The following is a 72,089-nucleotide window of genomic DNA, read 5'->3' as shown; positions in this document are numbered from 1 at the left end:
GCAAGAACAGAGCTTCCCTGCCTTTCAGCCAGAGTGAGCTCAGAGCAAGTTTCCTTGCTTTCTATTTACATTTCACAGAGTGGAAAGGTTGCCAGTCTCGCATTTGGTTCCCAGTCCTTAGGCTTCTCTTAGGGGTGTTTTCTTAGTTGGCTTGCAAGTGAGGAGTGATTGAAATTGGCTGCACAGTACCGCTTGAGCAGAAGAATTAGTTGAGATGATTTGTTTGTTCTTCCTGTGTTTTCTCTGTCCCAATTCTAGTTGCATGCCTGTAGCCAGGCTGTGTTTTTTTCTTTTTTGCCTTGGGCATTTTTTGCAGGGCAGAAGGCAGAGGTAGCTGATCTCCTTGAAGTGAGGATGCAGTGGGTCCAGAAGGGAGGATAGGCCAGAGGGCTGACTTTGTGGGCTAGAAGTGCTTAAGGGCATCCTGGAGACTGGGAAGAGAAAAAGGATGGCAGTCCTGTGATTAGTTGGGTCCATGCATTTCTTGAGGTTATCAGGACCTCGGCAAGGATGGCTATATGGGGTGTCCAGAGATACTGGGGCCCTTGGTACAGTGGCTCTCATGACCCAACCATGGTTTCAGAGCAGCAGAATCAATGAGCTGGGAAGGACCAAGCCTTGGAATAATGGGCTTCTCCGTGGCAGCCAGTCTGACCCTTGGAAGGTCCAGGGACATTGGTACAGCTGTGTGTGTGTCCGCAGTAAGGAACGAGGGCTAATTCCCCCTAAACCTACAAGAAAGGACTTTGAATAGAAAGTAACTGGATTTACAGGGCACCTGGGATTATAGACTAAGACTCATGTCCATCTGCCATATATAGACAACATGTACCAAAAAAGAGAGCTCTACCCAAATCCTTGATGAGACAACCATAGGGCCCACAGGCCCCTCCTTTTACCAATGTCATTTTTGGTTTATTTGCAATGTTAGAACATTGCTGCCCACTCCAAGGGAGCCCTACCCCCTCCTTCTTTCCAGCACCATGGACCCTTGATAATCAAGGGTCCAGGATGTAGGAAACTTACCCAGAGTGTAATTTCTCCATAAAAGTCCTTGTATCTTTCAACAAATATTTATTGAATTCCTACTGTGTGCCAGGTGGTATTCTAGGCCCTTGAGAAACATCCATGAAGCAAAACGGACCAAGGTTCTTGCCCCTGTGAAGCTTATTCTAGTAAAATTCAGTACAATACAGGTAAAAAATTCAAGTCACCCTTTCAAGCCCCACATGATTTCATCAATCCCGGATGAAAGTAGTTCAACCCAGTTATTAAGTTATTAAGTTTCTTTTGAATTATGTTTTCATTGGCTGTATATTTCACTTCATATAATTTTATTTGAATCTATCCTCAGTAACGTAAAAAGTACATTATTAACTTTTTTTGTGGTGGTGGGGGATGAGTTTGCCTCTCGAAGATTTCCCAGTTGAAACTGAAATCTGAGAACACAAAGGTGTACCGCACAAGTAGGCCTCAGTCACCCGAGCTAAGGAACCTGGTTCCTAAGGTTACCTGAGTTAAGAATGAAGAGGGACCTGGGATCCTGGAGACTCAGGCCACAAGGTCAAGGTAACCTACCCAGTGGAGGCCAGTGCGTGTGGGATGCTAATGCCGCCAGGTCTTTGCTCAGGCTGTTTCCTCTGAGCTGGGACACCTGCTCTTACTCTTCCTGGCTCATGCTGACTTTTCCTTGTGTCTCAGCTTCAACACAACACTCCTAGAAGCCAGGCTTGAGCACACTACCCTTTAACCCCTTTCCTGCTGAGTTACACTCTGCATGCTAATCACCTGCTCACCCCTAACTGGATCATAGACTCTTGCAAGGTATAAACTGCGTCTTGGTTGAATTTTGTCTCCAGGGTTTAGTCCTGGAACCCAACAGGTGCTCATAAACCTTTGTGGAAGAAATGCGTGAACTCAGAGTCACAGAGACAAACTTTCCGCTTCCCTGGACAGAACTGACTCCTTTACCACCAATTTTAGGGAACCCATGAAAAAATAAACGGTAGCAAAGCAGGCTAAATGGAATGAGAATCTAGCTTGGCAAGCAAGGAAGTCTCATTAGAATAATTAAAAGGACTATTGGGCTTCCCTGGTGGCGCAGTGGTTGAGAATCCGCCTGCCGATGCAGGGGACGCGGGTTCGTGCCCCGGTCTGGGAAGATCCCACGTGCCGCGGAGTGGCTGGGCCCGTGAGCCATGGCCGCTGAGCCTGCGCGTCCAGAGCCTGTGCTCCGCAACGGGAGAGGCCACAACAGTGAGAGGCCTGCGTACCGCAAAAAAAAAAAAAAAAAAAAAGGACTATTAACACACACTAACACAGATATAACTTGAAATGTGTTATAAACTAAATACTGTGGAACATTTGATGGCTCAAACAGTATTATGTTAGTAACCTCTATATTGTTCTACAATTGAAAGCTCTTCCATTCATGCGCCGATATGTCTCAAATCTCTGATTGGAATTCTGAAAGGAGTGCTTCAAAAAGAATTTCCTTTGAAAGCAAATAGATTTACTGACCAAGAACCCTTTTATTTTATTTTTAAAAATTAATTTACGTTTTACTTTTTGGCTGCATTGGGTCTTTGTTGCTACGCATGGGCTTTCTCTCGTTGCAGTGAGCAGGGGCTGCTCTTCGTTTAGGTGCGTGGGCTTCTCTTGTTGCGGAGCACCGGCTCTAGGCATGCACGCTTCAGTAGCTGTGGCGCACGGGCTCAGTAGGGGTGGCTCGTGGGCTCTAGAGCGCAGGCTCAGTAGTTGTGGCGCACGGTCTCAGTTGCTCCGCGGCATGTGGGATCTCCCCGGATCAGGGATCGAACCCGTGTCCCCTGCATTGGCAGGCGGATTCTTAACCACTGCGCCACCAGGGAAGTCCTAACCCTTTGAAATTGCATTATTTGAATTTCCCCAGGGCCCTGTCCTTTGACCGGAAGTTCTCCTTGCTGTAGGACAACCACAAATGCTTGAAGACACTCAGGGCACCCCACTGCATACTGGGAACATGGCTATCCAACATATTTCCTCTTTATATACAACCTATATTTTGCCACGCTTCAAAGCAAGATTTCTAATTGTTCTAAAACCTCATAAAACGTCTTCTTATAGCAACCTTAAGAGGAAAACAATTTGGTTGGCTAAAAAGTAAGATACTTTTCTGTCTTTATTTCCTATTTTTCTTCTTCTTTTTTTTTTGCGGTACACGGGCCTCTCACTGTTGTGGCCTCTCCCGTTGCGGAGCACAGGCTCCGGACGCGCAGGCTCAGCGGCCATGGCTCACGGGCCCAGCCGCTCTGCGGCATGTGGGATCTTCCCGGACTGGGGCACGAACCCGCATCTCCTGCCTCGGCAGGCGGACTCTCAACCACTGCGCCACCAGGGAAGTCCTATTTCCTATTTTTTTCTCTTGTCAGCATGTACTGTAAAATATTGCCTGCTATGTGTAAGACCTTGGGCTACACATGACTTTTGTCAGGGCCGCTCTGCAGACAGGAAATGAGAGAAGACCATGGGCTGGACTGTGGCAAGAGCCAAGGGGGGCAGTGGCGTAGGCGAGATTTCCAAGATAGCCAGAGCCTTGCTGGCCTCCATAAGGAGACTGGGTTTTATTCTGGCAATGGAAAGCAATGAGAGTCTTTAAATAAGGACAACAAATGGGATCTGATTTCTACTTTAACGATGTCAGTGTTGTCGCTGGATGGAGAATGGATTAGAAGAAGGCAAGACTGGAGGTGGAGAAGCCCCTTGAGGAGGGGGTTGTTGCTGGAGTTCGGGAGACGTGATGGTGGCCACAATATGGCGAGGGAGATAGAAGTGGGCGGATGTATTTTAGAGATGGAATTGATGAGGTGTGCTGGTAAAGTGGATGGAGCGGGGAAGGAAGGGACATTATCAAGGATGACAACTAAGTAATTTGGAGAGTTAGGTTATTTACTAAGGAAATTATGGTTCTTGTATCCAAAAGGGGATACCATAATTTGAAAAAAGAAAAAACCACAAAGTTTTATGGCAAATCCAGTGTCACCTAGGATGGCACCTAGGTTAGGATAAATCCTAACTGAGTGGAGCCCAGGATTGAAAAGCCATAGTTGAGAATATGGTCCAATGACCCCAGTGCACCTTTTCTCTAACTGATCCAATGGCCAGCCTCTTCCTCTTTGGTTTCTAGTTGTTCTCCAGAAGCTGCCTCTACCAGGGTTGGCAAATAGGATTCAGTCTGAGTGTGAACTTGATCAATTAGTGGTGACTGGGAAGGTTTCAGTCCAGCCACAGAGGAAAGGACATAGTGATTGTGAGTGAATGGTAAGGCAGATGTCACGCCCCGGCCACCCTCAGCTTAAATCCTACCTCAGAGACTATTGGCCGGCTTTCGTTCAGTTTCCATCATGTCTTAGGGATGGCATTACTGACATTCACAAAATGCACAGGCCACTGCCCTGTCATGTGCTCATTCTGGATGGCCCAAACTCGGATGATGCCACCACCTTGAGCGTGGGTTTGTGAGGATGGATGAACCGTACCGTCAGGCTCTTTAGGAAACGTTCTAAATCTACGCAGGACCATAGAGGTAAATTCCTTCAATAGCTGCACAGATGTGGAGTGACATCCTCTGAGGATTCTGGGAAATGCACGGAAGCACTGCTGGATCGGGGGTTCATGGAGGCTCCACTAGATCCTGGCAAGAAGGGCCTCGGACCCCGATGACAGTGCCCTCAGAACACAATAAGTCCCTCACACTCACAGACAGATGTCACGCCCAGGATGTTTAGTTCTTGAATTATAAAACACCATTTATTTTTATCCTCATGGCTTTGCCTGTCAAGCAATACTTGCTTTAGGGATTTGGCCACGCCAGAACTGAAATTCACCCAGCTGTGGCATCAGTGGGCTTCAGACTCATTCCCCACACGTGAAACACGTCACAGCTCATCACACCGATTGAAGCTGTTAAGCATAGTAGGACAAAAGGGACCCAGACACCTGCATAAATTGTTGAGGTTTTTCTCATCTCTCCCTAAGCCCTAGTTTCCATTTGTTAGTTCTGGACTCTCTCAGGTGCTCAAAAAACCACTTCCCACTTTCAAAGCACTTGTTTCTAAGAGGCTGGTGCAGGAGTCCCATTCCTATCAATTCCTAGGTCTCCTTCAGTCTTGTAAATGTTAGATATAAATGAGAAGTGGAAAAGAAAGCTGTGATTCTCAAGTCCTCTCCAGTTCTGTCTCTCGACATTGATGAGATGCTGAAGGGACAGACTGAGTTTCCTCAGGGACTGTTCCAGGCCATGTTCCTTACAAACCTTATCTTGGTTTTATAGCCTCTACTTTATAGATGGAGAAACTAAGGCTCCTAGAGGTTAAATCACCTTCCCTAAGGTACCAAGTAGCAGAGCCAAGGTTTGGATTCTGGCCTGCTCACTCCAAAGTCATTTCTCTTTCCACTTTTCCACATGACATCCACATCACGTACCCGAAACCCAGCACAAACACCTATAGTGCACTTTTAACCACATTTGAGCTTATTTTTCAAAATTTTATACATCTAGATAGGTTCACCGGCCCCCACGTTTTTCATGGTTCCCCTTGGAAATTATTGCTCTGCAGTTTTTAATCAAGCTGCTGCATTTCTAAACCGGAGCACATACTGCCCTTTGTAATTCTATAAAGAATGTCAGAATTATTATAAGCATGGAACCTCTCCTTACATGAGTGACCTTCAGCAGACCCTGTCCCCTGCAGTAGCCTGAAGGTATGACAGCAATTTTAATTACCTTCTTGGCACTCCCCCGACAGAACATTTTGAGCAATTCCCATGTCAGGGTGGCTCAAAGATTAATATTTAAGTGGGCAGGTCCTCCTTCCTTTGTCCTGTGAAAGCATTCCTGATGGCTTTTTAAAAATTATTAAATAAAAGCAACTACTCGAAAAGGAGGCTATCTGGTTAGAGATAGTATGGGAACTCAGAGACTCTTGAATCTTAGTCCTTGTTTTGTGCCGTCTTGATGTGTGGTCCTGAAAGCCAGTCATCTCTACTGAACTTCTGGACACTTCCATGAGCTGATGCGATTTCCAGGGATGTTTTCAATAACCACACTTTTGAGAAGCCCACGAAATACTTTGAATACCTCTATAAACTTTTACTTATCCAAGTTGAATGCGAACTGATTTTGAAAATAGGGCATGGAAATTACACAGACAATAAAGTAAAGCCATCTGATGTTGAGTCAAATAAGGATATCCTCCAAGTTTTTTATTATGAATCAAGGAGAGTACTTCATTTTATATTTTCTCTTGGAGAGGTTGGTCGCTGTATAGTGACTTCAAAACCAAACCAAACCAAACCTCAAGACAGCCTTGGGAGGTATATGGAGGCTCTGATGGTCATCCTGTTGACAGTAGAGGAAACCGAGACTCTGAGTATTAACCCAAGATCTCTCAGCCAGTCTCTGGTGAGGTGTCTAATCTTCCCCAGCAGATGAGCTAATGAGCTTTTGAGGTCGCCAAAGTAAGTATCTGTATTCCTGCAAACATGTCGATGGAGCATCTGCCTCTGCTTTATATGTCTCTGCTGTGAATACAGTAAATCACTATCATGCCAACATGTTTGTCAGATAAAGTGGACTCGGGAATGGAAACTAAACCAAGTGTGAAAGGTAATCTGGGGGAGATAACACAAGTGATTAATGCAGTATTGATTTGAAGGATGAGCCAGTTCTTAAACAAAGAATTTTCCAAATCAAGTAACAGCTTAAAGAATGTTCACAGGAGTGGGAAATGGTTTTCAAGAGAACTGAAGTGAAGGAGAGGGAAGAATGTGGGATGGGCTGAGGGGCTGAGAGGGGAGCCTGTGCACTTTGCAGGGCGGGACAAGTGGACGCTCTCTTCTCACAACCTTGTCAAAACAAACAAACAAAACAACACATCAGATACTGCGGGGAGCCAGAGGAGTGAAGAATGTCATGGGTTAAGGTGAAATTTAGTACAATTTCATTATTTTTAAAAGCAATCAGCCTGCGGGGCTGTGATACGCCTACATAATCAAGAAGGGTGTCACAGAAAATGTCAGGCTTTTACCTAGTTACGACTGAGCAGCTTGTTCTGTGCTGCATGATTCCATACATTCGAATGTCACAAAGGAAAAATGGGGAAGAAAAATTTCCCTGCAGGGAATAACAGTTGAACATTTTTTTCTTTTTTGGAGGGCATGGATTTGGTTAGAATGAGGGGGAACTTGCTCTAGCATCTGGGGCCTTTCTGGCTCTGTTCGTCTGGTTGGCAGATGACTATGAAAGGGTATCTTCACGTGGGCCTTCATTTACCAAATCTATACTGAGTGCCTAGTATGTGTCAGAGACTGACTTCAGTACGGGGGATAAACTGTGAGCAAATCAAAGAGGCCACTGCCTTTATGGAGTGGCCATTGTAATGGCTGAGAGACAGCCAACAGGCAAGCATGTCAGCCACATGAAGAGACGTGGAGGAGTGGCTAGGAGACTAGGCGTGAAGGGTGCCATGGTGGCTGGCTTAGGTTGGGGGGCCAGGGATGGGCATGCTCCTAAGCGGGCATTTGAGCAGAGAGCCTGGGCAGTGTAGGTGTATGGGGAAATGTCCAGGGAGAGGGCCAGCAAGCCCAAAGGCCTGAAATGGGACAGAGCTTTGCAACACTCCAGCATCAGCAAGGGGCCAGAATGAAAGGGGGTGTGTTAGAGATGAAGTGAGAGGGGTGCCAGGAGCCAGGTCAAGACTTTGGGTTTTATTCTGAAGAAAATGGAAAATCACTGGAGTGTTTTGAGCAAGAGAGTGATAGATATCATCTGACTTACTTAAAAACAAAACCAAAGGGCTTCCCTGGTGGCGCAGTGGTTAAGAATCCACCTGCCAATGCAGGGGACACGGGTTCGAGCCCTGGTCCGGGAAGATCCCACATGCCGCGGAGCAACTAAGCCCGTGCGCCACAACTACTGAAGCCCGTGCGCCACAACTACTGAAGCCCGTGCACCTAGAGCCCGTGCTCCGCAACAAGAGAAGCCACCGCAATGAGAAGCCCGTGCACCGCAACCAAGAGTAGCCCCCACTCGCCACAACTAGAGAAAAGCCCGCGTGCAGCAACGAAGACCCAATGCAGCCAAAAATAAAATAAATTTAAAACAAAAACAAAAGCAAAAAAAAAAAAAAAAAAACCAAAACCAAAAAACCTCTGGCCCAGTGAATCGTGTTAGTACCCAGAAGGCCAGGACTGGGCATTTGGGGGCCCCTGGCAGAATATGTGGTAAATATGCGCACTCTTCCAAGGTGCCCAACCTCAAATAGTGTAGACATATCAAGGGCAGGAGCCACAGAAGGGCAGCTCGAAGGATGGCCACTCGATGGTAGGAAAACATGTGTAAGAGGAGGGGGATGGGCAGGCAGGGGACCCGTTGTAATTGCTCTCCTTTGTCACACAGTTGAGAAGGCAGTTACTTGCTGAAGGAACTCGATGAAAACTGACAATATTAAATGATTGTGGCATTCAGGTGGCAAAATGACACTTCAAATTGTTGATTTTCTTGAACATGTTAAATTCATAGGATGTAACTAAAAGACGAAGCTAACCACACCTAGGCATGTTTTCAGTTGTTTTTTTTAAACTCCCCACATTCTTTTTCACTCTCAAATAGCTTCCTGGACTCTGTTCATCTTTCTCTCTCTGTCAAGCTTTTTCAGAGAGTGGTTTCATCCCTCTATTTCCAGAGGTCGGGGATAACCCTATCTGTCATACACTGGGACCTCTGGCGATCACTCTCCTGCTCCCTCTAGAGAGAGCCTCTCCACCTGGAGAGCTGTCACAGCAGCATTTCAGGCAAGGCCGCTTCACCAACGAGCATCCCCAGAGCCTGATGTGCAGCAAGTTCCCAGAGATGCTTGGCAGTCGAATGAATGAAGGAGCAAATGAATGAGCGAAAGAATAAGAGAAGTGAAAAGGCATGGGCTTCCCTGGTGGCGCAGTGGTTGAGAGTCCGCCTGCCGAGGCAGGGGACACGGGTTCGTGCCCCGGTCCGGGAAGATCCCACATGCCGCGGAGCGGCTGGGCCCGTGAGCCGTGGCCGCTGAGCCTGCGAGTCCAGAGCCTGCGCTCCACAACAGGAAAGGTCACAACAGTGAGAGGCCCGCGTACCGCACAAAAAAAAAAAAAAAAAAAAAAAAGGTTACAAACACTCGGAAAATACGTAGTGTTTGTATAACATGTATGAAAATACTCAAGATTTATTACCAAGATTTTTCTGTGAAGACCTTGCATCTCACCTAATTTTTGCCCAAAGGCTTTCTTGCATAGCTCTTTGCACAATCATATTTACCTAATATCCAAGTGAGTGTTTCCTCTTGAAAAATCAATATATTTTGAATCCCTGATGAGGCTTAGTTTTCTAGGTTATGTAGAGAGTACGTGTCTCCCTTGACAGCTGTCTGTCTCTCGCATGGCTTTCTGGGTGTCCCTTTGGTTCACTGTCCTGAGATCCACAGGCATCTATTTATCTTCTAATAGGAGCCAGTTTAATTTAGTCCAAGAAATATTAACTGTTCTTGGTGGCCACACCCTGTGCCAAAGGGGAAAAAGTACTATAGAATACTCCAACTAGAAGATATCCTCAAACTTTGGAAAATTCTCACAAAGCTTTATCGTCTTGTGCATTTGATAGTAAAGCTATTTTAGCAGACACTGAAACCATGATTTAATTCTGCCAAGTACGCAAAGGTAATTAGAACCACCGCCTTTAATACGTCTACCACTGTCATTCAAGTCCATGAAGAAACACATTTTCTACCTGCCATTTGCTGCATCTTGGTTACACACACAAAGATGTCCACCTTCACACATTTTTTTCTCCTAAAGATTCAAGTAAGGCTTAGGCACAGAATGAAAAAGACGGTATCATTCAACATCTTTGAGAGGCCAAAACATTAAAAGCAATTTTGGGTGGGAGATGGCAAAGAATATAAAACAGACCTGGAAAATTCGGCAAAAGGATAAATGCAAAACCGATGTGAACATCCTACTGAGAATGAGATGGGCAGTGCCTGGAGGACAGGAGTGGACTTTAGTAACCCAGGTGTGTGGGGCAGGGACTCCAGCTGCAATCGACAGAATATACTCTAGGCAGTTTAACAGAAAAGGAGTTCATTGAAAAAATATATTAAGGTGTTCAAGAGGGCAGGAAATTAGTCTAGGTGGCTACTCAACCAGGAACACCATCCAATTGACATGACAGGACTGCTGTCACGATGACCCACTGCCGCCTCTGCTGGGTACCCATAGCACAGCTTGTACCATTGCTTTTGGGCCCTGAATGCTGCGCTCTGTCCCTGCTGACTCCTGAGGCTAGATGCTTCTGACACCCTTCCAGAAAGTAGATTCCATCATGGTGCCTGCTTCATTGGAAGGGACGTGGTAACAGGCACCCCTCCCACTTTCACCCCTTGGTCCCTTTTTTCTGACTTTTGGAGAAAGATCGCCATCTACTGGTCGCTGGGTCATAGCACGCACAGCATCCTGCAGGGAGGCGTCTCAGCCTCTCAAGGACTTCTCTGCTGGCACAGTTAATTGAGTGTTGAGTAGCCCATTCCACCCTGCCCTCAGGCCTTACGTTTCAGGTGATGGGTAGATGTTTTAAGACTAGAAATTCTGTTGAGCCTAGGTCTACTGCCTCACACACACCACTGTAACTGAACTCTGGTGTAAAGCATTGTTGCCGGGAAACAAATGATAGTGAATTAAGGCAATTTGGAAAGTTCATGAAAGGTGTGTCTGGTCTGGAGAATCCAAGTCCAGAGTGAGCAGTTAGTCCAGTGAGGACAAATTACTGCCCTCTCTGCAAGGGAAGGGTCCCCACTCGAACCCCCCTCCTCGATGGGGTATTATAACAAGTCTCGGGGTTGGTCACTGCTACTGAAAATTCATCAGCAGGGGCAGTAGGCAGTCAGCCTTGATGAGAAGTCCTTGTTGGGCCAATGCATTATCTCTGTCCCTGAAACCATGGCCACTTTGTCCAGGAGGCCTTTGAGTGAGGGTGGCTGAGGAAAGGGGAAGAAGGCACAGGGCAGGCAATCTGCCACTTGAACACTTAGAACCTCATGCATGGTGGGAGTTCTTGACTTTTCCAGTGGTTAAGACCCAAAGACTCTGCCACACTGGGGCCCATGCTGAGATGTCCAGCCACATTCCTCTTCCCCAGACCTCCTTTCATGTCGCTGACCACGCTTTCGAAGTGGTAGCCATTGACCATGAAATGGTGGGTTATCTTCCTCCCAGGTCATCTCTCCTTCTAGGTAAAGTGTACAATGCAGACCACTCCAAATTCTGCTCCCTGAGACGATCTCCTTTCCCCTCTGTCCCTTGGCCCCAAGTGGGGCTGAAACGCCTCAGCAGGTGCCATCTCCAAACCAGATTTGACTTTTTTTTTCCTCTGGCAAACTGCTCATTGGGAATTCCCCACGGGACCATGGTTGTGAGGAAGGGGAGGGGCAGGCAGGAGGCACCTCGCGGGATAAGGTCCCTGCAGCTCACGGGCGCCATCCGCCACGTGGCCCCCGGCGCTGATATATACCACTCCCACCTGATGAGGGCGTGCTGCCAGGCTGGGCCCACTGAACTCTTGGCTTGGTGGATCAAATTGCAAGGTGGGCAGTTTAGGTCACGTGGTCACCTAGTCTCCTGTGGTCAAGCCCTCCATAGCAAGAGTTATTTCTAAGAGGAAAATAATTACTTGCGAATAAAAGCTTGGCTTTGCTCCAAAAGCTAAGAGGCTGCAGCTGCACTTTCCCTATTGGGATCTGCTGCTGGCTCCACACAGCATCCAGGCTGGTCACAGACACTCTGAGCGTAATTAGATCTCCTGGGTCCTCCGGGCAAAATGCAGAGCTGCTTACAGTGTGCCTGGACCAGCTAGAGAGCCCTCCCCTGCTCAGGGCTCCATTAAAAGTAAATGAGTCAAAGCAGCAGACCCCAGGCTGACACAGCTTGCCTTCAGATGCCAAAGAACTCCACTGAGCATCTGTGCCTCTTTCTTCTTGGTGGCACTAATAGCTGCGGTTCCTACAAAGAGACAGTATTGCTTTTGTTTGTCCATTTCGGTAGGAAGGAGGAGCCTCGGGAGTATGTGACCTTGGTCCTCCAATAATAGACACGCTTAGCCCATGGTTCGGAAGCCATTGTGCGGATTCTTTCATTGCCGAAGGGAACTGTTCCAACTATAGGCTCAGGGACCGGGGAAATTACCACATACTTTTTCACTGACAAAATTAAAAGAGTCAGAAGTGAACTTCCACAGTCTCCCACCACCACAGCCACCCACCTTCCAGCATCTGCTTCCACTTACATTCTGTTCTACACTGCGTGTTTCTGTAATGGACATTAAATATTATGGCTAAGTAGGGGGATGACGTCACCGTAATGTGGAAATTGGGTTGGATCCCAAGTGATTTTTTTTTCCCCCAGCACATTATTTTGTTCCACCAGATAAAAGCAGCCGAATGTGAAGGACACCAAAAGGATGAGCTGAACGGAGGAACTGCAGAAGAATAAGGTACTTTACATAACGCCTGCTCATTGCTCCTTGCAGGTCTTGGTGGTTTGGCCACAGATTCTGTCTTGGAAGTGCTTGTTGTGTAACTCAGCAGCTTCTACCCTCCTACTGAATTCTAGCAAGCTGTCTTTGCCCTTTTCTTGGAAAGGTGGAATCCTTTATTTTCTGATGCATTTATTTGTTAGGTGTATAAAGTTTTTAAACACTATGTTTGTTGGTGCTTTGGCTAGTGTGCAGTTTGCAAAGTTGGATAGGTTTGGAATGGTCTGCCCCAACCCTATTTTTTTCCATAAATTGTTATTTTTAGTGCATGAGTTTGGGAATGAAAAAATGTCCAGGAGCACATTTACCCTGTTATGGCAGAAATGCCTGCACGCGTCTTCCCACTTGTAACCAGGGAGAAATTATTCACGCTGTTATCAAAAGCTAAGTCCTCCTCGTGTGGACTCACCCCCTTATTCAAGGACATGGCTCTGGCGTTTATCTCCCTTTTCCTAGCTCATCAGCTTTTTGCTTTTCCTGCAACATTCTCTTCAACATTAAAAAAACAAAAAACAAAAAAACATGCTGCTTACTTCTCCCATCTTAAAAAAAAGTCATTCTCTCGACTCCACGTCCCCTGCCAAGCTACTACCTCCATTCTTTGCTCCCTTTCAAAACTAGTTGAAAGAGTTGCCTTATACTCACTACCTCTGGCTCTTTTCCCATTTTCTTTGAAGCCCAACCCAGTGTGGTTTTGCTTCTTTTCCGCGCCATCAAAATTCCCATTGTCAAGGTCACGCATCACCTCCTCATTGCTAAATCCAACGGTCAATTTCCAGTCCTTCTCTTACTAGGCTGGTTAGCAGCCTAGTAATAGTTGGCCACTCCCTCCACCATATTCTTTGTTCATTTACCTTCCAGGCCACCGCTCTCGTTTTCTTCCTGCCTCTCTGGTTCCTTCTCAGTCTCCCTTGCAGATCCCTCTTCTGTTGGAGGAACCTAGGGCTTGGCCCGGCTCCTCTACCTTTCTTTCCTCCACTCCATCCTTTGGTGATCCCATCCAGTTTCATGGCACCTTTATGCTGCAAATTCCCAAATTCCTGTCTCCAGAACAGACGTTTGGCTTAAACTGCAGACTATATATTCAACTGCCTACTCAGCACCTCCACTTGGATGTTTAATGCCCATCTCAAAGTGAGCAAGTCTGAAGCTAAACGCCTGATATTTCCCACCAAGCCTGGTCCTCTGGTAGTCTTTCCTTGATCAGTTGACTAGGAAACTCCACTGTTTCAGGTGCTTGGCCAAAAATCTTATAGTCATTCCTGCCTCTTCTCCACTGATTATGCCACACATCGAACACATCAGCAGATCCTGCTGGTTCTACTTGCAAAATATACCTAGAATCCAGCTGCCTCTTACCATGTCTACTGCTACTGCCCTGGGGCAAGATTATTGCAAAAAAACTGGATTGTTGCAAAAAACTCCTAACTGGCCTCTCTACTTCCCACCTTGCCTCCCTCCAATTGATTCACAACACAGCGGTCACAGTGATCCTGTAAAATGTATGTTAGATTGCAACTTATTCAAAACTCTATGGTGGTTTTGAGTCAAAGCCTTCTAACAGTCTTCAAGGCCCTACGGGATCTAACCTGCCTCCCTTCCCCCCACCACTCACTTCCTGTTTAACCTCTCTTTCTCCCCTCCACTCACTCTACTCCAGCCACTGGTGCTTCTCTGCTGTTCCTCAAACACATCAGCCAGCCTCTTGCCACAGGGCCTTTGCAATGGCTGTTCCATATGCCTGGACACTCTTCCATGTCCTTCACATATTTCCTCAAATCTCACATTCTCTATTAAGAATGCAAAACACTTGTCCCCATCCTCCTGTGTGCCCCTAATCACTGCTCTGCTTTACTCTCCCCCTGCAAGGCCCCTCATCTTTTAAATATCAAATAAATTACCTGTTATGTCTATCATTTCTTATCTGTCTCCCCCACTAGATTTAAGTCCTATGAGGGCAGGGATCTGTTTGGTTCACTGATATGCTCCAAGGGCCTAGAACAGTGCCTTGGCAGATAGTAGGTTTGCAATAAATATTTCCTGTATAAATATGTGATAGGCTACAGTCCCACTGGGCCCACTGTGAGGTGCTCCCAGGTAAAAATTCCACGTATCACCTGTGCCGCACTCACCCCACACTGACCAGTGGACCTTGACACTGGGCCCGGGTCACATGCCACACCCTAGCTGGAAAACAAGTTTTTGCTTCTATTTTGGAGAGGTGGGATTCACGAGGTGAGAATTTTCCCCAGTGTGGAAAGGTTGTTCAAATGGTACTAAAGCAGCCACAAAGCTAAGTCACTACATTGGGCTACTGAAAAAAACGAAATCATATTTTTCATCAATTTCCTGTTTCTCTAAGTAGTGAACACAAGGAATGCATTCAATTTAAATGAGAGTGAGGTGACAGTTTATTAATACTTTCACACAAAAAAAACAAAGTTTATCTTCTGTCATGTTGGAGGATATTGGCTTAATTCATATTATTATTCCCACTGATGTTTTACATAATATGGGACATATAAAATGTACTGCAAATAAAAGTTATTTTCATTCCAACAGAGAAGAAAATGACAGGTTCAAAAAATCAAGTTTAATATCAAAAGAAGTTGATAACAAAACATAAAAGTTTCTACATTTCAAAAAATGTGACAGTGAAAATATTACTAAACTTGGGATGAGTGAGATATACTTTATGGTAAGCGTCTGAAACTTTTTGCTTTGAAGTTGAATCATCTGCTCATAAATAGTGCAAAGCAGAGCGGACCTTTTCATACTCTGACAGAAGGTGAAGATTAAGAGTCCTTTAGTTCAAATATTCATTAATTGTTCTTTGTCAGAAACACTCTTTAGAGTGTAAAACAGAAGCTCTTATTAAGAACAGGTGTCCAGCAGCCAGGGCCCTGTCTTAGGGGAGTCTGCCAGAGTCCTGGAAGCCTCTGGCACTGTCAAGATTCCAGAGACAACCATCTTCGACTCTGTACAGCTGAGGTATTATAAGGGCTTGAACCTGGCTTACAGTAGCAAGCCTGCTATCGCCCAGGGGAGTGCGACTTCTGGTATTTGTATATGAGCGCATCTGTTTTTCCAAGGCTAACTCTGTAGCATTCCACTGGCACCAAAGAGCCGAATGGTGGCATTCTGTCCAAGCACTCCTGCTTACTGGCTGCAAATGAAGATGACGCTGGCTCTGATACGGCAGCTTTTTCTTCAGGATTCAAGCACTCTGTGCTTCCAGGTTTATCTGTGCGGCTGCCCTTGGCATTCAGAGGGACGCTGCTCTCTTCACAACCTTTAAGGCGCCTCTGGTGATCTTCGCTAAGCAACAACACAATGGTCCCGCCAACGCGAAGCACTCTGACCAAAAAAAAAAAAATGGTAATTGGTAGGAGTGTTTCCCCCTTTGTAGACAACACACAATCCCACTTTGTTTAAAATACTTGGTGTTTTTAATTTGAAATTTAATTTTAGCTATTTAAATGCGAGGATTTTGATAATTAGGTAGTATCTTCCATAATGCATATTCATTATAGTAATTATGAAATCACTAGTACAAATCTGCTTTAATTATCTATTTTTACTCTATTTAAAAGGCAAGCCTCAAAGTAATTTGTAGTCACAGCTTAATAAATGATTGTACAAAGGGAAAGGCAAATGAAAGAACCCTGAGGAATCGGCCTATGTCAAAGGCAGCAGGCTGATGGCAGAAGAAAGTCACCAGGAAGGAGTGAGGACGTGAACAAAGAAAAGGGCAAAAGGGAAGATCAGAAAAAGAAGGGAAGAGCTTGAAATGTCAGCTTGTGGAGGAGAATTCGTTTCCTCAATCATCGGCCCTAAGTCTGTATGGCACTTCTGTGGAAAAAGTGACGAAGGACATACTGTCCCCTGAGTTGCTAAAGAGAGGGCTGAACGGTGGGAGAGAGAGGCAGGGGAAGAGTCAGAGTGAGGCGCTCTGGGAGCACCTTAGGTGGGACCCGCACCCAGCACTGAGAGTGGGGAAAATCCCCAGAGGATGAGGATACCTGCGGTGGGTGTGAAGGACAAGGAGGCGGGGGGCCGGGCCGCGGGACAGGGAGGGGCTAGAGCAAGACGGGTGCTGGAGGCTGAGAAAGGAGCGAAGACAGGGAGCCGCGGAGAGCAGGGAGGAGGGGGAGGGGAGGAGGGGGAGGGGAGGAGGGGGAGGGGAGGAGCCCTGTTTGTGATGTGCTGGGCTTGGGGGCCGACAGACAGCTGGACGTCCAGCCTGGAGGTGATGAGAAAGACCAGGGCTCGAGGTGGAGAGTTCACAGTTTCCAGTAGTAAATGGCAGATGAAGCCATAATGGGGCACCTGGGATCACCTGGGGTGGCAGGACAGAGAGAGGAGAGACGAGGGGCCAAGGAACAGACTTCATTCAAGGAAGGAGGAAGGAGGAAGAGCCCATGAAACAGCCTAGGAGAAAGTCTGGACCACGGTGATGTCATGGAAGCCAGAAGAGTAGAGTTTCAAGAAAGGAATGAATAGTCTCAACAGTGTCAAAGGCTACAGGACTAACAAGCGACGAGGGTATGAGAAGTTATTAGTGAGCCTGCGGGCAGCAGTCTCCGTGGAGGGCAGGAGCCAGTGCTGGTCTGCTGGAGTCAGTGGGGGGCGGGAAGGTGAGGAAGCAGGGATGGCGAGTGTAGACTTCTCTCTGAAGAAGCCTGGCTGCGGAGGTAAGGAAAGCGGGCGACAGCCAGAGGACTAAGACTTAAAGGGAACCCCCTGCCACGCCTAGCAAAGACGTCAGGAGCTGAAGGAGCTTTCCCTGATCTAAACAGGCAGACCGTCTAGACGAGTCCGCCTCCAAATGACATCACAGGTTCATCTACTTCAGCCCAGCCTGTGATCCTCCTGCACTAGCGCGACCTGGCGGGCCTGGTTCCCATTCCCGGCGCCCTCTCCCCACCTCCCCTTCCCAGTTTCCACGCAGGACACCACTGCAAATCCCGGAGACCTCTCCCTCTTCCACTATACTTCAAAGAAACTCTCAACTCCCACTTGCTTGCTTTGCCCGCTATGCTTTCCACACACCAACCTCCCTTCTTGCCTCAGGACGTCCAGCCCTGTTGTTCGTGTGGCACTGACACCCACCCCCTTGTGTGCTTCTCATCATTCAGGTCCCAGAGGTCAAACATCATCTCCTTGGAAAGGCCTTTCCTGAGCATCTATCTAAGGTAGCCACTGCTCCTCCCTTAGTCACTCTCGGGCAAAAATGTCCTTCATGGTATCAATCATGATCTGAAATTATCCCGTTGATGTATTCGTGATCTGTCTTCCCACGCTGGAGTGCCAGCCCCACGTGGGCAGAGGCTCTGTCCTGTTCACAGCCAAAGCCCCAGTGCCTAGTACAGGGGGTGGATATGCAAGGCCACAAAAGTGTCCTGGGAAGGGATGGCTGGATCTGGAAAGAACGAGGAGATGAACAGGTTGAAGATAAGAATGTGAAGTGGGCAGAGAACGATCCTTGAGGAGGTAGGAACCAAGGGGATAAACCCAGGCTGCTGGGAGAGGAGGGGGCGAGGTGAGGACAGATGTGGCTGTGCCAGGGGACAGAAACAAAACCCATACGAGTATCTCTAAACACACAGGAGAAAACATCATTCAGATAATAAGTGAGATACAACTTTTTACCTACCACATTAACAAAGATAAAAAGACTACCATACTTAGGATGGCAAGATTTAGGGGAAAATGAGTACTCCCAAAGACGAAAAACTGGTATAACTTTTTTGACAGTAGTTTAGCAATAATGTATCGAAAATATGGAATGTACATAACCTGTGACCCAGCAGTCTCACTTCTAGGAAATTATTCTAAGATATAAGAGTAGAAGTAGGAGGAGTAGTATAAATAACAGTGACAATAATGGCAGTGACAGCTAATATTTATTGAGTACTTATTATGTGCCAGCCACTGTGTTAAATGCTTTGTATTATGTATCATTTAATCCTCAGAATTCAAGTATATGCTGTTAGCACAGCCATTTTGCAGATGAAGAAACTGAGGCACTGTGGTTTTAAGTAACTTGGTTATTACAGTAAGTTTGAAAAACTGTTTGGTGCAAAGGTGTTCAGAGTGTTGTTCTTTATTAAAATGAAAAAGTGGGAGTCACCTAAATGCTCATCCCTATTATGTATACGGGCTACATAATGGTGTATCAAGTACATTATAACAACTGATCAGAAAGGGGATTCATGACATATTTTTTGAGTGGAAGAAAAAAAGGTTATACAGTGCAGTAAAGTAAGGATGATCCTATTTATGTATGGCTAGAATTGAAAACATGTTATCTATTTGTGTGTATGTCCATGGAACAATGTCTAGCAGGACATTCACCAATTAATTTATTGTAAATTTTTTCACATAATGGAGACAATAAGAGAGTAAAAATCACCTGAAATCCTGCCACTCAGAGATGAACATTTTTGATAAATGTTCTTCTAGGCAACTTTCCATGATCATATACACATAATTTCTTACTACGAAAGCTATTCAGAAATTATAAAGCAACATTTCCCAAATTATATTCCTCTGAATACTAGTGTAGTATGAGAGATTATTTTTTGCTAAAAAAAAAAAAAACAACAAGAATTATGTGGTTAATAAGTTGGGGGAAACTCTGTATCAAACAACACAAAAGAGATTTCTCTTTTGCATGTGAACCTGCAAGATTAGGGGTAGGAGACACAAATACCCAAATTATTTGAACTTGGAAGGCATTAGGCCTTAAACTTCTACCACTAATCTCTGTTCCAAGCAATCTGGTGTATTCATTTTTTTTTAAATGAGGGTTTTTTTTTTTTTAACATTAATTAATTAATTTTTTGGCCGTGTTGGGTCTTGGTTGCTGTGCGTGGGCTTTCTCTAATCGCGGCGAGCGGGGGCTCCTCTTCATTGTGGTGCGTGGGCTTCTCATTGTGGTGGCTTCTCTTGTTGCGGAGCATGGGCTAGGAGCGTGGGCTTCAGTAGTTGTGGCGGGCTCTAGAGCACAGGCTCAGTAGTTGTGGCGCACAGGCTTAGTTGTTCCGTGGCATGTGGGATCTTCCCGGACCAGGGCTCAAACCTCTGTCCCCTGCATTGGCAGGGGGATTCTCAACCGCTGCACCACCAGGGAAGTCCTACTCACTGTTTTTTGAACACGTTTGTTGCTTCACTATTTACTCAAGAACTACTTGTTGAAAATCTGTCTGTATAAACCATGGTGCAGTCTCTTTTTTTATTTGCAAATTTCTAAATTTCATTGAAATCATGTTTCTTCCATGAATCCACCTCAAGTCTTTTGGGGATGTAGTGACTTCTTCCTTCAAGCTTAGCAAGTTTAATTTCTAATTTTGCTCATCTGTTTTACATGGTTGTATTTGAGAGGAAAGCGCAAATATTATACTTCTCTGAAGCGCTTTGCATACATGAAATTGCTGAAATAAATTGAAGGAGGAAATAATTGACCGAGCAATTATCTGTCTGGGAATTTAAAATTCTGATTGCGTATTCTTTCTTGAAGAATCCAGTGCTGTTTTACATTCAGGGCCAACTATTTCCATTGCCTATTGTCAACAGGTTTACTGACCTCTTGTATTTTTTCTTATTTTTACTAACACAATTCCCCCTCCATTCCCTTCCATTTTCTATCTAGAGTCTTAAACTATTGGTAAACCACTAGGAAAAAAAGGTATGTGTACTTATATATATTTTTATATATCCCCATCTACTTTCCCAAAGCATTGGAAGTGGTTTACACTAAAAAAGAGCTAACAGCACTTCTAGGTGCCTAGCACTGTTCTAAGAGCTTTAAATCCACTGACTCCTCAGGACAGTGCTATGAAGTAGGTATTATTATTTAAAGATGAGGCACAGGGCGGTTAAGCAACGTGCCTGTGACAGAAGAACTACTGAGTAATAGAGCCAAGATTACAGCCCAGGTATTCTGGCTCCAAAGCCGGTGATCTTCACCACTACATTACACTACACTGTATAAAACCTGTATGAAACCTCAAACCAGAAAAGTCAAAGGCCAAACGATAAAGGCTGAGGGCAGGTGGCAAGGAAGCTTGGTCACAGGAGCAGGGAAAGTTCCTTATGTACAAATACATAAACTTTGAACTGATTCTATGGAGGCCCCTGAATTATGTGGGAAATCTTGAATGTCTTCCTGATTCTCAGGTAAAAATTTAAACTTCCCGAAACAATGTGAGGGCAGTCATATCTATTACTGCCTCGTTTTCAGTTACCTAGAACAAAAACCAAAACTGGTCTAGAGAAAGTGAGGCTGGTCTAATTTTACCAAAGCTGAAAAGACTGTCTACTCCAAACACTGCCCTCTACTGACTTGTGGAAATGTTTAAAATACACAGCACTAAGGGCTTCCCTGGTGGTGCAGTGGTTGAGAATCCGCCTGCCGATGCAGGGGACACGGGTTCGTGCCCTGGTCCGGGAAGATCCCACATGCCGCGGAGCGGCTGGGCCCGTGAGCCATGGCCGCTGAGCATGTGCGTCCGGAGCCTGTGCTCAGCAACGGGAGAGGCCACAACAGTGAGAGGCCCGTATACCGGAAAAAAAAAAAACAAAAAAACACAGCACTAGATCGTCAGGTAGGCTAAGCCACCATCTCTGGTGGAAAGTTCAGGTTAACTGTAAATTTCCATATTAAGTGTAACATGCTCCCAGAGTAGTATCTCACAAGGAGCTGGCTTCACAGTATACCCGGTGAGTTACCTCGCCAGCAAAGGCTGTGGTTATTAACCCTGGTGGCACAACGGAGTCACCACGGGGGCCATTAAGAAATACCGACGCCCAGATTCTACCCCGGACCAGTTAAGTCAGCCTCGGTGGGGAGGAGTGGAGGATGGGCACCAGTATTTTTCAGAAGCTCCTGAAATGATGTTAAAATGAAGTCAGAGTTACAAAATCTCGAGGGGAATGTGCTGTCAGGCACATATAAGGGGATATAGGAGCTCAGGAAATGTCTGAATTACAGGTGCTGAGATCCCAGGTGATGGCATGAGTTAGGCAAGTGCGTAACAGGGTTACATACAGGCTCTTGACCGTGTATGTTATCCGGCACCATCAAATGCTCAGTCGAGACAATTTAATATGAACTGACTCCTTATCCATGTCTTTTCTTTCCTCTGTGAAAGGTTCTCCCTTTTATCAACTGAAATGATCAGGAAACTACATATTCAGGCCTCACTGTTTGAACCTCTCCGAGAAATACTTTCCTGAGGTTGACCTTAGAAACACTACATGAATAGCACCTTTGCATTTTCATTTAACAATCAACAATGAAGGTGTCCATTCTATGTGACTGAAGGTTCTGTATGTAAATTCTGTTCTGCTGCTTAGTAGCTCTGTGATCTTGAGAAAGATAATCTTTCTGGGTCCCAGGTTCTCTCCAGTAAAGTGTGGGGGATTAACACGCAGGAGGCAGGGTTTGGGGAAGAATTAGAAGTAAGTATGTAAATTAACTAGCTCAGAAACTGAAATATGTCATTGTTTTACCTATTCAAATTTCAGGCAGTAATGAAAAATTAACCTTTTCCTGAATAAACTTATAGTATGATGATATGGAATAACTATTTCAATTGTAAACTTCTGATTTGAAACCTTAGAAAATTAAGCTATAAAAACTGGGAAATTACTAAAATGGAATCAAATCTTAAGAGCTATGATACATTTTGGTTAGATGCCCAATAGCTCAAAAATTATGGAAATAAATTCAACAACTTACCTTTCCATTTCTTGCATAATGTGTTTGATGTCTTTTCCTAACTTAAACTTTTTCCCAAATGGAATATCGGAAATAATAATATCGACACTTTCTGAAGGCAATGGCAATTCTGAAACACAAAATGAGAGAATCTTATTACAATAAGTTCAAACATTTGCAACCTAAATATGAGAAAACTGAAGTACACTGGATTATTTTTGCATATTAAATAAAATTTAGGGTTGCTAATATTGTTTCTAAGGAATTACAAGATCCTGAAAGGCTTTCATAATCACTAAAGATAGATGGCATAGTTGTTGTTTTCCGTTCTTTGAAAAGTGGTGTTTTAGGTATTGGTATAAATAAAATATAATATATAAATAAATATAAAATATTTATATAAAAATAAATATAAAATATATTTTATAAATAAAATATAATATGACATAAGCAGAATTTTAAATTAACCAGAAAATTCAACTCTTTAAACATATTACATGAATAGATAATTACTAGATTCAAGAAGAAATATATTAGGATGTCTAGAAAGACCTTTTACAAAATTACGTCCTATAACTTTCATTTTTCTTTTCATGATCATATATAAAATTTTGCATGATCTGTTTTTAAGAGAGGTGGCCCATAGCTTTCATTGTGTTTTTAAAGGAGACTTAAAGGGTTAAGAACATCTACTTAAGTCCTAAGATTAGAGAAAAGGCTAAACAATCAGTAATCAACAAGATGGATATCGTCTCTAAAACAAAATATAGTGTTTGATGATCAAATCTAATTTTCCTTCTCAACTTTACATCTTATTCTCAGAAATTAGATTACCATAAGGTAATCTTACTTATACCCAATCTTAACTTCCACATTTTCTGAGTATACTTTTCACTTTCCAATTATTTTACTTCCACCACCATCTAAACTAAGTTAGATAATCATTTTTATTTTGGAAAGCGTCTAATTCTATAGAAGCACAATATAAATAGTCTTTACTATCTGAATACAAATTTTTGTTGGCGGGAAATTTAAAAACAAAATAAAAAATCCTGTTATCTGGGAAAGTCTAATGAACACTTGCTAATCTTTCCTAGTTCTGACTTTACCTGAGATTAGTAGAAGAGCAGGCTGTTAGAAAACAAGTAATGCGATAATATTCTGTTCGGACTAGGCAGGAAATCTTTTCTCCAGCTCACGTTCTGACTTCATGCCTTTGGTTTTAGGTTACTGATACAGGACACATCCATTTGAACACTGTTAACTATACTTTTTGTGAAACTATTGAAGACAATGAGCAGACATGGTTATCAAACGTTTCTACGTGAGGAACCAGTCAGTAACTTACTCCTGAGATTGAGCCCAAGTCTTTTGTCTACTTAAACACACACTCATACATGAGTTGCCCATCTTCAGATTTGGTAACATTTTTTTTCCCCTTCTGGTTGGTGTCTGTTTTTATTTGCAACTTTTCTACTCTGTATCATATAATTTGCTGAACTGCTTTAAATCATTTTAGAAGCTGAAGGAATAAACTTCACCGAGATAGAAGAGAGTAACTTTTTACAAAGTTCTAGAACTGAGTGGTGTCATCTTCCAATAGAACATAAAATAATCTGAACTTTTGTTGATGTGGCTTTTGTTGTGTAGTCTCTGGCATCAGACAGCTTGCACTTGGCTCTGCCACTTACTAGCTATGAGACTTTGGGAAATTATTGCTTCAGTTTTCTCATCTGTAAAATGGGATAAGACTACCCATCTCAGAAGTTAACAAGCGAGGGACTCACGGAAAGTATTTAAAACAGTGGCTGGCATGTAATGAGCACTCAGTAACTGTCAGCTATTGTCATTATTTACAATGTCCTCTCTGAGGTGTATAAGGAGATGACAGCCAGGTGGAGACCAGTGGGTCAGAATCCTTCAGGGAAGCTCTGCAGAACTTTGCAATTCCTTGTCACAGCGACTCAAAGGCCTAGGTGGGGCAACTACTTCCAGATGGGCCTCTTTCCAAGTCACCTTCCCTTTAGCAGTGGTTCTCAAAGTGTGTCCCCAGAGAAGCATCATCAGTATCACCTGGGAACTACAAATGCAAACTCTCGGGGGCCCCCAGCCAAATCTATTCAGTGCATGTCACAATTGACTGAAGGGCTTTGGTGGAACAGACTGTTGGCCCCGCCTCCAGAGTTTCTGATGCAGAAACTCCGAAAATCACGAGCACTTGACCCGTAAGATTAAACACGCAGTAAAATCTTTTAAATTATTAAATGTTTAAACTGCCTGTGAACAAAGAGTTTGTAATTAAGGAGATAAAATTCTGAAATAGACACAGAGCTCAAAACAAGTAAAAAAAATCATCTCTGTTTTACATCTCTGCAGGATGATTCAAGAACATGAAAAAAATTTTAAAAGACTGGTATGTCTTGAACAAAAACTGTCCTATTTACTCCCTTCTGGGAGAAAAATGAGTAAGAACTGCTTAAAACCAGGATTATGGCCCTAAGACGTTTTCTTCCAAAAGGTTTTAAGAGCCTTTAAAAAGATATCTTTCTATGTGTCTACTTAGACAGAAGACCAGGTAAATTGAGCAGTTTTATAAAATTGAGCACATCCTTTTTCTATTTTCTTTAATTGTACTTTCTGTTTGTTATTCTTTCCATCATCCAGGTTTATAACAATGGCATTCTGCCCTGTAATTCTCAGTTGTTCAAAATTAGTTGTATATTTGATTCAATCCTCATGACCACTTTACCTTGGCTTTCTCTATCCCTCAGTTGGTTCATCTCAAATATCTGGATTTTATTAATTTTTCCCCCTCAAAAGTGCCTATTAGTGAAATGTTGCCTGAACTTTTTTATATTTGAAAATATCTCTATACTAAAATGACATCTTGGCTGGGCGTGATATTTCTGGGTCCCACTTTGCCTCAGTAACCTTGTAAGTAGCCACTATTCCACTGGCTGTTGCTCTACCACTTTCTGTTTCTTTCTATCATGGCCAGATTTTGAAGTTTATTGCATTAGATTATGCGCTTTCCTTATCTGGTTGCTGCTGGTGAAATTTTTCCCTTTTATTTATACTATTCCTTTTCTGATTTCATTAAATACAAGAGAATACAAACACTTCGATGAAGCTGAAGTTTCAATCTGTCTTCTTAATCCATAATGAGTCTTGAATATGCAAAATGTAGTTTGGCATCTGGATCTGGTCACCATTTAATTTGTAGTCCAAACAGAAATCTTTATTTATTTATTTATTGAAGTATAGTTGATTTACAATGATTCAGGTATACAGCACAGTGATTCAGTTTTTATATATATATAAATATATATATAAAATAATATATATATATTCTTCTCCGATTCTGTTCCATTATAGCAAACAGAAACATTTTTGAGAAGAGGTTAGAAATAAAATTATATACTTTTTGAGATATTTATTGTCTAACAAATTGGTTTATTATTATGGTGAACCTAAAAAACATATCTGGCATAGTGAAGTTTTTTTTAATTAATTTTTTTATTGGAGTATAGTTGATTTACAATGTTGTGTTAGTGAAGTTTTTCTTTTAAATAAAAACTTAAAATATTATTTAACATTAAAAATAAGTGAAATATTTATGTGCTCATATGCTGAGCAGTTTCTTAGATGCATCAGCTCTAATACCATGTCATCACTGGCATTTTTCAGAAGAAGGTAGTATTTTTTTAAAAAATATGGACTTCTAAAATTTTTTATACAGTTGCCTGCAACATTCTTCAAAGTTTCATTTTTATGGTCGATAGTACGGTAGAGCTCAGAGTAAATTCTGCTAAATGGAGGAGACTCTCAATTCTATTTTTTTTCATAGGGAAAGTGTAAATATCTCAGCCCTCTGGTTCACAGTCTCTCCATTCAGAGTGCCTTTGACAAATATTTTCACAACACAAAACGCAAATAAGTTGTCTCTATTATTCTTTTAATTGTTATGCCAAATTTAGAGGCTGTAAAATCTAAGCCTTCTCAATTTCATTCCATTCCATTCTAGAATGTACATTTATCCAATTAAAATTAAGGAAGCCATTAGAAGATTCTTCCTACAATATACCCAAGGTATATTTATAAATTTCAGAATAAATACTGTGCATAATTGAGCTCTCACTGTTTTAATTTGTTCATTTCTTCCTTGGTGTTTGTAGGGACAGATTTTAATGTCCTGTTGCCAGTTTTGTTTTTAATAGATGCGATTCATCAAAACTTTCAAAAACTTAAGGTTTTTGGCACTCCATTTGTTGAATTCTTTGATTACGGATTTCCAACGAATTTTGAAAAAAATGCAACTGCAATTAGGCAACTTGTTTATTTTAAAAAGTTTATAGTACAATTATAAGATACCCTGGCTGATTTACAAAGTAATTCTTCAAAGGCTTCAACATTTTTTAAAACATTTAAGTATAGTTGATTTACAATACTGTGTCAATCTCACTGTACAGCAAAATAACTCAGTTATACACATATATACATTCTTTTTTATGTTCTTTTCCATTATGGTTTATCCCAGGAGATTGGATATAGTTCCTTGTGCTATACAGTAGGACCTTGTTGTTTATCCATACTAAATGTAATAGTATGCATCTACCAACCCGAAACTCCCAGTCCATCCCGCTCCCTCCCCCCTCCCCCTTGGCAACCACAAGTCTGATCTCTATGTCTGTGAGTCTGTTTCTGTTTTGTAGATAGGTTCATTTGTGCCATATTTTAGATTCCACATATAAGTGATATCATATGGTATTTTTTTTAAAAAAATAAATTTATTTTACTTTTGGCTGCATTGGGTCTTTGTTGCCGAGCGTGGGCTTTCTCTAATTGCAGCAAGTGAGGGCTACTCTTCATTGTGGTGCGTGGGCTTCTCATTGTGGTGGCTTCTCTTGTTGTGGAGCACAGGCTCTAGGTGCGCGGGCTTCAGTAGTTGTGGCCTGTGGGCTCTAGAGCACAGGCTCAGTAGTGCACAGGCTTAGTTGCTCCGTGGCATGTGGGATCTTCCCGGACCAGGGCTTGAACCCATGTCCCCTGCATTGGCAGGCGGATTCTTAACCACTGCACCACCAGGGAAGTTCCTGTCTTTCTCTTTCTGACTTACTTTACTTAGTATGGTAATCTCTAGTTGCATCCATGTTGCTGCAAATGGCATTATTTCATTCTTTTTTTTTTTTACAGCTGAGTAGTATTCCATTGTATATACATGTACCACATCTTTAGCCATTCATCTGTCGTTGGACATTTAGGTTGTCTTCATGTTTTGGCTATCGTGAATAGTGCTATGAACATAGGGGTGCATGTATCTCTTTGAATTACACTTTTGTCCAAGTATATGTCCAGGAGTGGGATTGCTGGATCACATGGTAATTCTATTTTTAGTTTTCTGAGGACCCTCCATACTGTTTTCCATGGTTGCTGTACCAAGTTACATTCCCACCAACAGTGTAGGAGGGTTCCCTTTTCTCCACATCTTCTCCAGCACTTGTTGTTTGCAGACTTTTTAATGATGGCTATTCTGACCAGTGTGGGGTGGTACCTCATTGTAGTTTTGATTTGCATTTCTCTAATAATTAGTGATGTTGGGCACCTTTTCATGTGCCTCCTGGCCGTCTGTATGTCTTCTCTGGAGAAATGTCTACTAAGGTCTTCTGCCCACTTTTTTGATTGGGTTGTTTTTTTGTTGTTGAGTTGTATGAGCTGTTTGTATATTTTGGAGATTAAGCCCTTGTCAGATGCATCATTTGCAAATATCTTCTCCCATTCCGTAGGTTGTCTTTTTGTCTTTTTTTTTTTTAATAGTTTCCTTTGCTGTTCAAAAACTTGTAAGTTTGATTAGGTCCCATTTGTTACTGTTTTTATTTCTATTGCCTTGGGAGACTGACCTTAGAAAACATTAGTACAATTTATGTCAGGGAATGCTTTGCCTATGTTCTCTTCTAGGAATTTTACAGTGTCGTGTCTTATGTTTAAGTCTTTAAGCCATTTTGAGTTTATTTTTATGCATGCTCTGAGGGTGTGTTTTAACTTTATTGATTTACATGCAGCTGTCGAACTTTCCCGACACCACTTGCTGAAGAGACTGTCTTTTTCCCATTTTATAAAGGCTTAAACATTTTTAAACCTACCTAATGATGGGCACGCAAATAAAGTGTGTACTGTCATGCTGAATTACTTTTTTTTGCCTTCAACCATCTTTATCACAGATAGCCTGCAGTTCAGTTACTCTGTGTATATTAAATTTTTTTTAAAAAATTCTGTTATTTTGATAACTTAAGTTTCTATTTCAATTCAGAACATCACAGCTTGTTTGGAAGTAATTATAAATTATGTGGGTACCATGTCAAATTCCAAGTACATTTCTGCTTCACAGGTTACTTTATTTAATAAGAATATTAATTTTCACCAGGATGCTGTGGTCCACCAAATAATGCATAAACAGACACACATGCAGTGCTGAGCTGAATTTACAGTAGCATTCAAAATAATGAAAGATGTTTCATCTCTGACAGAAAAAACTTCCTAAATTTCCAAGAATTGGGGGAAAAAAAAAAGCTAAACCACTACTGGAATTGACTTAGCTGATCTTCTTTTTGAAGCATCTGATAACACTGATACAAAAATGGCAACATTTACCTTTCTGCAGAGGTCTTCTGCTAATGGAGCCAACATATTAATAGCTATAGTTTCATTTTACTTATGTACATAAGAAAATTTGGAATTGAAAATGAGCAAAATTAATTTAGAAGAGTGGTCATTTGATCTAAATGGAAAGTCATGCTTCACAGAGTGATATTTAAATGCAGTTCTTTCAGCTGCATGTGATAAATACTTAATTTTGGCTCAGTCTCCTTAAAATAATGACTAAGTTTTGAAGTAAATGCTAGATGCTTCTATGAATAGATTTGTTTCATTTGATTAGTGCTATCATCATGGCCCTCACAGTGGATGATACATGGTAATAACATTTTATTCAAGTTATCTGTTCATCAACAGCTTTCTTGAGAAATATAAACTTTTTCATTAAATATGCACTTTTAAAACCTAACCACTGCTGAAAGTTTTACTTTTTCATTAAATATGCACTTTTAAAACCTAACTGCTGCTGAAAGAGTTTGTTACAGAATAGTAGCATTACCAAATAATAAAAAGGGATTTATACCATATGATTAAACCATAAAGCCACTGTAGCAAAAACACTCAAACTCTATGGTGAGCTTCTTACCCCCTATTTCCCACACATATTTCCCACACACCTAACCCATCACTTCCTACATTTCCCCCTGACTCCCCAAATGCCAGGGCACCCTGGCAGCTTCATGAATCTTGCAGAATATGGTTTGAGCCACAACACACCTGACTAGAACACCGAGGGCCCAGTGAGCAGGGGCAGGACTGGTATTAGAGGAAAACTCACACTAATAAGAAAGAAAATGCAACCACCACATTATGGGGAGCTTATGGGTGTAGAAAAAAGCATGCCTTATATCTACAAGTGTAGAGACGAAGGCAGAGATGTGACTGAGAACAAATCACAGTTATTACCAATAATCTTATTATACACTCTTTCACTGAATGTGACAGGCTATAGAATGTCTAGTTAGAAGGAGTGAAAACATTCCCCTTTTTTCACCTGCCTATAATTTTGTCATTTTAGTTAATCATTTGTGTGTTTCTTTTGCTCAAATCTGTATATATATTATACTGAGAATGTAAGTATTTCTGTAGATTAAAAAAAGCCTAATCAATGACTAATTATTTCCTAAGATAGCCTGCAACATAATATTCATTTGGTTCCAAATTTCATGATGATTAAAACTTAGGAATAAACACGTGCAAAATTTCTGCATGTTAAAGGATTATCTCATCTTATATTAGTAGAGGATTATAAGATAAAGTGAATGTTACTAAAAAAGTAGAAAAAAATAAGGCCATTAATGCACACAGAGAATGAAGACAGTGATTCTGCAAAAGCACAAATCACGGTAGGAGTTTCATTTAATACTAATGTTCCTAGATGTATCCATGCTTACAGAAGTCTTTAATTCATGCTGTGTGTCAGACACTGGACTCCATGTAGTTATGTAATAAATTCTCACTACGGCCCTATGAAGTAGGTACTAGCTTCATATTATAGATGAGAAAATACAGAGAGGTCCAGTGTTTTGCTGAAGGCCCCATAGTGAAGAAATAACAGTGGATCCAGGATTTATACTCAGTTTGATTCTGAAATTCATATGTACTCTCATTATAGTAAGAGGTGTGAGATCCTTGTGTAGAAATGCAATTCTAAATTGTATTTATGATTAGAGCTTTAAAAGGTAAAACCAATTTAATAAAGAAAATATACAAAGAATAAATGCTGGAGAGGGTGTGGAGAAGACGGAACCCTCTTGCACTGTTGGTGGGAATGTAAATTGATACAGCCACTATGGAGAACAGTATGGAGGTTCCTTAAAAAACTAAAAATAGAATTACCATACGACCCAGCAATCCCACTACTGCGCATATACCCTGGGAAAACCGTAATTCAGAAAGAGTCATGTACCACATTGTTCAATGCAGCACTATTTACAATAGCAAGGACATGGAAGCAACCCAAGTGTCCATCAACAGATGAATGGATAAAGAAGATGTGGCAGGTATATACAATGGAATATTACTCAGCCATAAAAAGAAATGAAATTCAGTTATTTGTAATGAGGTGTATGGACCTAGAGACTGTCATACAGAGTGAAGTAAGTCAGAAACAGAAAAACAAATACCGTATGCTAACACATATATATGGAATCTAAAGGAAAAAAAATGGTTCTGATGAACCTAGGGGCAGGATAGGAATAAAGATGCAGATGTAGAGAACGGACTTGAGGACATGGGGAGGGGGAAGGGTAAGCTGGGACCAAGTGAGAGAGTAGCATGGACATACATACACTACCAAATGTAAAACAGATAGCTAGTGGGAAACAGCCACGTAGCACAGGGAGATCAGCTAGGTGCTTTGTCACCACCTAGAGGGGTGGGATAGAGAGGGTGGGAGGGAGATGCAAGAGGGAGGGGATATGGGGATATATGTATACATAGAGCTGATTCACTTTGTTATACAGCAGAAACTAACACACCGTTGTAAAGCAATTATACTCGAATAAAGTTGTTAAAAAAAAGAAAATAAACACTTGTATCTAGCTAGAATGTCCACCTCTAAAGTAGAGGCATGCAACGAAGGGGTACTTATTAAATAGTTAATATTGGCTCCTATGTACACAAGATATATAATCCCCCCTAGACTGACTTTTAATATTAAAAGGCTGTGATGTTAAAATAATTTAAAACAGATGTTTTATTCTTTCCTCCAGAAAGTTATCTTGAAAACCAGTAATTCACAAAAGAAAAATCTACAAATGACATAAAGTGAAAAAGGTTTTACCCCACTAGTAATTAAAGGTACATTTTACAAATTTTTACCAGATTTGTAAAGAGTTTAAAAAATCATAATGGAACGATAATATCCAGCCTCAACAGAGGTTGAGGGAATGTGCACTATAATGGCCACACCTGGTCTGGTGTGACCTGTTACAACTTCCATCCTCATGTGCTCTGCCTTCCCGTCACCAGGAGTGCCCGTCCCACCACTTGTGCACTGCGTCCCATCCTTTCTTGGGGGCTGTGAGTGTTATCAGATGAGCAGTTTTCTCTCTCTCCTACATTGTCGAGTTTCTCCTGTTTATCTGTTCATTCTCTTTAGCATAAGAACATGGTGTACTTTTTTTAAAAAAGTGAATTCTATCTTCAAAAAAAAAAATCCCTGCTTGATCCCTAATCTCACCACTTTCTATTACTGCCCCATCTCTCTGCTCCCCTTAGCGAAGTGCCCAAAGGAATGACCAGGGCTGGCCATCTTCAGGTGAGCCTCCCCCGTTCTCTCCAGAACCCATGCAGGGAGGCAGGCCTATGTTCCTGCCGCTCCGTGGAAACAGCCAGGCCGTATTTTGCTTCACCACCCAGCAGCATCTGACACAGCTGATGGTGCTTCCTCAGATTCTCTTACCTTCTCATCATCACTGGTTGCTCTTTTACTAGATTCTCACCCTCCAGAACTCTAAGCATCTCATCCTCAGAGAAAGCCTCTCTTTTCTCTATTTGTACTTATTTCCTAGGTGATCTCATGGATTTAAATGTTATCTATACTAGTGATGTCCATCTCCTCCCCTAAACTCCAGGGCTGTATACTGACCTACTACACTGACATCTTCTCCACGTGGGGTCTAATCATCACGTGGAACTGAACAGGCCCCAAACGCCAACTTGTTCCGCCTGCAGTTTTCCCCAACTCAGGAAATGGCAACCCCACCCTCTAGCTGCTCAAGTCAGAAAGCTCAGTCATCCTTGTTCTTTTGCTCATATTCAATCCACCAGCAAATCCTGTTGGTTCTACCTTCAGAAAATATATATACATATCTCTGACCTCTACTTAACACCTCCACCAATACCACTTTGCCCCAAGCCACCAGCATTTCTCACCTGGATTATTGTAATAGTCTTGTAACTAGTCTCTTTGTTTCAATCCTTGCCCTACTATTGTCTCTTCTTAACACAGCAGTTAGAGTGATCTTTTAAAACAGTAGGATTTATTTGACTATTTGGTGTCATAGAGAACTTTTTTCTTAAAATTTTTTTTTTAATAACAGTTGAGCACTTATACTTGATTTTAAAGTGAAATCTTATGGGAAATGCCCCAAACATGAGAACTGATGAAAGTGGAGTTGCGAGTGCAGCAAAGTTCTGATGGGCAAATCAGTACTTCCTTCCTCATGCTGTTAAGGCACTTTGGAGATTGTACAGGGTATGAAAAACCACTGCTCTGGAACAACTTATAGAGCTATTCCATTTTTCTTGAGGTCTCAAAAAAATAGCTTTCTTAAAGAAATTAGGGTATATGAAAACTTGATTTCAGTCTAATCACCCCTTGGCTTCCTCTAGAAAATTGTGTTTTATGCACAGAGTCCTGTTATAAACCTTGACAGAAAGGTTGAAAAGATAGTCATTGATAGCCAACAACTATGAGATCTCAATCAATAGTACAATTTCTTCTTTGACGCTGCTTTATTATGCATTTATATAAGTTATCCTAGTATTTTCTTCTTGTTAATAACTCATCTCTACTACTTTTCTACTATAATAAAAATTTGTTTAAACAATATTCTGTTCCTCTAGATCACAGGTTCAATACTGGGACTTACCTATCACCTATTCTCTCATTCTCATGTCAAGAGAATACGATTTTCTTAGCTGGGAATTAAATGTGGTCACTTTTAAGGGAGAAAGGTGCACTAAGGGAAAAAAAGAAGGAATGTGAGGCTTCTCTCAAACAGTCTAAATACCTTGGGCCTTAGGGAAATATTATTTTGGACTCCACAGACTTGATTCCTCATGTTTCTTGCTGCTGATTCCACATCAGTAAACTGGGAGTAATGGTTTCCCTCTACCTCACAGGGTGACCAATTGTCCTGGTTTGCCCCAGACTTTCCCAGTTTTAGCCCTGAAAGCAGTACTGGTTTAGCAAACTGGGAAAATTGGTCACCTCACTCCCTATATCACAAGAATACTGTCCAATGAGGCAAGGAGAAGATAAGATAATTCAAAGCACTTCATATACTTTATCTGAAAGAATCCACAGAGCTATTATTATTATTATTCTGTTTATTTTACGCCTATACTAAGTGATCCCTGGTTATGATGTGAGAAATGGTTCAGATGCAACAAACATCTTAAGAAGGTATGCTTTGACTTACATGGTTAGGGAAACTACATAAATACTGTTCCTGATCATGAATCATCTGAAGAATTAAAAAGTTACAATTATTATATTGGAAGTAAACTGAGTATTGGCATCACAGATAATATTACAGGGTATAAACAATTCAACCTTTATATATGAAAAGTGAGTCTTATTTTATATTATGATTCTAAATGTGTTTGCAAATGTTCATTTCCCCCAAATGTTTGCATTTTTAATATCTTACCTATCACAGAGACTTTAAGTAACTCAATTTTATCCTTAAGGCCTGCAGCTTTCAGATTGTCACATGCACCTAGTAACTGTGAGTCACTGACATCAGCACCCACGTAATACACATCCTATGAGGGAAGAAATTCATATTATAAGTAAACCCATATTTTATGTAGTTAAGAAAATCTACTTGCATTTTCAATGATGAAAATGAAATTAATAGATTTGTTAATTCAGGTTAAAACAAATTTAGAATATGTCTTTAAAATGACATTCATGAGCGAAAGACTGAGAAGTTTTTGTTAAAATTTTAAAAACTGTTAATAACATTTTACAATTACAAATGTCTAAGGGATTTATATAATCTAGGTCATGACTAATTATTGTATTTCTATCATATTTTCCTAAATTTATCACAGTATTTAAAGAAATAACACAGCAATTTAATTAACCCTTCATAGTCTATTTTTATTATAGTTATATGGCAACTTGTATAATTAAAAAATAATCCCTAAATAGACAGTCTACCTGTAAATAATTGGTAAGTGAATACACACACACACTGATTAACGTAAAACACTGCCTGGTTTACCAAACTTTAGAACTTACTGGCCATTCTTTAGCAGCTTCCAAAAGTATTGTTCCAAGTCCACACATTGGATCTAAAACAACTGCACCAGCCTATAGACAGAAATGTTGATTTGCTATCATTAAATCTATTATAATAGGTATTATAAAAGAAACCTAACACTTGAGGAATCAATATTTCAGAGTAAAGACTCCTTTCTATACTTTATTAGGGATTTCAGGTAGTTAAACCACTGTGTAGCTCACGCTCCACGCCCACAGAATGACACCTGGGCTTCTGCTCGCCACAAGAGAAGAGAAAAAAGTACCCCGGAGGTCTCATCTTATGATAGGGAAGAGGGGACAGAGGGGGGAAGATTAGAGTGTCTTGGTGGTAAAAACAGTGTCTTGGCAAAGAAAAGAGTTGATGTCTTGTTGTAAAGTTAGAATCGAGTCCCATGTGTTTAATTAAGAGAGCTGGGAGAGGCAGCCACTAATGGAATAGAACATAAAGTAAAATCCAACCTCAGGGAGAATAGTGAAATGATTAACTTGCTTAAACTAGCAAAAATAAAGAGAATAAACTGTAAGAAGTTACAAATAGAATAAAACAGGAGGAATGCAATCAGGTGTATCTATCATAATACTGAATTCTCTCATTGAAAGACAGAGCCTATCAGAGTGGGATAAAAACAGAGTTCTGTGTTTATAAAAAAAAACACACTGAAAACAAAGTTGAAAATAAAGCAGTGTCAAAGAACTACTACAAAGGAAAATGCAAAGAGAAAGAAAACAGTGAAAATATTAATAAGATATGGTGAAATTTAAATTTAAACTTCCAAATCAAGATAATGAAAACTTTAATAACAAGAAAGAGGCACACTTCACAATGAAGCAGTAACATTCATAAAAGAGTATAAACCAAACCACACAGCAGCTGAATGAGATAACAACTAATAAAAATGCAAAATCTTAAGAAAAAAATCTTAATAACCTAATAAATTTCAAAATACCTCTTTTAGAACTGAGCAGACAGTAAAACAGTAAGTAAAGATATAAAGGCCATCTCTTGACTAGTAAATAAAATTATTTTCTTATGTCCATGGAATATTTACAAAAACCGATCAAGATCTTGGTTAAATTTTAAGAAGTAGAGGTTGTACAGGCCATGTGATTGTGACAAAAAATTAGGAATAATAAAATGTAGCTATCTTTTTTTTTTTTTTTTTTTTTTTTTTTTTTTTTTTTTTTTTTTGCGGTATGCGGGCCTCTCACTGTTGTGGCCTCTCCCGTTGCAGAGCACAGGCTCCGGACGCGCAGGCCCAGCGGCCACGGCTCACGGGCCCAGCCGCCCCGCGGCATGTGGGATCTTCCCGGACCAGGGCACGAACCCGTGTCTCCCGCATCGGCAGGCGGACTCTCAACCACTGCGCCACCAGGGAAGCCCTGTAGCTATCTTTTGACTCAGCTTTTTCATAGCCAAAATACTCTCAGAAGTTCAACAGTATATAAAAACATATCATTGCAGTTCGTAAGAGTAATGGCAAGAAAAGAAAAAGAAAATAAAAGGTTAGAAGAACTAAAGAGAAAAGATGACTATCAATAAGAGACTGTGTAAGTTAATTATGGAAAGGACCTTGCTATTACATTAATGAGAATGAGAACAGTTTCCTTACCTTAATTTCTGCGAGAGAGGCCATTGCCCACGCTATGGTAGATCTCAGTCCTGCTGTCTTGATGTAAGCTCTGCTGGCTAAAGGAACCCTAAAAGAAAAGAACACCCAAGATTACTGTATGTTAAAGAATATAATGTAAACAAAAATAATTAACCCATTCATATCTGTACCTCATTTTAACAAGTTCATACAACATGCACTAAAGTACTTCCTGTTAGAGAATATTTAACCTTATTACAAAATTACCTTCTCTAATTGGCACCTTGTCTAACTAGCCAGTGTGGTATTTCAGAAAAGTAAATTTTTTAGATAAGTGAAATTTAAACCCTTATGTGTTTAACTTATAAAGATTTAATCACATGAGGGAAATCTTCCTAAAGTGTTTATATACTTCCCTGACTTCCCACACGGACTAGACCTTTCCTTGCTGATCTGGAGTCATCGAGAGGAACAGACTGCATTGTGATATAGATGTAGTACAGGAAGCAGGGCTGAATGGATGCTAACCCTTGAAAAATGTCTTCTAAAAGGTTCCTTTTCTAAGTTTGCTTTTTGCTCATTTGCATCTTTCTCAAAAGATAGAATGAAGCATGATATTGCATTGCCTAAGATAATTTATTGAATGAAGGGCTGAAGCAGACATCTCCCCAATGAGTTCACCAGTCTCCATTACGTATCACTTTATACTTTTTATCCTCTACCTAATCATTGCTACTATCAGTGTTTCCAGATTTGATACAAATTTTCAGAATATTATTTTTATGTTTCTAATGCAATGAACAAGCATTTCCTTGGAAATATCAATGCACTTTTCTATTTCATGTATACAATTTGTTGGTAAGACATTACGGTATGATTTCAAGAATCGGTGCCTGGTTGTTTTGGGGGTAGGCTTGTTCCAAAGCCACTAAGGGGCTCTTCTACTAACATTACACAAAGCCACAATGTTTTCCAAATCCTATTTCCTTTCATCATTTTATTTCTGCTCTTTCTTTGACTTTAAGTTATCCTGTTTTGTGAGTATTTACTGCAAGCCTCTTAAGATCTTAGAATGAAATGAGGTAATTATAAATACCTTATCAAATATAACAGTATAATGGCATATTTACTATTATAATGAGGAAGCCCTGAATGGTTAACCCATGAGAGTTGTGTGTTTTTTTTCTCTTAAAAGGTTTTTCAGGAAATAAAAATTCACATTGTAAATAGTACTATATCCATAGATTTGGAATCTGGGATATAAACTTTGCAGGTAGAAAGAATATAAACTATTTTGATCAATGAATCTTGCTTCTGCAGGCTAAGTACAGCAATTATCTTGCTACAAAACACATTAGTTGAAACCAAAACGGAGAGATTATTTTCACTATAGACACAAACACATACAGAGAGAGACAGAATTGGTATGGAAAACTGTCTTTGTCCATATATATTACAAAGCGCTTTTCTAAGCATCAGAGATTTATGTGGAACCTTTTAAATTTTTAGCCATTTTGTGCATATTTTTACTAATAGAGGTTTTATTTTATGAAGACAGTTCTATTAATATGTGACAAAAGTGAACGCATTATTTTGCTTAAACTTGGGCAAAACTAATCTGCTATTACTTCAACAAAACGGCCTCATTATGTCAGTAAAAATACAATTATTCGGGGGAAAGAAGTGTTCAGAAATAAACTCCTTTAAAATAAAAATAATTCCCTACTTTTGTAAAATCCACTGATGTGTTTAAGCAGAGTTTAGCTGGCTTTTACCCTAGTACAAAAATAATGGTGTTTTTTCCTCCAGAAAGTAGGCATAGAGGGAACTTACCTCAACATAATAAAGGGCATATATGACAAACCCACGGCCAACATTGTTCTCAATGGTGAAAAACTGAAACCATTTCCTCTAAGATCAGGAACAAGACAAGGTTGTCCACTCTCACCACTATTATTCAACATAGTTTTGGAAGTTTTAGCCACAGCAATGAGAGAAGAAAAATAAATGAAAGGAATCCAAATCAGAACAGAAGAAGTAAACTGTCACTGTTTGCGGATGACATGAAACTATACATACAGAATCCTAAAGATGCTACCAGAAAACTACTAGAGCCAATCAATGAATTTGGTAAAGTAGCAGGATACAAAATTAATGCACAGAAATCTCTTGCATTCCTATACACTAATGATGAAAAATCTGAAAGAGAAACTAAGGAAATATTCCCATTTACCACTGCAACAAAAAGAATAAAATACCTCGGAATAAATCTATCTAAGGAGACAAAAGACCTGTATGCAGAAAACTATAAGAAACTGATGAAAGAAATTAAAGAGGATACAAACAGATGGAGAGATATACCATACTCTTCGATGGGAAGAATCAATATTGTGAAAATCACTATACCACCCAAAGCATTCTACAGATTCAACGCAATCCCTATCAAACTACCAATGGCATTTTTCACAGAACCAGAAAAAAAATGTCACAATTTGTATGGAAACACAAAAGACCTCGAATACCCAGAGCAATCTTGAGAAAGAAAAACGGAGCTGGAGGAATCAGGCTTCCGGACTTCAGAATATACAACAAAGCTACAGTAATCAAGACAGTATGGTACTGGCACAAAAACAGAAATATAGATCAATGGAACAGGACAGAAAGCCCAGAGATAAACCCACGCAAATATGTTCACCTTTTCTTTGATAAAGGAGACAAGAATATACAATGGAGAAGAGACAGCCTCTTCAATAAGTGGTGCTGGGAAAACTGGACAGCTACATGTAAAAGAATGAAATTAGAACACTCCCTAACACCATACACAAAAATAAACTCAAAATGAATTAAAGACCTAAATGTAAGGTCAGACACTAAAACTCTTAGTGGAAAACATAGGCAGAACACTCTGACATAAATCTCAGCAAGATCCTTTTTGACCCACTTCCTAGAGAAATGGAAATAAAAATAAAAATAAACAAATGGGACCTAATGAAACTTAAAACCTTTTGCACAGCAAAGGAAACCATAAACAAGATGAAAAGACAACCTTCAGAATGGGAGAAAATATTTGCAAATGAAGCAACTGACAAAGGATTAATTTCCAAAATTTCCAAGCAGCTCATGCAACTCAATATCAAAAAAACAAACAACCCAATCCAAAAATGGGCAGAAGAACTAAATAGACATTTTTCCAAAGAAGACATACAGCTTGCTAACTAACACATGAAAGGGTGCTCAACATCACTAATCATTAGAGAAATGCAAATCAAAACTACAATGAGGTATCACCTCACACTGGTCAGAATGGCCATCATCAAAAAATCTACAAACAATAAATGCTGGAGAGGGTGTGGAGAAAAGGGAATCCTCTTGCACTGTTGGTGGGAATGTAAATTGATACAGCCACTATGGAGAATAGTGTGGAGGTTCCTTAAAAAACTAAAAATACAACTACCATATGACCCAGCAATCCCACTACTGGGCATATACCCTGAGAAAACCATAATTCAAAAAGAGTCATGTACCACAATGTTCATTGTAGCTCTATTTACAACAGCAAGGACATGGAAGCAACCCAAGTGTCCATCGACAGGTGAATGGATAAAGAAGATGTGGCACATATATACAATGGAATATTACTCAGCTATAAAAAGAAATGAAATTGAGTTATTTGTAGTGAGGTGGATGGACCTAGAGTCTGTCATACAGAGTGAAGTAAGTCAGAAACAGAAAAACAAATACTGTATGCTAACACATATATATGGAATCTAAAAAAAAAAAAAAAAGGTTCTGAAGAACCTAGGGGCAGGACAAGAATAAAGACGCAGACGTAGAGAATGGACTTGAGGACACTGGGAGGGGGAAGGGTAAGCTGGGACGAAGTGAGAGAGTGGCATGGACATATATACACTACCAAATGTAAAACAGATAGTTAGTGGGAAGCAGCCACGTAGCACAGGGAGATCAGCTCGGTGCTTTGTGACCGCCTAGAGGGGTGGGATAGGGAGGGTGGGAGGAAGACGCAAGAGGGAGGAGATATGGGGATATATGTATACGTATAGCTGATTCACTTTGTTATAAAGCAGAAACTAACACACCATTGTAAAGCAATTTTACTCCAATAAAGATGTTAAAAAAAATAAAGGTGGTTTTTGATCTCCTTACAAGCATTTCTTCTTTGTTCTCTTACACACCGTCTATCAGCAAGTTGAAGACATTCTCACCTACATCTCTCTAGCCTAGATTTGTCCCCTGAATCCCAGATCTTTATCTTCAAACGTGTGTTTGGACACCTTTTACCTGGAGGTTCTTTAAGTACTGTGAAATTTACAGATATAAACTAAGTACACTCTCCTTTCCCTGTATTTACTATCTTGATATACGTCTTCATTTTCTTAGGCCACTTACCATCTATGTACTGGGTAATCTCATCTACACCTCCAGCTGTGACTAGTCACCTGAACTCCAGAGCTGCAACTTTAAATATCTACTTGGACATGTTTCACTGAACACACAACTACTTCCTTTCCCCATATTTTATATCTCAGTGACTGATACCAGTGTCTCTTGGTTGCTAAAATCAGATATCTGGAAGTTTTTCTAGACTCCCTAACATTTTCTTGAATGCACGGCCTCCTTTTTATTACCCCCAACTTTGCCTTAGTTCATTTCTTCATCATTCATTGCCTGAACCAGTGTAAGAGTTTAACCGCCCCCCCCCCTTTTATTTCCCTTCCACTTTAAAATATAATTTCCTTGGTAAGTTTTTAAAAATCACAAACCTAATCACAACACTCTTCTGCTTCAAATTCTTACTGCTTTTAGAATAAAATTCAAGTTATTTAACCCAGCTTATAAGACTTCAATTATAAGTCACTTCATGACTCGTTCCCAATCCTCAGTCTCCTTTTCTACCACTCTCCCTATGCACTCCCTGTCCCATCTATACCGAAACTACTTGCTGTCCGCCATGTACCTCAAGCCTCCTCATACCTCCATGCCTCTGCACATGCAGTTCCTTGCTTGTAAGATCCTTTCCTTCTCTTGTCCACTTGAGATATCCTTGCTTATTATTCTCCATTTAAGTGATACACTGAGTGATACTCTTCTGTGTTCTTTTGCTCACCTGTCCTCCATCAGTTAGGTCCTCTTTTCTAATTCCAATCAAGCACTGACCACCTATCTGTTCTCCCACTAGAGTGAATTCCTTGTGTTTAATAACCATCTTACTCATCTTTGAACACTGGATATGTAGCACAGTGCTTAGCACAGAGTAAGTACTCATTAGATAATTTCACTTGAAATTAATTGAATGAATTAATCTTACTCTGGTAAATGCTTCTCCCCTTCCCTCCCTAGTTGCTGATCTGTTTAAAAATAGAATAGTTGACATTTATTCACCACTTACTCTATCATAAAAGCAGTTATCTCATTTTCATATGTGTTACCTCATTTAATTCCAACTACAAAGCTAGGAAGTAGATACCATCCTTTTCCTGATTTTATAGCAGAGGAATGTGATAATATGCCCCAACCCACAGAGTTATTTTGTGGAGAAGGGGGAACTGAAGTCCACGGTTCTTATCCACTATGCTTACTGTACCAGGTGATGTGCTACTAAGATACACATTTTTGTGTGTTCCTCAAACTCGATGGCTGCTCTGTCCTCTGTTCCATCAATTCTGACTTTCTTCTCTTGTCAGGGTCACCAGGTGACAGTTTCTGACCTCCACCATCACTTCTCTTGTCCACCGCTATCTGCTTTTTAGTTCTTCATATGCCTCCCTTGCCCCACACAATGGCAAATTGTTTTAATCAACACACTTCATGATTGCTTCCTTCCTTCACTGAGGTAGTGAAACAGACTAATCACAGAGCATCTAATGCAGTCTTATTTTCGGCCACTGCTCATTCAGGGTCTGAGCCTTAATTTTCAGATACATACCTTTCCTTTGTCAACTTTTAGGTTAAATTACCAGTTATTACTTGAAATGCCATAAGCATGACTTCTTGAGGGTGTGTAGCAAGCATTAAATAAAATTGTACACCTTTAAAAAACACATATAAAAACATATATGTTTTTTAAGTTTATATATTTGTTAAGTTAATAATAAAAGAGCATCAAAGTTAGCATTTTAATATATGATTACAAGTTAAAAATGAGTTCTTTTATTTGGTGCCAAAAATCTAAATCCATTCATACTGCATCTGTCAGCCCTGCTGGGGATGAAATGTTCCTTATAAATCAATATTCTAGACACTTAAGCTCACCCTTTTAGGGGCCAAAGGGTTAAAGAATATTTAGCTGCTTTATGAATCCTTCTAAAAATATATTTCATACTTTACTGTCTTACTAGTCTTCCTTACCCTTGTCTTGGTGACTATCAATAATTACACTAGGTTGAAATGTGATCATCTTTCAGTTTCTCTCACCTTTCCTGTCGACTATTATAAAATAAAAAAAAAACCCATGGTAGGCAAAATTGCTAAAAAAAACAAAACAAAACAAAACAGTTTTACAAATATTCTGCAGGGGTTAGGGCCTGGGGCTTCAAAAGGCACTGGAGTAGGGCAGCCTGGACACCTTTTAGGTGTAGGTATAAAACAGTGGGTTAGGTTTCGTCTGGGAGAGTTGGTAGGCTACTGGGGTAGGTGGGGGCCAAAGGAAACCAACAGGGCATTGAGGCATGTGATGACCTCGTGTGTGTTAAGGTGACAAGAAATATTATTTGGTGCATGATTTTTGTAATCTAGAGGCTAGTGGGGCCTACCGTATAGTGGAACTCAATCATTCAACACTTCTTGAACATCTACAGTGTTCTCAGCATTGTGCTAATCAACTGCTATGGCGCACCATTTGATAAAAGCTATTACAATGACCTTCAGCATTTCTCTTTACATCCTGATTCAGGCTTACACATGCACAAATGTGAGCTTAGGGTAAGTGAGGTATTCCCATAGCACTTTTAGGAATTTAAAAACATCCCATGCCTAGAATTACCTAGAGAAAGGGTATCTAAATCACCTTATCCTGTGTAAACAGGGCTTTGCATATAAAATGTTTTGAAGATGCCAACAATATTCACATGTTCCTCCCAACAAACTGCAAATCCCTATTTCCATCATCCAACCAGCTCTTTCTTCCCAAAGCATCTAGAAAAAGGACCTGTCGTATGAGAAGGGCTTAATAAGTATTTCTGAATAAGAAAAGGAATCAACTGCATTTATTATTATATAGTACCCAACATAGCTAGGGAGAAAACCTGAAGAAGATTTTAAAAACTTGAATTACTCTCCCACAAAAAAAGAACTGCAATAAAATTTGAAGAATGTTTAAGGTGACTTTTAAGAACTGTGTTGTATTTTCTACTTTAATAAAAAAATCCAAGAAGCCAACAGACTAAAAATTTTAGCTTAAATATGGGCCTGTGAAAATCATTTAATAATAGAAATAATTAGATATAATTTTCAGTATGAATCATGTAATCAGTGGGTTATTGTGATCAAATCTTTCACAGCTCTAGTCCGATCAGATCATATCTACTAACCTCCATGAAAACACTTTACTGGCTCAAGCAAAGAACTCAAATGCTTTGCCCTTAGATCCCTCTGATATATCAATGTTTCTTTCACACTATAAATAAAAGCACAAAGTCCTTAATTTTACAAACTCTACTAAGGTACAAACCTGAAACTTAGAAACTATATCTACCTGAACACAGGAATTCCCACCACAGAGTAAATGTCACTTAGATGTATAAAGATCTGAAAGAACAAATACAGAAGTTAAAATGGAACAGGAAATGCATTACCAAATGATTGACAATTTGAAAACTTCCATTTTGAACCTATACAACCTATATTTTAATAAGAAATTCCAAGGCTTTGTCATATCCAGAAAAATGTTCCATAATATTTTTTACTGAGCAGAGGCAAAGTAAATTTTAAGTACATCTCATAGAAAAATTCTGAGGTCAAATTGTATACAAGTTATATTGAGAATCATATTACGCAGAACTCAAGGTCACCTTTCTTCCCAGCGATTCTTTGAATTACCTTAACTAAATTAGATTTTTCATCATTTTAGGTTAGAGACAACTACCTAAATCTACCCTAATTCTAGCCTCAAGTAAGACTTGATGCCATGGCTATCAGAAAACTTTCTTTAAACCAAATATACTGTAGCAAGGGTGACTTTTCCCTCCCTACTATTTATAGGGGAGCTTCTTCCTTTCTATTACCTTGTTATTTTTTTCCCCAGTTTTATTGAAAAATAATTGACATATATCACTCTATATGTTTAAGGCATATAGCATGAAGGTTTCATTCACGTATATTGTGTATATTGTGAAATGATTACCACAATAGGTCACATCCATCTTCTCATATAGATGAAAGGAAAAGAAGGGGAAAAAGGAAAACCTTTTTCCTTGTCATAAGGACTCCTAGGATTTACTCTCTTAACCGCCTTCCTTTAAGTTGTATAGCAGTGTCAGCTGCAGTCGTCATGACAGGCCATGACGAGGATTTAAATGTCTCAAGTTATAATTAGTAGCCCACATGAATTTTAAAGAACCCTCTTCTGTAGCCTGATGAGGCTTATGGAATTCTCTAATTCTGCTGTTTGACCTCAAGAACATTTGATTCCTGATACTTTCACCCCAAAGGTATTTTAATATAGTTTAATCAGAATTATTCCAATATTGATAAACTTTTATTAAGAAAAGAATAATCTAGAGTGAACTCTGTTTAGTCAGTTTAATTCCTTGATTTCTTGATTAACTGAAGCTAAACTTTCCAATTTTTTATATTATTCATTTTAGCAAAACTACTAATTGGGATTAATTCTTTTCTATTTAAAAGTTATATTAAAGATATGATATACTGATATTTTTATATACCAAATGTTATCAGGTATAGCTTTTCCCACTATGAAGGTTTTTCTATTAACTGTACAGAACAAAATTTGTTAAGATTTGATTCTTCTGTCAATTTTGGTCATGGATTTTACTATGTGTGATTCTATTGCTGTCAATTTTGTTTTGTGTTGATTATTTCTACCAATAGCTATTATTAATTGCATTAAATGGATGATAGGAATTAAATTAGATATATTTATTTGTGAGCTAAACTATGAGAAAACTATAATTCTGAGACAGTGAGATAGAGTCAGGGAGAGATGGAGAGGAGGAAACCAGGAGAGCAGAAGATAAGAAAAGTGGAAAGGGGCAGATGAAGGAAGACGCCCTTATGTCAAAACATTCTTGAGGTCAAAATATTTTGCATAACAGCAATAAAGAATATAAAAGAGGCACGACTTTTTAAAAGCAAAAAATATCAAAAAACAAAACTGAAAAACAACACAAAATCTTCTGATTTGGCCAGTCATTACTCCATTTAAAGCTATATAACAATAAATTTATGAATTAACGAATCATAAAAGTGACTAAACTGGTCAAATTTATGAGATGGTTTTCAAAAAATCGTGAAGAATATTTTTTATAGCTAGAATGTTTTCTCATGTAAGTGTTTACTTTGCTCTAATTAAAAATTGTGTAACCTCCTTAAATTGATTTTGAAAATAGAGAAAAAGAAAAATAATACCCCAACCCTAACAAAGCCACAATTAACACACTATTTAACTTTGTATTGGCCTTTTTGTTTTCTGATTTTCTTTTAACCATTAGCTAGAATTTCTTATTATACAGACTTGTTATTTATTATAGTGATTATAGAGAGCATCTCTGCAACGTTATATTAAATGTTCAGTTTAACTGTGACTAAACAATTCCATTCCCAAAGTCCTATTTGGATGAAACATTTTCACAGTGAAAACTACTAGCAAAATTATCTGCAGTATTCTATTGCTAAAGAGGAAACAGACTGCTGGATCCATGTAGACATGATTTTTAAAACTCTAAAGCAAAATTGAAAAGCACAATAAAAAGTTGTTGACATTGCAATAATATTGTAATAACTTTGCATGGGGACAGATGGCTACTAGACTTATCATGGCGATTATTTTGTAATGTATGCAAATGTCGAATCACTGTGTAGTTCACCTGAAACAAAATATTTTATGTCAACTATATTTCAATTTAAAAAAAGAAGAGTTGGCATTGTCTTTAAAGAATTAGGTTATAAGCATATAAAATAAAATGAACATTCATTACCTCTAAATTTGGATTCCTCAAATTTGCTTTCCATCCAAACTGTTTCATGAGAGCAATTCCAATTACTCTTCCTACCTCCTGGAAAAGCAGCAGGTTATAGAAAAGAATATACTAAAAAGGAAAATTTTAAGTTTAAATGTAAGCAAAAACTAACAGAGTCTGCAGGAAAATCAATTAGACTATCTGATGGTAATTTAAGGTTACAATATTAAAATATCACTCGAAAGCATTTTCTACTCAAGGCAAAAAGGGTACATTTTACCTCTTCCACCCCCAACACATCCTATGGCATTAACGTCTACTTATATGTAATCTTTATTCTTGTAATTTTAGATACATGAAATAACCAGATCATGGCCTGATAATTATGGTCATTCTGGGTTTTAGGAAACAGATGCAAGCTGAAAGATTGACTATTTTAGCTATGGCAATCCTATAGGTTTAAAAATTACCAGCAATAGCTTTAGGCTCAAACTTAAGGGTCTGTCTGATTTTGACTGGCCAAAGGACCTAGGCTTATGCCCTTTATATTACTGAACTTTAGGGTCTGTTCGTGGTCTTTGCTCTCCTTTTACGTCCATCTGTGTATTTGCATCTGGGTCCTGGGACAACCCCACATGCAGGACCTGGTGCAGAGCAACAATTCAATAAACACAGAACCGAACTACAGAGAAAGCCAAAAAGCTTCAGACCATGATATTAGGATTTCCAAATGTAAAGGATATCTATTCGTTTAACGAAACTTTTAGGGAGAAAGTAAAAGGAAGTCTTTACATAGAATGGCATACTATTCCTCTTAAGCATCTGAGGTACAGTTAAGAAGGAAAATGCATTTTTAGAAGACATTTAGTTATATGAGATTAGGCCTAGTTATCTGTCTGGCCTGGTTTATGTATTCTGAGAAAGGTTTTCACCTCTTTTTAGATCTAAAGAGTAATAAATTCTTTTAGAAAATGGTAACCCACTCTGGAGGGGGAAAGTGTACCTGTTGAGTGAAGGTCTTTGCAATGGCTCCACTGCAGCGACAGGAAACTCTGAAAGTTAAGTCGTTCTGGTTATGAGTATCAACTGCTTCTGCTACATCGTTCTGAAGTTCTTCTTGAGATTTGTCTCTTTTAGTGGTAAAATTCCCTTGCTCCAGTGTTTCTTCTTCTATTTGTTTTTCCAGTTGGCATTCCTTATTCTCTTGTATCTCTTGCATTTGTTCTGTTTTCAATTTCTTAGCAATGATGTCATTTTCTCCCACTTCTCTTTTTAGTGGGTTAGCATTTTTTTGAGAGAGTTTTACCTCTTTTGCATCAAGTTCAAGAAGATTTTTCCAAATTGAAATGGCATTCAACCAACTTTCAGGATCATCATTTGTAAGTCTCTGCATTTCATTAAATATTTTTCCTAAATAAATAAAATCTCATTTTACCCTTTATTGAAGCTATTCATCACCCCCAAATCCCATTACCTTTATTTCTTTAAAATAAGAAATTTTATTTCTTAGCAATGATTTTAAAGTCACATGAATGGTGACTTCCCTTTCATCTGGAATTTATATAATTTAACATAGAATATTGTGCAGAATAAAGTTCACTTATATATTCCATACTTAATGTCAAAACTGTTTTAAAATTCCTACAAAGTTATCATTTTCTTTAGCAAGATCATTTGTCTTACGATAACATATGTATCTCTTCAATATACTTATAGACCTAGAGCATGTGTTGATCTTTAAAATAATGCTGATCTTGCCTACAAAAATTAAGTTTAAAAAAACAGAATAAATTGCAAAACACAGAGCTCCAAATATTGGGATGAAATTTTATTGACCCCACAATATAATACCTTAGGATTTGCTTTAAAACAATTTTTCTGCCCTGTCTTGATTTCTCGCCATTTGTATCTTTCTTGACACATTTTATTATAGACTATATGATGACATGGTCTCTTGTGCACAAGCAGCAATCAAAATGAGGTTTAAGGCAATGTTTTATCCAGATGCATCTGATCCTTTTTTGTTGCTTTTATCAAGATCTTTACATTATTTCAGCAGCATATTTATAAAATTAGGGAGTGGACAAGAAATCTCTTAAGCCCTCCTTAACTCTAATGCTTTATAAATGGGTATAAGTTTTTTCAAAACATTTAAAGTTCCCCAAACAGGAAATTTTACTGTGTAGTATTTTTCCAATTATATCACTCATAAGTTAAAATTTAGATGGTGACAGTTTTGACCAATTTATTAAATCAATGCATTTTGGGTTATTACATGCTCCTAAATCTAAATAAATGCACTGACCATACATAGCTCTAGAGAAGGTGTCTGATCATAATTCTTAAGGAAGAAATGTGACTTAGGACACTAAAATCTCAGAAGACAGGCAGCAGATTGCAAAGAGAAGAGACATAATTAGGTGATAATGTTCAGGAAATATAGAAAAATAACTAATTAATTATCTCACGGGTCTGAATGAATCTTAAAAATGTGAAATGGCTACATATTAATTACCAAGCAGAAAACTTTGGAGGACAATATATCATGGGGGGTAAAAGCAATAGGTATACACTGTACCTTTACTTACAGAAGAAACATTAAACGGAAGCTGCTTTTTAATCAGCAAAAATAACCTTTCTGCAGATTTTAATTTTTTCAGCATATTCAAGTCAGAACAGGTGGTGAAAAAAACTTTCCCTGAAATATATTCAACCTAGAGATAGAAAAAATAGATATTAATGAATTAAAACATAGCACCTAGACTAACAATAATAAAAATGACCATTTCTGAAGTATCTACTATTTATCAGACACTGTACTAGGCACTCTGAATACAATTTTTTCCCCCTCATCCTTATAACAACCATCTAAGGTAGATTTTATCATCCCCATTTAACAGATTAGGAAACTGAGGCTTAGAGAGGTTAAATAATTTGTGTGAAGTCACATAGTCAGTGACCAAGATCATAATCTTTCTTTGTTACCTTTTGCAAAGTGTGTGTGTGCACATACTACTAAAAAAATAGAACACAAAATACTCATTAATTATCAAATCTCACACAACTGTTAAGAGTGGGCAAAGGAAAGGTATAATGGAGAGGACAAACGAGGTGTCTAGCCCAAGGTTAAAATAATCAGTAGGTATTTCTTAAACATCCACTTCGTAGTCTACAGGGAAGCATACAGTATAAATCTTAAAGATGAATAATAATGTAATAGGCATACACTGACACGCAAATTAAAACGTAAAATTTATAAGACAACAACCTGCATTAAACCCAGAAGAAAACTAAAAACTTAACATAGTAAACGCACTGATAAGTTGTACGTACAATAAGTAGCACCAACGATGGAAGCCATTGTTAGTAAAAGTCTCGGGGAAGAACCCTATAAGACTTAGGAAGAGGAATCCTAACAAAAGAAAAAAGGGCAAGAACACACAGATGGGAATGGCAACCTGGCTCAAGTAGACTGTAAGTCAGCATGGCAACATTTGCTGTGTGATGCTGACTGACGGTGTCAGGCGGATGGATGGTGTAGCTCAGGCCGGCTTGATAACGGTCATGAAATTTCGAGTACCACAGATGCTAACGGTCAAGCATTACAGGCTTTTGATGAAAACTATGACAGCACTAAATCAGCTGGCAGAAAAAATTACTGTGGAAGAGGCATAAAGGACTGAGTGATGAATGTGATGCTGGAGGGAGAAGTAGATTACTGAGGAAGAAATAATGAACCATTTGGCTGTGGGAACTGGAATATGGACAGAAGCAAGAAGTATGCATCAAACAGAAAGAGGTTTTGGAGACAGGATGGCTATGTGGTCAAAGGAAAGGAAGGAAAATGAAAAGCGCACTGACTCGCAGACAGTCGAATGAGGTACAGCAAATGGTGCTTAATGCCAATGGAACCCTCAACCTTTTGGGTCAATCCAACGCCCTCAAGTTCAGGATGGATGTGGATAGTCCTAGCAGTCTCCTTTTGGCAGTGGCCGTGGCTGACTGACATGGTTTTAAGTTATTTCCTAGGACTGAGGCAACCATGGAATTTGGGGGATCCCATGTGTGTAGGTAGCTCCCATTCAATGGGAATTTGAACTCCAAATGTTGTATGTTTGATCTGACCTGGTCAGATTAAGCTTTGGGGATGGTAATTTCTGAGGTTACCACTCTAGCTCGATGAAGAAGAATCTCCACTGGGGAAGCCCTAGGTTGATAACAATTAAAACCCCAATACTTCCAGTTATAAGAGTAACAAGTTCTGGGGCTCTGACATATAGCAGGGTGATTACAGCTAGTAATACTGTATTATATAGCTGAAAGTTGCTAAAAGAGTAGATCTTAAATGTTTTCACCACAAAAAAGTCATGGTGCTTATATGAAGGGATGGAGGTGTTAGCTAATGCTATGGTGGTCATCATTTTGCAATATATAAATGTATCAAATCACCTTAAACTTACATAATGTTATATGTCAATTATACGTCAATAGAGCTGGAAAAACAAATAAATTTTAAAAAACCACACAAATAGCTTAGGTACCAGCCATGTAGCTGACCAAGAGAGATGGAGGAAGTAGGGAATGAGAAGAATGTTTAGGAATCAGTATTTAAGGGGATAATGAAGTAACTAAAACAAGAACTTCTGGTTTCTACAATTTACTTCTTTCTCATTACAAATGTGACATTTTCCCTCTAAAGTCAAAACTACATATATACCTCAAAAGTGCTTAGAACTTGGAGACACAGTTTTAAAAAGTAAATTTTTAGAAGTTTAGATTTTATGTTACTTGACCTAAAAATATAGCTGATGTTAAGCCATCACAAAACAGGTTAACAGACATGAAATACCTTGTCGAGATTCTGGGGGAAGTGAAATAAATATTTTACTGAAAATGTATGGTTTTAAGATCCAAGTCTTATAAACAAACTGATGCAAACATCTAGACCAGTGATTTTAACCTAGTAGTCTAGACATTAAATTTGTTATTTAATTGTACAAAGATCTTATCTTTTCTCATTCACCTGAGTATCAAGGGAAACAGTTTATATAATGAACTTCCTCCAAAAATATCTTTTCTTGAGGGGGGTGTGGAGAACAACAAAAAAAAGTTGACTGAAAATAAAGTTAATTAAGAGGACCTAAAAGGTCATTTAATTTATTTGGGGTATCTAATCATAAGAATAATATATGTTGAGGCACTAAATACATTCTCAAAACCAAAAGCAACATTATTCTCTTTATTTAAAAAATTAACACTAGGCCTACATTCATTTTACAAGAAATGAACATGTAATCAGAAGTAGTTTACGAAGTTGTAAAACAGCCACTGTGAGAATCAATCTTATATATGAAAGCACTTTAACAGTTCACCCTTTGTAAAGACATTGTATCTCAAAGTAGTAGAGAAATGAAATTTGGTGTTTATGATTTCAAACACTGAAGCTACCATTACTCGTTTTTTTTAGTTTGTAACTGATCATATTCAATTACAATAATTAGAACTGTGGCATTTTAGAATATTTCATCCCAGTATTTGTTACTTGAAAATTTATTTATATATCCAATCTGTTCTTTCCATTTGGAATTAAATCATTAAAAACTGCCTAAAACCACCTGGTTTTATGTCTAACACTTCAGAAGATGAAATAACAGCCTTTATTAAAGAAAAAAATAGCTCTGTTATCGGCTAGCATTATCTAAGCAGTTAGCAGTTTTAACTTTCTTTTATTTTTTAAAAATTTTCATTTATTTTTTTTGCAGTACGCGGGCCTCTCACTGTTGTGGCCTCTTCTGTTGCAGAGCACAGGCTCTGGACGCGCAGGCTCAGCGGCCATGGCTCACGGGCCCAGCCGCTCTGCGGCATGTGGGATCTTCCCGGACTGGGGCACGAACCCGTGTCCCCTGCATCGGCAGGCGCACTCTCAACCACTGCGCCACCAGGGAAGCCCTACCTTTCTTTTAAAATTCAGGGATTCAAGTCTGACACAAAAATGAAAAGCTTAATTTAAGCCTATGCAAAAAAGTAAGGTACAGTAATATAGGGAGATACCAAAGTTTTCCTAATTCTACAGATGCCATTTAATTTTGGAATTAATTTAAAGTGCTAAGTGAAGGACTGAAGTGGCGTGTGAGCTTTCTGGAGCATTTTAGAAGAGAGAATTAAAAATATATACTTTACTACATTAAATGAAAAACTATGAAACAACTCAACTATCTGCTTAGCTGTACCCCACTACCCTCTATCATCATGACCCCACTAAAAAAGTAAAAACATAGGGGCTTCCCTGGTGGCGCAGTGGTTGGGAATCCGCCTGCCGATGCAGGGGTCACGGGTTCGTGCCCTGGTCCGGGAAGATCCCACATGCCGCGGAGCAAGGACCTGGGTTAATTGTCTTTGCTATGTGGATTTATAAAGGCTGATTAATCAACTGACAGGGCCTCCTGGCCAGCTGGCACTGGAGACACCTCTACTGTCTTCAAAATTACTGTTCCTACTTTTATTGTTATAATGAATAACAGTATTTAACACATTAAACATTACTACAAAGTAAGGCTTAATTTTACCCAACACATTTCTTTAAAGTACTCTACACACTACATACTATAGTATATAATATATGCTATAAATTAAATATTTAAAAATACACAGGAACCTATAGAGAGGTTTGCCCCACCACCAGGAGAAAAAAAAATCAAACCTGAATATGGCCAAGGGCTAGCTATAACTTACAGGACTCCGGTTTACAGGAAACATAGAGGAACATATGAAACCACACCATGGAGAAGCAAATGGCAAAGACTGAGAACAAGCAGAGACCATCTTTTTTCTAATAATGCAGCATATGCAGACTGGGTCAAGCCATCTGTTTTTTTTTTTTTTTTTTTTTTTTTGTGGTACGTGGGCCTCTCACTGTTGTGGCCTCTCCCGTCGCGAAGCACAGGCTCCGAACGCGCAGGCTCAGTGGCCATGGCTCACGGGCCCAGCCGCTCCGCGGCATGTGGGATCCGCCCGGACCGGGGCACGAACCCGCGTCCCTTGTATCGGCAAGCGGACTCTCAACCACTGCGCCACCAGGGAAGCCCAAGCCATCTGTTTTTCATATCAAGAACTCTACGTTAACATTTAAAAAAATCAGTGCAGCAAGATGTCATGGCCACACAGTGTTTAAGGAACTGGACCCAGGTCCCAGCCTGCCTGGGGTGAACATGATAATACGCTCATGCCTGATTTCACAGACATCTTGGGTTTGAATCCCAGCTCTGACATTTTCTGGTTCCATGACTTGAATATTTTATTGGACTTTACCTGTGCTTCATTTTCCGTTTCTGTTAAATGTGGAGCCTACCTCATAACATAGGGCAGTTGTGGAAACTGTCTGACACGTATTAAATGCTTAATCCATGTCAGCAGTTGCTATTGTTGCTTTTTTAGATTAGTTACATTCAATACTCTATGACATTCTGTGACCAAAACCACAAATGGCAGGTAGCCTAATAAAGATTGATGCCATTCTTCATGACCCCTCTATCTTCCTCTCCCCACCCCCTCATCACTGAAACTCCTTTTGTGGACCTTCAACACTGCAGGAGTCCTGGGAGTGGAGTGGTCAATTTCTTTCATGAAGCTTTCATTTTCCAAAAACATATCATTCACGCTGTCATATATATTCCATCAAGATACTGGAGCACTTTTCTATTACATCCTTTTCCTGTTTTCAAGAACCAGGCTCAGCATGTCCTAGAACCTAAACTGGTATTTAAAACCTTCTTCGTTTCATTGAAATTAACAGCGTATAAATGCCAGCAACTGTTAACTTCCTCCTCTGAGGCTTCCAAGAGAATTTTTCTAGCTACTATTTACTGTTTAAGGTGTACTTTACACACCCTTTATCGTTTAATCCTCCTAGAAGTCCTATGAGATAAACATAATCATTGTCGGGAAACTGACCAAAACAGCTGAACCTGAAGATTATATTTGCATTTAAAGGATGGAGAAAGGATTCTGACAGGTCTAATTCTAATTATAGGCACTATCAAACACTTTTCTTTTAAAGAATCCATGAAGTACTTGCGTCAACCCCTCTTTTTAACAAAACTTCACGCGTGACAGATACGCGGTAACAGATGTGCAGGGAAAAACGGCTGGCGGGTCTTTCCGGCAGTAATTAGAGGACCTGCCAGCAGAACTCCGAGGGCTGGGACGTCGCCTCCGTGGGTTCGCGGGCCGAGAGCGCGGGTCTCACGTCTCTTTCCCGGGCCTGGGACGGACCCCGGCGGGGAGGCACCACGGCCAGGGGCGGGGACTGGGCCGCCCTGCTTTCCGCCCGGGCGCGCGACCAGGCCGACTCACCTGCGTGGCCGCCAGCCGCGACCGCACCTCCCGCATCAGGAAGGGCTCCAGGCCGCGGCCCGCGGTGCAGAAGAAGCGGGCTCCCGCTGCAGGGCCGGAGCGGCGATCGCCCGGCACCGCCGCCATGGCGGCTCGGGGTCACGTGGCCTCGGGTGCGCGCGCCGCGGCGCAGCGGCCCCGGAGGCGGCGCTCACGGGGCGGAGGGCCGGGTGTTGCCAAAGGCGAGCCGGGCAGGAAGGTCCCGGGAGGGTGCGATCAGCTGGGAAGGGCCCTGTGGGTCTCCTAGCTTAACTGCTTGGAACCCCCTTGATTAGGCATCTGGAATTATTTACAATCACAGATGGAAGGGATATGATTAGGATCTATAATGCGGATGTATAAAAGGGATATGATTGTGATATATAAAAAGGATATATATATATATATATACACACACACACACACACACACACACACACACATAGAGGGTGGCAGTGTTTATTTCAGAAAGAATAAAGACTGCCATCGATCTGTTAGATCTTTAGCAGATGATATCATGACACATCTTTGCCTCTGATACTCATAGCCTCGCGGTGCTAAAGAAATGAATGATGATTATAGGGAAGCAACGTAAAATGTGAAAGACTGTAGGGACTAACTGATGTGTTGCTTGAAATAGCCATTAGATATCACCCCAATTCTCTTCCCGAAGTGGGATAGTGGATAAGATTACTGGTTTGTGCTAGTAGCGAGATGTGTGAATGAAAAATCCTATTCCAACTGATAAATTGTTGGTGAATAAAACAGATGAGTAACTTGTTAAAAATATTTTCAAATCAAATATTTTTTTAAGATGGGAAAATAAAGCCTTAAAAAATGATTTCTCTGTAACATCTGTAACTGCTACGCTTTAAATGTCTATAACAAAGGAAGCTACCGCAGTAATAGGTCCTTCTCTTGTACCTCGGAGAAGACAGTTCATCAGAAGTCCGTTGGAACTTGGATAAGAAGGCAAATAAGAGTACAGCAACGTGTACTCTTATTTTTAATCTTTGACTATAAGCATAATAAAAATAGGCAATAAAAATCAAGCATGATATGCATTAGCATAGTTTTAAAACAAATTATATCTCTGACATAACTTTTAAAAATAAAGGCGTGAAATATTTTTTTTTAGAAAGGAGATATAATATCATCTCATCCATCTGCCTTGTTTTCCAGATTGAGGAAGTTGATGCCTAGAGAGGCCAAGGGACAGTGAGTTAGTGGTGCAGCTGAGGCTGGAATCTAGCCGCCTTGGCATCTATTATACTGCGCTCTGTTCCATTCCTCCCAACTCCCTCCCCTCCTCTCCATCTCTCCCCACTACTCTTCTCATGTAAGGAGCCCGGTCCTGTCTTCACCAAGCATTGGGCTCAAACTGGGAATTCCTAGGCCCAAGAGCAGAACTTCCCATGCTCCCACAAAATGTCTTTATGTTCATGAAACAGGTCACATTTCTTGCACTAAGTTAATCATCAGGGTAATGAATACACCATCCAGTTTTGGCCACCTGATTTGACTGACTCTCTTAACAGTATTTGAAGGGATTTGTTTTTAAACTATGAATTAAATTGACAATGAATATATTATTGGGGAAGCATAGAAGCCGTAATATAGTATGAACAGCATTAAATTAGCTCTGTAGTTATATGAATCAGATATATAGGAACTGTAAAATGTGTATCTGTCTAGCCAGTACATCTCACACACTTTACAATGGGACACCAAGGTGAATAACGGGCTTCCCTTCCCTCTGTCCCACCCCCTCCCCAGCTCATGGTCCACTAGGACAGTATTATGAAAAAAATTTTTTAATTATCTATTTGTTTATTTATTTTGGCTGCGTTGGGTCTTCGTTGCTATGCGCGGGCTTTCTCTAGTTGTGGTGAGCAGGGGCTACTCTTCGTTGCAGTGTGTGGGTTTCTCATTGGGGTGGCTTCTCTTGTTGCAGAGCATGGGCTGTAGGTGCACAGGCTTTAGTAGTTGCGGCATGTGGGCGCGGTAGTTGTGGCGCATGGGCTTAGCTGCTCTGCGGCATGTGGAATCTTCCCAGGCCAGGGATTGAACCTGTGTTCCCTGCATTGACAGGCGGATTCTTAACCACTGCGCCACCAGGGAAGTCCATGAAAATTGTTATGGAGTCAGGTAATGTGGGCTTTTCAAAGCTTCAGTCCTAAAACTTCTTCTCAGACCCATGCATTTTGGTGAAATCTTTTTTTCCCCTCCAGACTTATGTTGTTCTCTTGGCAGTTGCCATAGCTATTCCAAGTCCTCTATACTTTGAGGCTCCTGACTCTCAAGTCTTTCTGGGGAAACCCACGAAACCTCCATAGTACTTCCTACATTCTGGACCGAAGATGGTAAGCCCCCAGACATATGGTGTCCCATTCAATTCAATGCGTACCAGACCCACTCCCTACCAGATGCCACACTAAGTCTTGAGGATACAAAGATGAGTAAGTAAGGGTCTGGACTTCAAGGGGCTCAGAGGACGGTGAGATTGATTTAGTGAGGACTACCCAGAATGCTGTGCTAGCACAAACAGGCAGCAGGGAGAGCTTCCTGGAGAAAATCACTTCTACTCCAAGCCATGAAGGTTGTGTAAGAGTTAAATGACTCACTGGGGATGGGGGAGAGGGTGACGGGTTGTAATAGTTGTGTAGAGTTTTGGGTAGAAGGAGCAGCAGATGCAAGTGTGTGTGTGTGTGTGTGTGTGTGTGTGTGTGTGTGTGTGTCTGTGTGTGTGTGTGTCTATGTGTGTGTGAGAGAGAGTGAGTGACAGAAGGCCACAACGGCAGTTAGGTATTATCAGAGCATAAATTGTATGAGTTGAGGTCGATAGAGGTAAAGGTAGAAAGGTCAGTAGGGACCAGGTCACAGCAGTGCTGCCCAAGGCAGAAGAAATAACTTCTCCAGCCTCAGGCTGGCCAGCAATATGGTCTCCTGGACAAAACCATGCCTGCACAGCCAATCTTCCTCTTACCTCCCATGCTTTTCCCTTCTGTTGTCTTTGCCTCTCCAGGAGCCTCTGGTCAGCAAGGTCAGGGGCCACTCTTGTTCCAGTTGGGGGGTCAAGTGCATTTACACACCCTTGGACCCTGCTGCAGCACAACCCTTCCGACAATGCCTTTCACACAAGGCTTGAGATGAGATGAAACAGGTGGAGAGCTGCCTCTTTAGGGAGAAAACAATTGGTTTTTTGAGAGGAGACTTGCCTGGAATTTTCTCCCTATTGTGCGAATGATTTTCCTCCATCACTTCTGTTTCTCATTCAAAAATGTCTCTACTGAAGAAGAACCACTGATCCCTATAGCTGTTGAGCTTAGCCAGCTGTTTTGCTGATTGAATATTGCATATTTAACATATAGGAAGTTGGCAGTTGGCAGGAGCAATTTTAGAACAGATACACTTTTAATTGGGGGTGTTTTAGGAATTTAGGGCAAGGTTATTTGCTTCAAGATCTCTCCCTATTTTGGTGCGATTGGCAATTCCTTTAGTTCTTAAAAGCATTTGATGTATGTACTTAGATATTAAAATGGGATGGGATGACGTCATTCCTCTGGGCATCCGAGGAGAGTATGCTGGCTTGTGTATGGTGGGCTCTTGGTCAACGAAGGCTGAACTGGATGGAATCGTGACTAAATGGAAGGCCACTTACTAAAGAAATCCCCCTCAGCTAGAAGGGATTGCTATCACCACCATATCAGTGGGGGCCTTTGTGAGTGAGACACGGGGATAAGAGTAGAGTACTGAGACCACTGAAGGGAATTCAGGGGACAGGAGGACCCCAAAGATAAACTTCTCTGCAACTTTGCCTGCTACTTCTCCTTGCCTCATCATTTCTGTAGCCTACCCGACACGCTTTATAAATAATGCTTCCTTACCAGGAATCCTCCTCAGAGTGACTCGGGGAGTCATTTCAATATGTCGGGCTTGCCATCCCTTTCTCCCCCGTATTCTGGTACAGTTGAGTGGGGTTGGTGACAAGCCAGGACCCTTCTCCCCAGGAAGGAACCATTGCTATATACCAACCAATTCAACTGCTGACTTCCCCCAAATGCCTGCTCTTTCCCCACTCCCAGGCCTTCTCTTATACTGTTCCCTTTGTTTAGAACCCTCTTCTCTTCCCTTTCTTCTCTTTAAGGCTAAGCTAGAATGCCACATCTTCCATGAAGCTCTTTCCCTGCCTTTACAACATAACATCTTATACATTTACCATGTATTTATTCATTCATAAATGTTTATTGAATCTATGGCAATGTATCAGTTGATATGACAAGGTCCCAGCCTTTGAGAATCTTTCAGTTCAATGGGAGGTAATGCGATGGTGCTGGATTGCCCAGAGAGACATATAAAGGATGACAATACAGTGTGATATATGGGAAGGAAAGAATAGCAATTGGGCCTGGCATATAGTAGTAGGCACTTTATAAACAAGGTTGAACAAATGAACTTATTCTGAAGTTGAGTGAACACTTGTCACATCTGTGGCTTCTCAGCTCACTTTGAATATCTTTGCCAAGTCAGGACATTCTCTGCCTTCAGAAACCCACCTCCCCAAGGTGGATATGTAGTTGGTAAGCCCCATGGAGGTATGATGAACTCTGTTCACATAGCCCAGCATAGTAATTTAAAAAGAGTAGGATTTTATAAATTTTTTAGAATTCAGTTGAATTGTAACATTGTGGTAAAACCTTAGATACAGACGCAGAAGTCTGTTGCACACACACATTCCAACCAAGTCAGTGCAGGCTGTGAAAGAATCAATATATTTGTATGTCTGAAACGGCAAAAGCAGTTTGGGGAAAAGCTCTTGGTCACATACTGATCATTTAAACCACTTACATGCATACAGTAATCATCATGAATGGTGCTTCTTTTGTTTTTTGGGTTTTTTTTGCGGTACGCGGGCCTCTCACTGCTGTGGCCTCTCCCGTTGCGGAGCACAGGCTCCGGTCGCGCAGGCTCAGCGGCCATGGCTCACGGGCCCAGCTGCTCCGCGGCACGTGGGATCTTCCCGGACCGGGGCACGAACTCGTGTCTCCCGCATCGGCAGGCGGACTCTCAACCACTGCGCCACCAGGGAAGCCCGAATGGTGCTTCTTTGAACGTACAGTCAAAAAGAAAATTTAGCAGAAAATTATTGCATTGTGTATGTAAATACTGCTTTTAAAGCATTATTTATTCTTTAGTGTTCATATCACTGTAGTTTTAATTGTAGCATCAAAATTCAAAAGATGCAACTGCCATGCTTTGATCTAGAGAGACAATTATTTTATAGATATTATCTTCCTTTAGTTATGCAGTGCATGAAATTATTTTGATGTACAAATAAAACCTAGTATATCCAGTGCTTTTTCAGAAAAGCGTGCTGAGTGTTTAATGCATATTTCAAGACACTAGGGTATTTGATGTGATTTTATTTGTTTAAATGTATTTTGAGCCCATAAAACTGTATTTATATCTGATAGACCTTTATGTCTCAGTTAGAAGAGAGTATGAAAATTATTTCTTGGATATATTTGCTGACTGAATGAATGACTGAATCTACAATTTTCTTCAATTTGCTTGAGTGAACTATATTGCCTAAATAAAATAAAGCCATTTTCTTCTTGCAGTTATATTCACCTTACTCCGACTGCTGTATTAATATTCCTTTCCTTGTGCTGCATTTATGTGTATGTTTACTATGAATTATTTTCCTTGAGAGGTTTGTTATTACCTACCTTTCTATTTCCTAGTCCAAAGAAAGCCCCAGAAATGTCCCAAACTACCTAGGATACCCATATTTTGATATTTTCCCCCTTTCATTTTCTTGTAAGTCTTACTGCTTTCTAGTAGACGGCCGTTTATTTTGCCTGTTTATCAGTGGTCATTGAAGAAAAAAAATCACCTTTAAACTCAAGCAGCTGTGATCTGCAAATAAACAAAAACAACCAGATTTTATTTCCTCAAAAGTACAGAAAGAACACCCTGTTTTACCGTGAATGGTATTTGGCAGAACAGAATCTGGAGATTTTATTAGAATGTTAGCTTGATTCAGTCAATTTTCTCCCATTGTTGGCACGAAGAGTTGAGAGTGGATTGTGGAGCAAGCAAACTTACTTTATTATGTATTCATATCTTTCTATTTTGTTGTTGTTGTTGTTGAAGGACGATAATACTTTGCTGCCCATGGACATTTTGTGCTGCTTTGAAAAATACATTTTTTAGCACTCTTGGAAAATTCTTTCTGATCTATATCCACATATAATCAGGCTTGTCTCCCAACAATTCTTTAAAAAATTTTTTTTTTTTTTTTTTTTGGTATGCGGGCCTCTCACTGCTGTGGCCTCTCCCGTTGCGGAGCACAGGCTCCGGACGCGCAGGCCTAGCGGCCATGGCTCACGGGCCCAGTCGCTCCGCGGCATGTGGGATCTTCCCGGACCAGGGCACGAACCCGTGTCCCCTGCATCGGCAGGCGGATTCTCAACCCCTGCGCCACCAGGGAAGCCCTAAAAAAATTTTTAGATTTAATAATGAAGGATATTCTATTTCCATTTAATGCTATAATTTAAAAAATAAATTTATTTATTTCATTATTTTATTTGTTTATTTTGGCTGTGTTGGCTTTTTTTTTTTTTTTTTTGTGGTACGCGGGCCTCTCACTGTTGTGGCTGCTCCCATTGCGGAGCGCAGGCTCCGGACGTGCAGGCTCAGCGGCCATGGCTCACGGGCCCAGCCGCTCTGCAGCATGTGGGATCTTCGCGGACCGGGGCACGAACCCGTGTCCCCTGCATCGGCAGGCGGATTCTCAACCACTGTGCCACCAGGGAAGCCCTGTGTTGGCTCTTTGCTGCTTTGCGCGGGCTTTCTCTGGTTGCGGCGAGTGGGGGCTACTCTTCATTGTGGTGCACGGGCTTCTCATTGCGGTGGCTTCTCTTGTTGCAGAGCATGGGCTCTAGGCGTGCGGGCTTCAGTAGTTGTGGCTTGCGGGCTCAGTAGTTGTGTCACACAGGCTTAGTTGCTCCGCGGAATGTGGGATCTTCCCAGACCAGGGATCGAACCCATGTGCCCTGCATTGGCAGGTGGATTCTTAACCACTGTGCCACCAGGGAAGCCCCTATAATTTTTAATAATGGTATTAATTACTTGGCTTAACAGAAAAACAATATAGATACAAAATGAAAGATGCAATCTGTAGCACCAGCTTAGGCAGTCATTTGGGTCTTTCATATAATACCTTCAGAATAGGACATAATGCTGCAATTATTTGGTACTGGGTGAGCTTCTAGATCCTAGATAGATAATAATATTTGTGTCTTTAATCGCTATATGTATCTTGCTTTATTGCTCCGTCACTTTGATCAACTTAGATGACACAGGTCTTCTGCCTCACAAATTTCAAAATCTAAATGTAGCCAGGCTGGGAAAAATAATCTTAAAGGCAGGCTTCAGAATTCACCTTAGATACAAAATAGTGTTTGTTTAAGAAGATTCCTTGATGCAGTTCAGTGAGGCTTCAAGTCCCCAACCAGAGAAATCTAGAGACAGTTAAACTGTTCTGCTTGAGAAGTCAACAAGGGGTAGGGAATATGGTGATGGGGGGAGATCAGATAAAGGGGGGTGTGGGATAGCAGGGTAGGAAGCTGAGGCCAGTGGGGAAATGCAGCCAGTGAGAGGTTGCCTGTGGTATGGCTGCTGAAGGACTTCTAAGAAGGATCTTCAGTACTCAATTAAAATTTGTTTCTGGTGTTGCCATGTTTAACCTCTCGAGTACCCAAACTTTCAGTAAAACAAATAGAAACAGATTTTGCTTCAGGTATTTTTAGGATTCAATGTTTTCAGGGTATTTTCATTCTTTTAAATTGAAATATAGTTGATTTACAATGTTGGGTTAGTTTCAGGTGTACAACAAAGTGGTTCAGTTTTATATATATATATATATATATATATATATATAATTTTCAGGTTCTTTTTCCTTATAGGTTACTATAGAATATTGAGTATCGTTCCCTATGCTATACAGGTCCTTGTTAGTTATTTACTTTATATATAGTAGTATGTTTTGATGTGGAAAAGGGGTGGTACCCTCTACATGCATTGTGGCTATCTTTTGAGTAAATTCAGTGGAAGCAAGAACTCAGAGCAGAGCCCATAAGGAAAAACCTAAGTGTCTGAATTCATCCCTCACCTGCAGCAATAGATTTTATATAAACCAAGTGTCTAATCCTTAAGTACTTATTTCTTATTGTTGACAGGTGTAGACAGTGCAATCTCAGGGTGACCCAGGGCAGATGAACTAATGGGGGGTTGGGCCCAATGTTCTCAATTTTGTAGTTTTGGATGATTATTAGACCTGAACAGTCTCCGAGGGGTCCCAGCTCGCCCAAGAACCGCCAAGAGTCGAGAGTCGTTGCAGCACGCAAGAGGTTTATTAGGAGCCGGTGCACCGGGGTTCCTTGGTCTTCACGCAGGAGGCGGAAGAGAAACCCCCTAAAGGCGGAATCACATACATTTTATAGGTTTCAGTTTTCATTATGCAGAGTGTGGATATATCGAGGGTTTTTCTGATTGGTTTGTTTGTTTCGGACCGGAGTGGGGACTTGGCTCTAGTTCCTTGATTGGTTAGCTGTCGGATGCCTACTTTACATTTTCGTGTTTTTGTGGTGGGGGGTTGAGTCACATGGGCGACCTTAAAACTCATTGGCTTAAGCGTTCTTACCCCCCGCCGTACTTGTTTGCTCGCGGTTAGGGCATGTCTCAGACATGTCCTGTTTCCCAGGCCTTTGTCTCGGAACGGTTTCTGCCCAGGGGGACATTCCAGTATCTTATTTATATCCACCAGCCGGAAAGCCCAACAAAAGTTCGTGGGTATCGATAGGGAAGTAGGGGTGTGAGTATAGTTAAGGCCATACATGATCATTTTCTTATAGTCTTTTAAAATTATTATATAAAATAGTACTAGTTTTACACTAGCACATGGATTAATCACAATAATCAGAATTGCACAAATTTGTTATCTGGACATTGTACGTGGTTTGTACTGTATGTTGTATCAGCTTTCTACGTTGGATATACATTATAGTGCAGATTTTCCAGACTTTTTAGACTTTTGGGGTACATACACTCTTTAAATTGGAAGCACTTTTCTTAACTGTGGCAGTGGACTTGGATTCTTTAAAGAACAAATTCCTAAAGCTGTGAAAGACTGTGTGTGTTAGGGAGGGGGGAGAAATGCGGCTATTGAATGCATATTGAGGCTCTTTGTTTGTGGGGTGAGAATAGCAGTCACAGTTTTGAGAGGTGGATTTCCTTGAAGGCATCTTTGATGCTGAGCACCCAGGGAGGGCAGCTGGAAGACACAGGCTCTGGAAACCACTGTTAATCCAAACAATTCCAGATAAACTTGACTCCCATATGTTTTAAATGTATGGCCCAGATGTGGTAAGTAATAGTATTTGTTATTTCAAAATGGGTATACATAGAATTTAAAACATTCACATATATAACTTGTTGAAAACAGTGTTAGGTGGTAACTTGATTTGGAAATTCCTTGCTCTTCGAATTACAGTTGGCTCTCTACCCAGATTCTGTCAAAGAGATGTTCAAAAACTTGAAAACAAAATCTCAATAATAAAATAAATCTGATGGGGGCAAATGCAAGGAAAAAAATTGGGAAGGACTGACTAGACACAAGTTTAATCCAAATTTAGCTGTTATAAGCCTAAATACTAAAAGTGGACCTCAAACTGACCACAAACTGCATATTTGTTAACAATTACTTGATATAGTATTTTAGGGCATTTATTAGAATAATTTTACTTTTGACACGGGTATGAAAGTAGAGAAGGTTAGGGAAAAAAATAACTGAGGAAAATAAATCTTACATGGAAGATTAGAAGGAGTTGATATTGTTTAGCCTGCTGAAATGAAGGAAGGTTAAGAAAAAGCCTTAAATATATTGAAATACATGAATGGGATCATTAGTGGGATACTGGTCTGTTATAAAGAAAGCTGAGAAAAAAAAGCAGGGGTTCAACTCTTAAAGCCCTTTGGGACTTCAAGTCCCAGAGCCTGAAGTTCTGGGTTTCTGACCTGCTGGTCCCTTTCCCATTAAGGTGTCTTGGTGGCCCAGAGTGTAGCCTTTGCTCTTTACCATTTGTTGATCACAATCTAAGCAAGGTAGGTGTCCCAAGATCAGGTCATAAAGGGTGAAATTGATGCATAGAGACAGATGGTTACTGAAGAGGCTAGTTGGGTAATTATTCACTTCCAAAGATTTTGATAAGTGAAAAAAAATTCTTTGTTGTCCCGTAAGCTCTTTAGTCTTATTCCTTTATTAGGATTTACCATATTGTTTTTTGTTTTGTTTTGCTTTGTGGTAGAAACCACATAGCATAAAATTTACCATCTTAACCATTTTTAAGTATACAGTTCAGTAGTAACTATATTCACATTGTTGTGCAAGTGATCTCTAGAGCTTTTTATCTTATAAAACTGAACAACCCCCACCCCCACCCCCATCTCTCCCTCTCCCCAGCCCCTGGCATATTGGATTTTGATGAAGTTTTTTTCCTACATGTTTATCTCCCTCATTAGTTTCTAAGTTAAGAACTTATTCATCTTTTGTCCTCAGTGCCTTACACTTAGAGGGTACTTAATAAATGTCTTCTGACTAAATGCAAGAATGAACAGCAGAGTGAGTCTTTTTAAATAGAATTGTGGTAATAACATTAAGTTAATGGATGTGGCTGATACCATTTGCTTTCCTAACCCATCCCCTTTTTTACAAAAGCCAGATTTCATTCATGACAGTGGATGTGGCTAATCCTAGCAATAACTCTTGAATGGTCCAGTCTGTGGTTCTCAACCCTGCCTGCACGTGACAATCACCTGTGTTGCTTTTTCTTTTTCTTTTTAAAAAAATATTTATTTATTTATTTGGCTGTGCCGGGTCTTAGTTGCAGCACGTAGGATCTTTTCAGTTGTAGCATGCAGGATCTAGTTCCCTGACCAGGGATCGAACTCAGGCCCCCTGCATTGGGAGCCAGGAGTCTTAGCCACTGGACCACCAGGGAAGTCCCACCTGTTTTGCTTTTAAAAATACAGATTCCCATTTGAAAAAAGAATAGATACATGTACATGTATAACAGAACTGGAGAGAATGGCATGAAAAAAAAAAGAAAAAAAATTCTTAAAAAAGAAAAGTACAGATTTCTGCTCCCCCTCCACAATTTTGATTTAATTGGTTTGAAGTGGGGCATTAGCATTTAAAAAAATCTCTCACTAGGGTAGAGAACCATTGTGGGCAATCCTGTTCTTTGCCAGATCTTTGCTTTTCCCGGCTTTTTAATCTCTGGGGTTGGCCATGTGACCTAGTTCTGGCCAATGAATCTCTGCTGTGTCTTCTGGCACTCCTTTTGCTTTTCCGATAAAAGAGACAGATACCAGGGAACTTAATACTATGGCATCTTCCTCTTTTTTTCTGTTTTGAATGCAGGTGTGATGCCGTATGCTATGGTAGCCATCTTGCAACCATGAGGCAACAAGCATTAAGATTAAAAAACCCAACAAGTTAATGGGGAAGCAGAAAGTTGGAAAGAACCTGGGTCTTTAATAACATTGTTGAACTCTGGGACTGCCTACTTTTTCTTGTTTAGTAAACAATAAGTGTCATTATGGTTTAATACCCGTAACAGTGGCTCTTCTCTCATTACCTGCTTACAAAAGCATTCTGAGCTGAAACAAAGGGTATCGTAAGACCAAACTCAAACTGGATGCAGATAAATCCCATGATGAAATGTTTTTCAGAAAACCTGGCTAAAACTCTAAAACTATTTGCCTACATGTATAACTGCTATAGCAAAGGTTTGTGATATTTCCCACAGAACACTCTCTGATGTGACTATCAAAAGCCGACCAAAGTTGCGTATAATTTTTACTCAGTTTTGCATTTATGTTTTTATATTTCCAGTAATAAATGTCAGCATAGTAGAATGTCATATCTAATGAAAAATAACATTTATTCATTGAACAAATATTTATTGAACATCAGCTCTGTGCCAGACATGAGTTTAGCTAAGCATATGGGAACATTAGTGAACAAAGCAAATAACTCTGTCTTTAAAAATACCCCTCTGGCACTGATACTCTAGTTGGGGGCTTCAGGAGGCAAGCAAAGAAGCCATCACGATAATAAATAAGATGTTTGGGGGGCTTCCCTGGTGGCGCAGTGGTTGAGAGTCCGTCTGCCTTTTCAGGGGAAACGGGTTCGTGCCCCGGTCTGGGAAGACCCCACATGCCACGGAGCGGCTGGGCCTGTGAGCCATGGCCGCTGAGCCTGCGCGTCCGGAGCCTGTGCTCCACAACGGGAGAGGCCACAACAGTGAGAGGCCCGCGTACCGCAAAAAAAAAAAAAAAAAAAAAATGTGGGGTGTGTTAGAATGTCAAAAGTGCTATTGAGAAATAGAACAGGTTAAGGAGGGCTAGGAGCACAGGAAAGAGCAAGACACAGGTTTAAATCAGGTAGAGGAGGCAGACCTCACTGATTTTACTTTTGACACGATACGTCTTTAAATACTCAGGTAAAAGGATCATTATAGACAATGGAGTTAACTTTAAGTACTAGATTCGTTTTCTGAATATGTACTGTAACCAAAGTGTGCTTCCCAAAGGGCTGGTGAAGTTTATACCTGCTAGCCACAGATAAGCGGAAAAGAGTTGATCCTCGGTTTTGTGGAGATTGTGTGCCCTCTTGCCAATCATATATTCTTATTAGACATCTTATGGCGGATAAGTTTTGGAACCCAAAAGCTGGTGTTGCTTTCTGCACTTTGAATGTACAGAATTAAAAACAATGGTTCTGGGCTTCCCTGGTGGCGCAGTGGTTGAGAATCCGCCTGCCGATGCAGGAGACACGGGTTCGTGCCCTGGTCCGGGAAGATCCCACATGCCGCGGAGCAACTAAGCCCGTGAGCCATGGCCGCTAGGCCTGCGCGTCCGGAGCGTGTGCTCCGCAACGGGAGAGGCCACAACAGTGAGAGGCCCGCATACCGCAAAAAAAAATAATAATAAAATAAAAAAATAAAAACAATGGTTCTCAAAAATCATAATGATGCCTGTTCTAGATGCTGGGAATATGGTCGTGAACCAGTCTGAAAAGGTCCGAGCTCATGTACCTCACTTTCTAAAACAGGGAGAGAGTTCCTCTGTCTGTTAATAAGCATGTGATTTCCCCGTGCCCTCTGGGTTCTGGTTTATTTTAGTAAGATTGGACATAGAAGGACATTATGATGGTGACATGTTGCTCTATTTGAGAATAGGGAAGGGATACAACCAGTAGTGGGCATTCCTTTCTTACTTGTGACAGGTGCCACTCTTGTCACTCTCTGCTGTCTAGCTCGCTTTGGTTGATTTAATAGTAGTTCTGTGAGTTCCCAGGGAAAGCCCACCAATCAGGAATGCAAGGAGGGGGAAAGAGACAGCTATAAGAATTAGTCTCTCCTAAGGATCTTCCTCAGATTTTACCTCAATTAATTGCTTGAGATATTGATAAAAGTCATATATATAAATTATTAAATTTTATGTAAGCTTTTTAAAAATTACTTTTGAGACAATGGTAGAAAACTAGTCATTTAAAAAAATTTTACTGAAATATAGTTGATTTACAATGTTGCATCTAATTTCTGCTGTATGGCAAAGTGACTCAGTTATACATTTATATATTCTTTTCATATTGTTTTCCATTATGGTTTATCCCAGGATATTGAATATAGTTCCCTGTGCTATACAGTAGGACCTTGTCATTTATCCATCCTATATATAATAGATTGCATCTGCTCATCCTAATCTCCCAGTGCTTCCCTCCCCCCTTCCCCCCTCCTCCTTGGCAACCACAAGGCTGTTCTCTATGTCTGTGAGTCTGTTTTTATTTTGTAGATATGCTCATTTGTGTTGTATTTGAGATTCCACATATAAGTGACATCATATGGTATTTGTCTTTCTCTTTCTGATTTACTTTGATTAGTATGATAATCTCTAGGTCCATCCATGTTGCTGCGAATGACATTATTTCATTCTTTTTTATGGCTAAGTAATATTCCATTATATATATATATATATATATATATATATATATATATATACCACATCTTCTTTATCCATTCATCTGTTGATGCACATTTAGGTTGCTATTGTAAATAGCATGTCTTGGCTCTTGTAAATAGTGCTGCTATGAACATAGAGGTGCATGTGTATTTTCAAATTATAGTTTTGTCTGGGTATATGCACAGGAGTGGGATTGCTGGATCATATGGCAACTCTATTTTTAGAAAACTAGTTATTTAAAGAAATACCAAGATCTCTATAGACCAGGGCTTAAATATTATTGATATTTAATTTATTATCAACTAAATATAAGGGTTATTATAGGGAGCCCAGTGGGGAAAATTCTTCACTAACTACCCCTTGGCTTATATTTCTAAAGAAAAGTCTTTTTAAACGTACTTGGGCGGGGTGTGGGAGGTGGTGCAAGTCTAGGAAATGGAGAAAACACTGAAAATCAAGGAGAAGGCTGTTCTTTTGTAAAAATATCCATGGAAAGGGACACAGCTTCACCTTTAGCCAAACTACAGCAATGTATGGGGAATCTCATGGTCTCTTTTAAGGCAACTGATAATCATAAGATTTTCCATATTAAAAATTTTTCGCAGAATAAACAGAAGTCTCTGGAGGTCAGGGCCTTTGAGAGAGGTGATCTAGGGCTGATTGATGTTTTATGGCTGCATGGTTTTAGCCCAGTTTGGTTTTATGAAGTGAGAGGAGAAAATAAAAATTCTGTTTGGAGTGCTCTGTGTTTTATTTACCTTCCTGAGTTATTGTGATGGCCTTCTAGGCTGAAGTTTAATGACATCAAATGAAAACTGTTTATTTTACCCAGGCTTCAACATCTGACAGAGGCAAATCATCCAATCTTACATCCTGGATTAAGTGTAAACAGAAGTGTGATAAGATACAACCTGAGGAACAAATTTTAAAAATAGTAGTCATCACTCAGATACAATTTTTATAAGCTTTTTCCTGTTTATTCCGCTTGATTGCATTAACACTAGCATTGCCTACAGAAATGAGGTTTTGTGATGTGTGTGACATTATTCTTTCTTCCTTCCTTCCTTCCTTTCTTTTGAAATGAAAACAAATATTTCAGTAAATAAATGTGAGAAGAAAATCTGTATCAAATTTCAAGTTGCTTGGTGTTGTTTCTATGATTTTGAAAATCAACACAGCTATATATTTTATGCGTGGTTAGGCCTAATTCAATAAAAATATTTGGAAATCAAAGAAAATCTTGTTCTTATATATACTAGGAATTGACAGATCAGTAGATGGAGTGTTAATGAATTTATTCTAATTATTTTCCCTTTGGAGTTGATAGTATAATTTATTTAAATACAAGTTTTAATTCATCCAGTCTAACATTTGACAAGAACACTGATACAACTCAGGCTATTAATTTTTCAGAGTTTATTTTGGGGCTATTTCTCAATAATAGTCTAAATGAAAATGACCAATTGTGATAATTATTGATGAGGCTTGAAGAGATAATGGGGTAAGCTGCACTCTAAGGACTTACAGGCAGAAGAAAAAAAAAGGTCTTTAGAAAAGCAACTGGTTTGAAGGTTTCCAATTATCACTTAAGAGATTCTCACATTTTATGGAAAGGGACTCAGATCACCTGAAGCCCATGATACACAATTAGCCATGAGTCCAACAGTCCTATTTATATAAATGATAATATTCTCAAGTAGAGATTTCCCAAAAAAGGGGCTTACAATCTTGTAAGAAACTTCACCCCAAATGATGAATGTACTCTAGTCTTCCTCTCTAGGCTTCCTTTGTTACAGAGATTGTGGTTATGCTTTGAGTTGTCAATGTTAATAATATCATAGCCAGTTATTTTACCAGCAAAAGCAAGTTTATTCAGAAATAGCCAGAGGAATTGCAATTTGGGATACATGAACTATTCTGGACCACGGGCAATCCAGAGAACAAGGAAGGCAAACTGGCTTTTATAGGGAAAAGGGAGGAGTAGGGAAGGGCTGTGATAACCAAAAGGACCACTGAAAGAAGCTGCAAGTCCAAAGTATGGAGACTTCTTATCTGTAGGGCTGCTATCACATTGGCTGGCTTGTCAGTGGGCTGAGTGTTTTCTTCTTTCTGCTGGACAGTAAAGTAGGCGACATCTTCCTGTCGGAGATGTAGGCTTATGTCTCTTCCTGTTTGGAGTAATCGATGATTCAAGGCAGGGCAAAGAGAGCTCCTCCTACAGACTTGTCCTGGCTTCAAATTTAGCTGAGGTTTGTTTAATTCTACAAAGTAAATATTCAAATTAAAAGGTTTATCCAGAGATATGCAAAGTTAAACTTTACCCCAAAGCATCATTAATGACATATTCTGTATTCAAGTTCTGCTATTAAACCAGATCTTTGAGTCATGAGCTTTGCCAGTTTCTCTTGCTCTGCTTTAATTTCTGATGACTGTACAATAAGAAATTAATCCACCTAAATTTTGGTGAACCTTTATTTCTCTTGAAGTCTGATAACACTGTCTTCTGTACCTTTTCAGCCCTGATCAGAATGAGATAGAGCTTTTTGACCTACAACATCATGATTATAGGTAGACTTAAGAGAAAATATCCTTTGGACTTCTTTTCTTTTTAAAAAAATTTTTTTTATACTATTTATTTATTTTTGGCTGTGTTGGGTCTTCATTGCTGCTCGCGGGCTTTCTCTAGTTGTGGCAAGCGGGGGCTGCTTTTCATTGCGGTGCGCGGGCTTCTCATTGCGGTGGCTTCTCTTGTTGCGGAGCACGGGGTCTAGGCGTGTGGGCTTCAGTAGTTGTGGCTCGCGGGCTCTAGAGCACAGGCTCATTACTTGTGGCGCACAGGCTTAGTTGCTCTGCGGCATGTGGAATCTTCCCAGACCAGGGCTCGAACCCATGTCCTGGATGTCTGTTCTTAAAA

At 40.2% G+C, this 72,089-nt stretch overlaps 1 protein-coding gene across 4 annotated transcripts; it reads right to left on the bottom strand.

Annotated features, from left to right (window-relative positions):
- Nucleotides 1–14,979: 14,979 nt before the first annotated feature.
- On the bottom strand, nt 14,980–55,222 carry THUMPD2 (THUMP domain containing 2). 4 transcript variants are annotated; one of them, XR_010835578.1, is made up of 11 exons: nt 55,067–55,216; nt 49,293–49,428; nt 47,718–48,124; nt 46,733–46,810; nt 44,272–44,324; nt 36,582–36,669; nt 34,948–35,019; nt 34,352–34,466; nt 23,429–23,600; nt 22,341–22,449; nt 14,990–15,952 (listed from the first exon to the last, which is right to left on the bottom strand). XR_010835578.1 is itself a non-coding variant. In XM_067007724.1 (10 exons), exons 3-10 carry the CDS (start codon nt 48,105–48,107, stop codon nt 15,628–15,630), a joined length of 1,230 nt encoding a protein of 409 aa, XP_066863825.1. In that variant the 5' UTR covers nt 48,108–48,124; nt 49,303–49,428; nt 55,067–55,222; the 3' UTR covers nt 14,980–15,627. The 4 variants fall into 4 exon arrangements, 3 of the variants coding, with proteins under 3 accessions (XP_066863825.1, XP_058934807.1, XP_058934811.1); XM_067007724.1 differs by lacking the exon at nt 23,429–23,600 and having other exon boundaries at nt 14,980–15,952; nt 49,303–49,428; nt 55,067–55,222; XM_059078824.2 differs by lacking the exon at nt 23,429–23,600 and having other exon boundaries at nt 14,981–15,952; nt 55,067–55,222.
- Between the last annotated feature and the right edge of the window lie 16,867 nt (nt 55,223–72,089).

The sequence above is a fragment of the Kogia breviceps genome, chromosome 11 (genome assembly GCF_026419965.1).
Source record: "Kogia breviceps isolate mKogBre1 chromosome 11, mKogBre1 haplotype 1, whole genome shotgun sequence".
Taxonomy (NCBI): Eukaryota; Metazoa; Chordata; class Mammalia; order Artiodactyla; family Physeteridae; genus Kogia; species Kogia breviceps.
Note: the sequence above shows the minus strand (reverse complement) of the source record. Positions and strands in the feature narration are given on the sequence as shown.

What these genes read in the sequence shown, in the direction of transcription:
- THUMPD2 (XM_059078824.2), bottom strand. Translation starts at nt 55,192, where the DNA reads ATGGCGGCGGTGCCGGGCGATCGCCGCTCCGGCCCTGCAGCGGGAGCC. An exon ending in TGTTTCTTCTGTAAGTAAAG is followed by an intron (nt 48,125 to 49,292) that starts GTACAGTGTATA and finishes TTATTTATTTAG; the next exon opens with GAAAAATATTTAATGAAATG. An exon ending in ATTATGCAAGAAATGGAAAG is followed by an intron (nt 15,953 to 22,340) that starts GTAAGTTGTTGA and finishes TTTTTTGGTCAG; the next exon opens with AGTGCTTCGCGTTGGCGGGA.